We start from the raw sequence: 68,395 nt of genomic DNA, 5'->3' as shown, positions 1-68,395 counted from the left end.
CAGCGGTCCGAGCGATCCATGTTCCCAGCGTTCCCACACTCTGTGTTCCCAGCGGTCCCAGCGCTCCATGTTCCCAGTGCTCAGCGTTCCCAGTGCTCCATGTCACCAGCGTTCCATTGCTCCCTGTTCCCAGCGTTCCCAGCGCTGCATATTCCAATTGTTCCCAGCGCTCCATGTTCCCAGCGCTCCATGTTACCAGCGCTCCATGTTCCCAGTGCTCAGCATTCCCAGTGCTCCATGTTCCCGGCGCTCCGAGCGATCTGCATTCCCAGCGTTCCCAGAGCCTCATGTTCCCAGCGCTCTGCATTCCCAGCGCTCCCAGTGCTCCATGTTCCCAGCGGTCCCAGCGCTCTGTGTTCCCAGTGTTCCCAGAGATCTATTTTCCCAGCGCACCGTGTTCCCAGCAGTCTCAGCACTCAGCATTCCCAGCGTTCCCAGCAATCAGCGTCCCCAGTGCTCAGTGTTCCAAGCGTTCCCAGCACTCCGTGTTCCCAGCGGTCCCAGTGCTCCGTGTTCCCAGCGGTCCCTGCGTTCCATGTTCCCAGCGTTCCCAGCGCTCCATGTTCCTAGCACTCAGTGTTTCCAGCGTTCCCAGCGCTCCATGTTTCCAGCGTTCCCAGCGCTCAATGTTCCTAGCACTCAGTGTTTCCAGCGTTCCCAGCGCTCCATGTTCCCAGCATTCCCAGCGCTCCATGTTCCCAGCCATCCCAGCGCTCTGTGTTCCCAGCATTCCCAGCAAACCATGTTCCCAGTGCTCCATGTTCCCAGCACTCCATGTTTCCAGTGCTCCATGTTCCCAGCGTTCCCAACGCTCCGTGATCTCAGTGTTCCTAGTGCTCCATGATCTCAGCGCTCGATGTTTCCAGCGCTCCCAGTGCTGCGTGTTCCCAGCACTCAATGTTTCCAGCGTTCGCAGTGCTCCGTGACCAGTGCTCTGTATTCCCAGCGCTCAGTGATCTCAGCTTTCCCAGCGTTCTGTGCTCCCAGCATTCTCAGCGTTCCATTTTCCAAGTGTTCCTAGTGCTCGGTGATCCCAGCTTTCCCAGCACTCAATGTTCCCAGCGCACCGTGTTCCCAGCAGTCCCAGCACTCAGCATTCCCAGCGTTCCCAGCAATCAGCGTCTCCAGTGCTCAGTGTTCCCAGTGTTCCCAGCGCTCCGTGTTCCCAGCGGTCCCAGCGCTCCGTGTTCCCAGCGCTCATCATTCCCAGCGCTCCGTGTTCCCAGCGGTCCCAGTGCTCCGTGTTCCCAGCGGTCCCTGTGTTCCATGTTCCCAGCGTTCCCAGCGCTCCATGTTCCTAGCACTCAGTGTTTCCAGCGTTCCCAGCGCTCCGTGTTCCCAGCGGTCCCAGCGCTCCGTGTTCCCAGCGCTCATCATTCCCAGTGCTTCATGTTCCCAGCGTTCCAGCGCTGCATGTTCCCAGCGTTCCCAGCGCTCCAAGTTCCTAGCTTTCCAAGCACACCATGTTCCCAGTGCTCCATGTTCCCAGCACTCTATGTTTCCAGTGCTCCATGTTCCCAGAGTTCCCAACGTTCCGTCTTCTCAGTGTTCCTAGCGCTCCATGATCCCAACGCTCGATGTTTCCAGTGCTCCCAGTGCTCCGTGTTCCCAGCACTCAATGTTTCCAGCGTTCCCAGCGCTCCGTGATCCAGTGGTACCAGCGCTCTCTATTCCCAGCGCTCAGTGATCTCAGCATTCCCAGCGTTCTGTGTTCTTAGCGTTCCCCGCGTTCCATGTTCCAAGCGTTCCTAGTGCTCGGCGTTCCAAGCGCTCAATGTTCCCAGCGCACCGTGTTCCCAGCAGTCCCAGCACTCAGCGTTACCAGCATTCCCAGCAATCAGCGTCCCCAGTGCTCAGTGCTCCCAGTGTTCCCAGCGCTCCGTGTTCCCAGTGGTCCCAGTGCTCCATGTTCCCAGCGCTCCGTTTTTCCAGTGCTCCATGTTCCCAGTGTCCCCGTGCTCCATGTTCCCAGCGGTCCGAGCGATCCATGTTCCCAGCGTTCCCATGCTCTGTGTTCCCAGCGGTCCCAGCGCTCCATGTTCCCAGTGCTCAGCGTTCCCAGTGCTCCATGTCACCAGCGTTCCATTGCTCCATGTTCCCAGCGTTCCCAGTGCTCCATATTCCAATTGTTCCCAGCGCTCCATGTTCCCAGCGTTCCCAGCGCTCCATGTTCCCAGAGTTCCCAGAGCTCCATGTTCCCAGCGCTCCATGTTAACAGCGCTCCACGTTCCCAGTGCTCAGCATTCCCAGTGCTCCATGTTCCCGGCGCTCCGAGCGCTCTGCATTCCCAGCGTTCCTAGAGCCTCATATTCCCAGCGCTCTGCATTCCCAGCGCTCCCAGTGCTCCATGTTCCCAGCGGTCCCAGCGCTCTGTGTTCCCAGTGTTCCCAGAGCTCTATTTGCCCAGCGCACCGTGTTCCCAGCAGTCTCAGCACTCAGCATTCCCAGCGTTCCCAGCAATCAGCGTCCCCAGTGCGCAGTGTTCCAAGCGTTCCCCGCACTCCATGTTCCCAGCGGTTCCAGTGCTCTGTGTTCCCAGCGGTCCCTGCGCTCCATGTTCCCAGCGTTCCCAGCGCTCCATGTTCCTAGCACTCAGTGTTTCCAGCGTTCCCAGCGCTCCATGTTTCCAGCGTTCCCAGCGCTCAATGTTCCCGGCGCTCCATGTTCCCAGCATTCGCAGCGCTCCATGTTCCCAGCCATCCCAGTGCTCCGTGTTCCCAGCATTCCCAGCACACCATGTTCCCAGTGCTCCATGTTCCCAGCACTCCATGTTTCCAGTGCTCCATGTTCCCAGCGTTCCCAATGCTCCGTGATCTCAATGTTCCTATTGCTCCATGATCCCAGCGCTCGATGTTTCCAGCGCTCCCAGTGCTCCGTGTTCCCAGCACTCAATGTTTCCAGCGTTCCCAGCGCTCCTTGATCCAGTGGTACCAGCGCTCTCTATTCCCAGCGCTCAGTGATCTCAGCATTCCCAGTGTTCTGTGTTCCCAGCGTTCCCCGCTTTCCATGTTCCAAGCGTTCCTAGTGCTCGGCGTTCCCAGCGCTCAATGTTCCCAGCGCACCGTGTTCCCAGCAGTCCCAGCACTCAGCGTTACCAGCGTTCCCAGCAATCAGCGTCCCCAGTGCTCAGTGTTCCCAGTGTTCCCACGCTCTGTGTTCCCAGCGGTCCCAGCGCTCCATGTTCCCAGTGCTCAGCGTTCCCAGTGCTCCATGTCACCAGCGTTCCATTGCTCCATGTTCCCAGCGTTCCCAGCGCTCCATATTCCAATTGTTCCCAGCGCTCCATGTTCCCAGCGCTCCATGTTACCAGCGCTCCATGTTCCCAGTGCTCAGCATTCCCAGTGCTCCATGTTCCCGGCGCTCCGAGCGCTCTGCATTCCCAGCGTTCCCAGAGCCTCATGTTCCCAGCGCTCTGCATTCCCAGCGCTCCCAGTGCTACATGTTCCCAGCGGTCCCAGCGCTCTGTGTTCCCAGAGCTCTATTTTCCCAGCGCACCGTGTTCCCAGCAGTCTCAGAACTCAGCATTCCCAGCGTTCCCAGCAATCAGCGTCCCCAGTGCTCAGTGTTCCAAGCGTTCCCAGCAATCCGTGTTCCCAGCGGTCCCAGTGCGCCGTGTTCCCAGCGGTCCCTGCGCTCCATGTTCCCAGCGTTCCCAGCGCTCCATGTTCCTAGCACTCAGTGTTTCCAGCGTTCCCAGCGCTCCATGTTTCCAGCGTTCCCAGCACTCAAAGTTCCCGGCGCTCCATGTTCCCAGCATTCCCAGCGCTCCATGTTCCCAGCCATCCCAGCGCTCTGTGTTCCCCGCATTCCCAGCACACCATGTTCCCAGTGCTCCATGTTCCCAGCACTCCATGTTTCCAGTGCTCCATGTTCCCAGCGTTCCCAATGCTCCGTGATCTCAGTGTTCCTAGCGCTCCATGATCTCAGCGCTCGATGTTTCCAGCGCTCCCAGTGCTCCGTGTTCCCAGCACTCAATGTTTCCAGCGTTCGCAGTGCTCCGTGATCCAGTGGTACCAGCGCTCTGTATTCCCAGCGCTCAGTGATCTCAGCTTTCCCAGCGTTCTGTGCACCCAGCATTCCCAGCGTTCCATGTTCCAAGCGTTCCTAGTGCTCGGTGTTCCCAGCTTTCCCAGCACTCAATGTTCCCAGTGCACCGTGTTCCCAGCATCCCAGCACTCAGCATTCCCAGCGTTCCCAGCAATCTGCGTCTCCAGTGCTCAGTGTTCCCAGTGTTCCCAGCGCTCCGTGTTCCCAGCACTCAATGTTTCCAGCTTTCCCAGCGCTCCGTGATCCAGTGGTACCAGCGCTCCGTATTCCCAGCGCTCAGTGATCTCAGCATTCCCAGCGTTCTGTGTTCCCAGCATTCCCAGCGTTCCATGTTCCAAGCGTTCCTAGTGCTTGGCTTTCCCAGCTTTCCCAGCACTCAATGTTCCCAGCGCACCGTATTCCCAGCAGTCCCAGCACTCAGCATTCCCAGCGTTCCCAGCAATCAGCGTCCTCAGTGCTCAGTGTTCCCACTGTTCCCAGCGTTCCATGTTCCCAGTGGTCCCAGTGCTCCGTGTTCCCAGTGCTCCGTTTTCCCAGCGCTCCATGTTCCCAGTGTCCCCGTGCTCCGTGTTCCCAGCGGTCCTAGCGATCCATGTTCCCAGCGTTCCCAGCAGTCTGTGTTTCCACCGGTCCCAGCGCTCCATGTTCCCAGTGCTCAGCGTTCCCAGTGCTCCATGTTACCAGCGTTCCAGCGCTCCATGTTCCCAGCAATCCCAGTGCTCCATATTCCCAGTGTTCCCAGTGCTCCATGTTCCCAGCGTTCCCTGCGCTCCACGTTCCCAGAGTTCCCAGCGCTCCACATTCCCAGCGCTCCATGTTCCCAGCGCTCCATGTTCCCAATGCTCAGCTTTCCCAGTGCTCCATGTTCCCAGCGCTCTGAGCGCTCTGCATTCCCAGCGTTCCCAGAGCCTCATGTTCCCAGCACTCCGCATTCCCAGCGCTCCCAGTGCTCCATGTTCCCAGCGATCCCAGTGCTCTGTGTTCCCAGCGTTCCCAGAGCTCTATTTTCCCAGCGCACCATGTTCCCAGCAGTCCCAGCACTAAGCATTCCCAGCGTTCCCAGCAATCAGCGTCCCCAGTGCTCAGTGTTCCCAGCGTTCCCTGTGCTCCGTGTTCCCAGCGGTCCCAGTGCTCCGTGTTCCCAGCGCTCCGTTTTCCCAGCGCTCCATGTTCCTAGCGTCCCAGTGCACCGTGTTCCCAGTGGTCCCAGTGCTCCATGTTCCCACCGTTCCCAGCGCTCTGTGTTCCCAGCGGTCCCAGCGCTCCATGTTCCCAGCGCTCAACGTTCCCAGTGCTCCATGTTACCAGCATTATGCGCTGCATGTTCCCAGCGTTCCCAGCGCTCCATATTCCCAGTGTTCCCAGTGCTCCATGTTCTCAGCGTTCCCAGCGCCCCATGTTCCCAGCGCTCCATGTTCCCAGCGCTCAGCGTTCCCACCGCTCAATGTTCCCAGCACACTGTGTTCCCAGCAGTCCCAGCACTCAGCACTCCCAGCGTTCCCAGCAATCAGCGTCCCCAGTGCTCCATGTTCCCGGCGCTCTGAGCGCTCTGCATTCCCAGCGTTCCCAGAGCCTCATGTTCCCAGCGCTATGCATTCCCAGCGCTCCCAGTGCTCCATGTTCCCAGCGGTCCCAGCGCTCTGTGTTCCCAGTGTTCCCAGATCTCTATTTTCCCAGCGCACCGTGTTCCCAGCAGTCTCAGCACTCAGCATTCCCAGCGTTCCCAGCAATCAGCGTCCCCAGTGCTCAGTGTTCCCAGCATTCCCAGCGCTCCGTGTTCCCAGCGGTCCCAGTGCTCCGTGTTCCCAGCGGTCCCTGCGCTCCATGTTCCCAGCGTTCCCAGCGCTCCATGTTCCTAGCACTCAGTGTTTCCAGCGTTCCCAGCGCTCCATGTTTCCAGCGTTCCCAGCACTCCATTTTCCCGGCGCTCCATGTTCCCAGCCATCCCAGCGCTCCATGTTCCCAGCCATCCCAGCGCTCCGTGTTCCCAGCATTCCCAGCACACCATGTTCCCAGTGCTCCATGTTCCCAGCACTCCATGTTTCCAGTGCTCCATGTTCCCAGCGTTCCCAACGCTCCGTGATCTCAGTGTTCCTAGCGCTCCATGATCCCAGTGCTCGATGATTCCAGCGCTCCCAGTGCTCCGTGTTCCCAGCACTCAAAGTTTCCAGCGTTCCCAGTGCTCCGTGATCCAGTGGTACGAGCGCTCTGTATTCCCAGCGCTCAGTGATCTCAGCATTCCCAGCATTCTGTGTTCCCAGCATTCCCAGCGTTCCATGTTCCAAGCGTTCCTAGTGCTCGGCGTTCCCAGCTTTCCCAGCACTCAATGTTCCCAATGCACCGTGTTCCCAGCAGTCCCAGCACTCAGCATTCCCAGTGTTCCCAGCAATCAGCGTCTCCAGTGCTCAGTGTTCCCAGTGTTCCCAGCGCTCCGTGTTCCCAGCACTCAATGTTTTCACCGTTCCCAGCGCTCCGTGATCCAGTGGTACCAGCGCTCTGTATTCCCAGCGCGCAGTGATCTCAGCATTCCCAGCGTTCTGTGTTCCCAGCATTCCCAGCGTTCCATGTTCCAAGCGTTCCTAGTGCTAGGCGTTCCCAGCTTTCGCAGCGCTCAATGTTCCCAGCGCACCGTGTTCCCAGCATTCCCAGCACTCAGCATTCCCAGCGTTCCCAGCAGTCAGCGTCCCCAGTGCTCAGTGTTCCCAGCATTCCCAGCACTCCATGTTCCCAGCGTTCCCAGCGCTCAGTTTTTCCAGCGTTCCCAGTGCTCCATGTTTCCAGCGTTCCCAGCACTCCATGTTCCCAGCGCTCCATGTTTCCAGCATTCCCAGCGCTCCATGTTCCCAGCATTCCCAGCACACCATGTTCCCAGTGCTCCATGTTCCCAGCACTCCATGTTTCCAGTGCTCCAGGTTCCCAGCGTTCCCAACGCTCCATGTTCTCAATGTTCCTAGCGCACCATGATCCCAGCGCTCGATGTTTCCAGCGCTCCCAGTGCTCCGTGTTCCCAGCACTCAATGTTTCCAGCGTTCCCAGCGCTCCGTGATCCAGTGGTACCAGCGCTCCATGTTCCTGGCGCTCCATGTTCCCAGCATTCCCAGCACTCCATGTTCCCAGCCATCCCAGCGCTCCGTGTTCCCAGCATTCCCAGCACACCATGTTCCCAGTGCTCCATGTTCCCAGCACTCCATGTTTCCAGTGCTCCATGTTCCCAGCGTTCCCAACGCTCCATGTTCTCAATGTTCCTAGCGCACCATGATCCCAGCGCTCGATGTTTCCAGCGCTCCCAGTGCTCCGTGTTCCCAGCAGTCAATGTTTCCAGCGTTCCCAGCGCTCCGTGATCCAGTGGTACCAGCGCTCTGTATTCCCAGCACTCAGTGATCTCAGCATTCCCAGCGTTCTGTGTTCCCAGCATTCCCAGCGTTCCATGTTCCAAGCGTTCCTAGTGTTCGGTGTTCCCAGCTTTCCCAGCTCTCAATGTTCCCAGCGCATCGTGTTCCCAGCAGTCCCAGCACTCAGCATTCCCAGCGTTCCCAGCAATCAGCGTCCCCAGTACTCAGTTTTCCCAGTGTTCCCAGCGCTCCGTGTTCCCAGCGGTCCCAGCGCTCCATGTTCCCAGTGCTCATCATTCCCAGTGCTTCATGTTCCCAGCTTTCCAGCGCTGCATGTTCCCAGCGTTCCCAGCGCTCCATGTTCCCAGCATTCCCAGCACACCATGTTCCCAGTGCTCCATGTTCCCAGCACTCCATGTTTCCAGTGCTCCATGTTCCCAGCATTCCCAACGTTCCGTGTTCTCAGTGTTCCTAGCGCTCCATGATCCCAGCGCTCGATGTTTCCAGCGCTCCCAGTGCTCCGTGTTCCCAGCACTCAATGTTTCCAGCGTTCCCAGCGCTACGTGATCCAGTGGTACCAGCGCTCTCTATTCCCAGCGCTCAGTGATCTCAGCATTCCCTGCGTTCTGTGTTCCCAGCGTTCCCCGCGTTCCATGTTCCAAGCGTTCCTAGTGCTCGGCGTTCCCAGCGCTCAATGTTCCCAGCGCACCGTGTTCCTAGCAGTCCCAGCACTCAGCGTTACCAGCGTTCCCAGCAATCAGCGTCCCCAGTGCTCAGTGCTCCCAGTGTTCCCAGCGCTCCGTGTTCCCAGCGGTCCCAGTGCTCTGTGTTCCCAGCGGTCCCTGCGCTCCATGTTCCCAGCGTTCCCAGCGCTCCATGTTCCTAGCACTCAGTGTTTCCAGCGTTCCCAGCGCTCCATGTTTCCAGCGTTCCCAGCGCTCCATTTTCCCGGCGCTCCATGTTCCCAGAATTCCCAGCGCTCCATGTTCCCAGCCATCCCAGCTCTCCGTGTTCCCAGCATTCCCAGCACACCATGCTCCCAGTGCTCCATGTTCCCAGCACTCCATGTTTCCAGTGCTCCATGTTCCCAGCGTTCCCAACGCTCCGTGATCTCAGTGTTCCGAGCGCCCCATGATCCCAGTGCTCGATGATTCCAGCGCTCCCAGTGCTCCGTGTTCCCAGCACTCAAAGTTTCCAGCGTTCCCAGCGCTCCGTGATCCAGTGGTACCAGCGCTCCATGTTCCCGGCGCTCCATGTTCCCAGCATTCCCAGCACACCATGTTCCCAGTGCTCCATGTTCCCAGCACTCCATGTTTCCAGTGCTCCAGGTTCCCAGCGTTCCCAACGCTCCATGTTCTCAATGTTCCTAGCGCACCATGATCCCAGCGCTCGATGTTTCCAGCGCTCCCAGTGCTCCGTGTTCCCAGCACTCAATGTTTCCAGCATTCCCAGCGCTCCGTGATCCAGTGGTACCAGCGCTCCATGTTCCTGGCGCTCCATGTTCCCAGCATTCCCAGCACTCCATGTTCCCAGCCATCCCAGCGCTCCGTGTTCCCAGCATTCCCAGCACACCATGTTCCCAGTGCTCCATGTTCCCAGCACTCCATGTTTCCAGTGCTCCATGTTCCCAGCGTTCCCAACGCTCCGTGTTCTCAGTGTTCCGAGCGCTCCATGATCCCAGTGCTCGATGTTTCCAGTGCTCCCAGTGCTCCGTGTTCCCAGCACTCAATGTTTCCAGCGTTCCCAGCGTTCCGTGATCCAGTGGTACCAGCGCTCTGTATTCCCAGCACTCAGTGATCTCAGCATTCCCAGTGTTCTGTGTTCCCAGCATTCCCAGCGTTCCATGTTCCAAGCGTTCCTAGTGTTCGGCGTTCCCAGCTTTCCCAGCTCTCAATGTTCCCAGCGCATCGTGTTCCCAGCAGTCCCAGCACTCAGCATTCCCAGCGTTCCCAGCAATCAGCGTCCCCAGTGCTCAGTTTTCCCAGTGTTCCCAGCGCTCCGTGTTCCCAGCGGTCCCAGCGCTCCATGTTCCCAGCGCTCATCATTCCCAGTGCTTCATGTTCCCAGCTTTCCAGCGCTGCATGTTCCCAGCGTTCCCAGCGCTCCATGTTCCCAGCATTCCCAGCACACCATGTTCCCAGTGCTCCATGTTCCCAGCACTCCATGTTTCCAGTGCTCCATGTTCCCAGCGTTCCCAACGCTCCATGTTCTCAATGTTCCTAGCGCACCATGATCCCAGCGCTCGATGTTTCCAGCGCTCCCAGTGCTCCGTGTTCCCAGCACTCAATGTTTCCAGCGTTCCCAGCGCTCCGTGATCCAGTGGTACCAGCGCTCCATGTTCCCAGCGCTGCATGTTCCCAGCATTCCCAGCACTCCATGTTCCCAGCCATCCCAGCGCTCCGTGTTCCCAGCATTCCCAGCACACCATGTTCCCAGTGCTCCATGTTCCCAGCACTCCATGTTTCCAGTGCTCCATGTTCCCAGCGTTCCCAACGCTCCATGTTCTCAATGTTCCTAGCGCTCCATGATCCCAGCGCTCGATGTTTCCAGTGCTCCCAGTGCTCCGTGTTCCCAGCACTCAATGTTTCCAGCGTTCCCAGCACTCCATGATCCAGTGGTACCAGCGCTCTCTATTCCCAGCGCTCAGTGATCTCAGCATTCCCAGTGTTCTGTGTTCCCAGCGTTCCCCGCGTTCCATGTTCCAAGCATTCCTAGTGCTCGGCATTCCCAGCGCTCAATGTTCCCAGCGCACCGTGTTCCCAGCAGTCCCAGCACTCAGCGTTACCAGCGTTCCCAGCAATCAGCGTCCCCAGTGCTCAGTGCTCCCAGTGTTCCCAGCGCTCCGTGTTCCCAGCACTCAATGTTTCCACCGTTCCCAGCGCTCCGTGATCCAGTGGTACCAGCGCTCTGTATTCCCAGCGCGCAGTGATCTCAGCATTCCCAGCGTTCTGTGTTCCCAGCATTCCCAGCGTTCCATGTTCCAAGCGTTCCTAGTGCTAGGCGTTCCCAGCTTTCGCAGCGCTCAATGTTCCCAGTGCACCGTGTTCCCAGCAGTCCCAGCACTCAGCATTCCCAGCGTTCCCAGCAGTCAGCGTCCCCAGTGCTCAGTGTTCCCAGCATTCCCAGCACTCCATGTTCCCAGAATTCCCAGCGCTCAGTTTTTCCAGCGTTCCCAGCGCTCCATGTTTCCAGCGTTCCCAGCACTCCATGTTCCCAGCGCTCCATGTTTCCAGCATTCCCAGCGCTCCATGTTCCCAGCATTCCCAGCACACCATGTTCCCAGTGCTCCATGTTCCCAGCACTCCATGTTTCAAGTGCTCCAGGTTCCCAGCGTTCCCAACGCTCCATGTTCTCAATGTTCCTAGCGCACCATGATCCCAGCGCTCGATGTTTCCAGCGCTCCCAGTGCTCCGTGTTCCCAGCACTCAATGTTTCCAGCGTTCCCAGCGCTCCGTGATCCAGTGGTACCAGCGCTCCATGTTCCTGGCGCTCCATGTTCCCAGCATTCCCAGCACTCCATATTCCCAGCCATCCCAGCGCTCCGTGTTCCCAGCATTCCCAGCACACCATGTTCCCAGTGCTCCATGTTCCCAGCACTCCATGTTTCCAGTGCTCCATGTTCCCAGCGTTCCCAACGCTCCATGTTCTCAATGTTCCTAGCGCACCATGATCCCAGCGCTCGATGTTTCCAGCGCTCCCAGTGCTCCGTGTTCCCAGCAGTCAATGTTTCCAGCGTTCCCAGCGCTCCGTGATCCAGTGGTACCAGCGCTCTGTATTCCCAGCACTCAGTGATCTCAGCATTCCCAGCGTTCTGTGTTCCCAGCATTCCCAGCGTTCCATGTTCCAAGCGTTCCTAGTGTTCGGCGTTCCCAGCTTTCCCAGCTCTCAATGTTCCCAGCGCATCGTGTTCCCAGCAGTCCCAGCACTCAGCATTCCCAGCGTTCCCAGCAATCAGCGTCCCCAGTGCTCAGTTTTCCCAGTGTTCCCAGCGCTCCGTGTTCCCAGCGGTCCCAGCGCTCCATGTTCCCAGTGCTCATCATTCCCAGTGCTTCATGTTCCCAGCTTTCCAGCGCTGCATGTTCCCAGCGTTCCCAGCGCTCCATGTTCCCAGCATTCCCAGCACACCATGTTCCCAGTGCTCCATGTTCCCAGCACTCCATGTTTCCAGTGCTCCATGTTCCCAGCATTCCCAACGTTCCGTGTTCTCAGTGTTCCTAGCGCTCCATGATCCCAGCGCTCGATGTTTCCAGTGCTCCCAGTGCTCCGTGTTCCCAGCACTCAATGTTTCCAGCGTTCCCAGCGCTACGTGATCCAGTGGTACCAGCGCTCTCTATTCCCAGCGCTCAGTGATCTCAGCATTCCCAGCGTTCTGTGTTCCCAGCGTTCCCCGCGTTCCATGTTCCAAGCGTTCCTAGTGCTCGGCGTTCCCAGCGCTCAATGTTCCCAGCGCACCGTGTTCCTAGCAGTCCCAGCACTCAGCGTTACCAGCGTTCCCAGCAATCAGCGTCCCCAGTGCTCAGTGCTCCCAGTGTTCCCAGCGCTCCGTGTTCCCAGTGGTCCCAGTGCTCTGTGTTCCCAGCGGTCCCTGCGCTCCATGTTCCCAGCGTTCCCAGCGCTCCATGTTCCTAGCACTCAGTGTTTCCAGCGTTCCCAGCGCTCCATGTTTCCAGCGTTCCCAGCGCTCCATTTTCCCAGCGCTCCATGTTCCCAGAATTCCCAGCGCTCCATGTTCCCAGCCATCCCAGCGCTCCGTGTTCCCAGCATTCCCAGCACACCATGCTCCCAGTGCTCCATGTTCCCAGCACTCCATGTTTCCAGTGCTCCATGTTCCCAGCGTTCCCAACGCTCCGTGATCTCAGTGTTCCTAGCGCCCCATGATCCCAGTGCTCGATGATTCCAGCGTTCCAGTGCTCCGTGTTCCCAGCACTCAAAGTTTCCAGCGTTCCCAGCGCTCCGTGATCCAGTGGTACCAGCGCTCCATGTTCCCGGCGCTCCATGTTCCCAGATTTCCCAGCACACCATGTTCCCAGTGCTCCATGTTCCCAGCACTCCATGTTTCCAGTGCTCCAGGTTCCCAGCGTTCCCAACGCTCCATGTTCTCAATGTTCCTAGCGCACCATGATCCCAGCGCTCGGTGTTTCCAGCGCTCCCAGTGCTCCGTGTTCCCAGCACTCAATGTTTCCAGCGTTCCCAGCGCTCCGTGATCCAGTGGTACCAGCGCTCCATGTTCCTGGCGCTCCATGTTCCCAGCATTCCCAGCACTCCATGTTCCCAGCCATCCCAGCGCTCCGTGTTCCCAGCATTCCCAGCACACCATGTTCCCAGTGCTCCATGTTCCCAGCACTCCATGTTTCCAGTGCTCCATGTTCCCAGCGTTCCCAACGCTCCATGTTCTCAATGTTCCTAGCGCACCATGATCCCAGCGCTCGATGTTTCCAGCGCTCCCAGTGCTCCGTGTTCCCAGCACTCAATGTTTCCAGCGTTCCCAGCGCTCCGTGATCCAGTGGTACCAGCGCTCCATGTTCCCGGCGCTCCATGTTCCCAGCATTCCCAGCACTCCATGTTCCCAGCCATCCCAGCGCTCCGTGTTCCCAGCATTCCCAGCACACCATGTTCCCAGTGCTCCATGTTCCCAGCACTCCATGTTTCCAGTGCTCCATGTTCCCAGCGTCCCCAACGCTCCGTGTTCTCAGTGTTCCGAGCGCTCCATGATCCCAGTGCTCGATGTTTCCAGTGCTCCCAGTGCTCCATGTTCCCAGCACTCAATGTTTCCAGCGTTCCCAGCGCTCCGTGATCCAGTGGTACCAGCGCTCTGTATTCCCAGCACTCAGTGATCTCAGCATTCCCAGCCTTCTGTGTTCCCAGCATTCCCAGCGTTCCATGTTCCAAGCGTTCCTAGTGTTCGGCGTTCCCAGCTTTCCCAGCTCTCAATGTTCCCAGCGCATCGTGTTCCCAGCAGTCCCAGCACTCAGCATTCCCAGCGTTCCCAGCAATCAGCGTCCCCAGTGCTCAGTTTTCCCAGTGTTCCCAGCGCTCCGTGTTCCCAGTGGTCCCAGCGCTCCATGTTCCCAGCGCTCATCATTCCCAGTGCTTCATGTTCCCAGCTTTCCAGCGCTGCATGTTCCCAGCGTTCCCAGCGCTCCATGTTCCCAGCATTCCCAGCACACCATGTTCCCAGTGCTCCATGTTCCCAGCACTCCATGTTTCCAGTGCTCCATGTTCCCAGCGTTCCCAACGTTCCGTGTTCTCAGTGTTCCTAGCGCTCCATGATCACAGCACTCGATGTTTCCAGAGCTCCCAGTGCTCCGTGTTCCCAGCACTCAATGTTTCCAGCGTTCCCAGCACTCCGTGATCCAGTGGTACCAGCGCTCTCTATTCCCAGCGCTCAGTGATCTCAGCATTCCCAGTGTTCTGTGTTCCCAGCGTTCCCTGCGTTCCATTTTCCAAGCGTTCCTAGTGCTCGGCGTTCCCAGCGCTCAATGTTCCCAGCGCACCGTGTTCCCAGCAGTCCCAGCACTCAGCGTTAAGCGTTCCCAGCAATCAGCGTCCCCAGTGCTCAGTGCTCCCAGTGTTCCCAGCGCTCCGTGTTCCCAGTGGCCCCAGTGCTCCGTGTTCCCAGCGCTCCGTTTTCCCAGTGCTCCATGTTCCCAGTGTCCCCGTGCTCCGTGTTCCCAGTGGTCCGAGCGATCCATGTTCCCAGCGTTCCCACGCTCTGTGTTCCCAGCAGTCCCAGCGCTCCATGTTCCCAGTGCTCAGCGTTCCCAGTGCTCCATGTCACCAGCGTTCCATTGCTCCATGTTCCCAGCGTTCCCAGCGCACCATATTCCAATTGTTCCCAGCGCTGCATGTTCCCAGCGTTCCCAGCGCTCCATGTTCCCAGAGTTCCCAGAACTCCATGTTCCCAGTGCTCCATGTTACCAGCGCTCCACGTTCCCAGTGCTCAGCATTCCCAGTGCTCCATGTTCCCGGCGCTCCGAGCGCTCTGCTTTCACAGCGTTCCCAGAGCCTCATGTTCCCAGCGCTCTGCATTCCCAGCGCTCCCAGTGCTCCATGTTCCCAGCGGTCGCAGCGCTCTGTTTTCCCAGTGTTCCCAGAGCTCTATTTTCCCAGCGCACCGTGTTTCCAGCAGTCTCAGCACTCAGCATTCCCAGCGTTCCCAGCAATCAGCGTCCCCAGTGCTCAGTGTTCCAAGCGTTCCCAGCACTCCATGTTCCCAGGGGTCCCAGTGCTCCGTGTTCCCAGCGGTCCCTGCGCTCCATGTTCCCAGCGTTCCCAGCGCTCCATGTTCCTAGCACTCAGTGTTTCCAGCGTTCCCAGCGCTCCATGTTTCCAGCGTTCCCAGCGCTCAATGTTCCCGGCGCTCCATGTTGCCCAGCATTCCCAGCACTCCATGTTCCCAGCCATCCCAGCGCTCCGTGTTCCAAGCATTCCCAGCACACCATGTTCCCAGTGCTCCATGTTCCCAGCACTCCATGTTTCCAGTGCTCCATGTTCCCAGCGTTCCCAACGCTCCGTGATCTCAGTGTTCCTAGTGCTCCATGATCCCAGCACTCGATGTTTCCAGCGCTCCCAGTGCTCCGTGTTCCCAGCACTCAATATTTCCAGCGTTCCCAGCGCTCCGTGATCCAGTGGTACCAGCGCTCTCTATTCCCAGCGCTCAGTGATCTCAGCATTCCCAGCGTTCTGTGTTCCCAGCATTCCCCGCTTTCCATGTTCCAAGCGTTCCTAGTGCTCGGCGTTCCCAGCGCTCAATGTTCCCAGCGCACCGTGTTCCCAGCAGTCCCAGCACTCAGCGTTCCCAGCGTTCCCAGCAATCAGCATCCCCAGTGCTCAGTGTTCCCAGTGTTCCCAGCGCTCCGTGTTCACAGTGGTCCCAGTGCTCCGTGTTCCCAGCGCTCCATTTTCCCAGTGCTCCATGTTCCCAGTGTCCCCGTGCTCCGTGTTCCCAGCGGTCCGAGCGATCCATCTTCCCAGCGTTCCCACGCTCTGTGTTCCCAGCGGTCCCAGCGCTCCATGTTCCCAGTGCTCAGCGTTCCCAGTGCTCCATGTCACCAGCGTTCCATTGCTCCATGTTCCCAGCGTTCCCAGCGCTCCATATTCCAATTGTTCCCAGCGCTCCATGTTCCCAGCGTTCCCAGCGCTCCATGTTCCCAGTGCTCAGCGTTCCCAGTGCTCCATGTTCCCAGCGTTCCATTGCTCCATGTTCCCAGCGTTCCCAGCGCTCCATATTCCAATTGTTCCCAGAGCTCCATGTTCCCAGCGCTCCATGTTACCAGCGCTCCATGTTCCCAGTGCTCAGCATTCGCAGTGCTCCATGTTCCCGGCGCTCCGAGCGCTCTGCATTCCCAGCGTTCCCAGAGCCTCATGTTCCCAGCGCTCTGCATTCCCAGCGCTCCCAGTGCTCCATGTTCCCAGCGGTCCCAGCGCTCTGTGTTCCCAGTGTTTCCAGAGCTCTATTTTCCCAGCGCACCGTGTTCCCAGCAGTCTCAGCACTCAGCATTCCCAGCGTTCCCAGGAATCAGCGTCCCCAGTGCTCAGTGCTCCCAGTGTTCCCAGCGCTCCGTGTTCCCAGTGGTCCCAGTGCTCCGTCTTCCCAGCACTCCGTTTTCCCAGTGCTCCATGTTCCCAGTGTCCCCGTGCTCCGTGTTCCCAGCGGTCCGAGCGATCCATGTTCCCAGCATTCCCACGCTCTGTGTTCCCAGCGGTCCCAGCGCTCCATGTTCCCAGTGCTAAGCGTTCCCAGTGCTCCATGTCACCAGCGTTCCATTGCTCCATGTTCCCAGCGTTCCCAGCGCACCATATTCCAATTGTTCCCAGCGCTGCATGTTCCCAGCGTTCCCAGCGCTCCATGTTCCCAGAGTTCCCAGAACTCCATGTTCCCAGCGCTCCATGTTACCAGCGCTCCACGTTCCCAGTGCTCAGCATTCCCAGTGCTCCATGTTCCCGGCGCTCCGAGCGCTCTGCTTTCACAGCGTTCCCAGAGCCTCATGTTCCCAGCGCTCTGCATTCCCAGCGCTCCCAGTGCTCCATGTTCCCAGCCGTCCCAGCGCTCTGTGTTCCCAGTGTTCCCAGAGCTCTATTTTCCCAGCGCACCGTGTTCCCAGCAGTCTCAGCACTCAGCATTCCCAGCGTTCCCAGCAATCAGCGTCCCCAGTGCTCAGTGTTCAAAGCGTTCCCAGCACTCCATGTTCCCAGGGGTCCCAGTGCTCCGTGTTCCCAGCGGTCCCTGCGCTCCATGTTCCCAGCGTTCCCAGCGCTCCATGTTCCTAGCACTCAGTGTTTCCAGCGTTCCCAGCGCTCCATGTTTCCAGCGTTCCCAGTGCTCAATGGTCCCGGCGCTCCATGTTCCCAGCATTCCCAGCGCTCCATGTTCCCAGCCATCCCAGCGCTCCGTGTTCCCAGCATTCCCAGCACACCATGTTCCCAGTGCTCCATGTTCCCAGCACTCCATGTTTCCAGTGCTCCATGTTCCCAGCGTTCCCAACGCTCCGTGATCTCAGTGTTCCTAGTGCTCCATGATCCCAGCGCTCGATGTTTCCAGCGCTCCCAGTGCTCCGTGTTCCCAGCACTCAATGTTTCCAGCGTTCCCAGCGCTCCGTGATCCAGTGGTACCAGCGCTCTCTATTCCCAGCGCTCAGTGATCTCAGCATTCCCAGCGTTCTGTGTTCCCAGCATTCCCCGCTTTCCATGTTCCAAGCGTTCCTAGTGCTCGGCGTTCCCAGCGCTCAATGTTCCCAGCGCACCGTGTTCCCAGCAGTCCCAGCACTCAGCGTTCCCAGCGTTCCCAGCAATCAGCGTCCCCAGTGCTCAGTGTTCCCAGTGTTCCCAGCGCTCTGTGTTCCCAGTGGTCCCAGTGCTCCGTGTTCCCAGCGCTCCATTTTCCCAGTGCTCCATGTTCCCAGTGTCCCCGTGCTCCGTGTTCCCAGCGGTCCGAGCGATCCATCTTCCCAGCGTTCCCACGCTCTGTGTTCCCAGCGGTCCTAGCGCTCCATGTTCCCAGTGCTCAGCGTTCCCAGTGCTCCATGTCACCAGCGTTCCATTGCTCCATGTTCCCAGCGTTCCCAGCGCTCCATATTCCAATTGTTCCCAGCGCTCCATGTTTCCAGCGTTCCCAGCGCTCCGTGATACAGTGGTACCAGCGCTCTCTATTCCCAGCGCTCAGTGATCTCAGCATTCCCAGCGTTCTGTGTTCCCAGCATTCCCCGCTTTCCATGTTCCAAGCGTTCCTAGTGCTCGGCGTTCCCAGCGCTCAATGTTCCCAGCGCACCGTGTTCCCAGCAGTCCCAGCACTCAGCGTTCCCAGCGTTCCCAGCAATCAGCGTCCCCAGTGCTCAGTGTTCCCAGTGTTCCCAGCGCTCTGTGTTCCCAGTGGTCCCAGTGCTCCGTGTTCCCAGCGCTCTATTTTCCCAGTGCTCCATGTTCCCAGTGTCCCCGTGCTCCGTGTTCCCAGCGGTCCAAGCGATCCATCTTCCCAGCGTTCCCACGCTCTGTGTTCCCAGCGGTCCTAGCGCTCCATGTTCCCAGTGCTCAGCGTTCCCAGTGCTCCATGTCACCAGCGTTCCAGTGCTCCAGGTTCCCAGCGTTCCCAACGCTCCATGTTCTCAATGTTCCTAGCGCACCATGATCCCAGCGCTCGATGTTTCCAGCGCTCCCAGTGCTCCGTGTTCCCAGCACTCAATGTTTCCAGCGTTCCCAGCGCTCCGTGATCCAGTGGTACCAGCGCTCCATGTTCCTGGCGCTCCATGTTCCCAGCATTCCCAGCACTCCATGTTCCCAGCCATCCCAGCGCTCCGTGTTCCCAGCATTCCCAGCACACCATGTTCCCAGTGCTCCATGTTCCCAGCACTCCATGTTTCCAGTGCTCCATGTTCCCAGCGTTCCCAACGCTCCATGTTCTCAATGTTCCTAGCGCACCATGATCCCAGCGCTCGATGTTTCCAGCGCTCCCAGTGCTCCGTGTTCCCAGCACTCAATGTTTCCAGCGTTCCCAGCGCTCCGTGATCCAGTGGTACCAGCGCTCCATGTTCCCGGCGCTCCATGTTCCCAGCATTCCCAGCACTCCATGTTCCCAGCCATCCCAGCGCTCCGTGTTCCCAGCATTCCCAGCACACCATGTTCCCAGTGCTCCATGTTCCCAGCACTCCATGTTTCCAGTGCTCCATGTTCCCAGCGTTCCCAACGCTCCGTGTTCTCACTGTTCCGAGCGCTCCATGATCCCAGTGCTCGATGTTTCCAGTGCTCCCAGTGCTCCGTGTTCCCAGCACTCAATGTTTCCAGCGTTCTCAGCGCTCCGTGATCCAGTGGTACCAGCGCTCTGTATTCCCAGCACTCAGTGATCTCAGCATTCCCAGCCTTCTGTGTTCCCAGCATTCCCAGCGTTCCATGTTCCAAGCGTTCCTAGTGTTCGGCGTTCCCAGCTTTCCCAGCTCTCAATGTTCCCAGCGCATCGTGTTCCCAGCAGTCCCAGCACTCAGCATTCCCAGCGTTCCCAGCAATCAGCGTCCCCAGTGCTCAGTTTTCCCAGTGTTCCCAGCGCTCCGTGTTCCCAGCGGTCCCAGCGCTCCATGTTCCCAGCGCTCATCATTCCCAGTGCTTCATGTTCCCAGCTTTCCAGCGCTGCATGTTCCCAGCTTTCCAGCGCTGCATGTTCCCAGCGTTCCCAGCGCTCCATGTTCCCAGCATTCCCAGCACACCATGTTCCCAGTGCTCCATGTTCCCAGCACTCCATGTTTCCAGTGCTCCATGTTCCCAGCGTTCCCAACGTTCCGTGTTCTCAGTGTTCCTAGCGCTCCATGATCCCAGCGCTCGATGTTTCCAGTGCTCCCAGTGCTCCGTGTTCCCAGCACTCAATGTTTCCAGCGTTCCCAGCACTCCATGATCCAGTGGTACCAGCGCTCTCTATTCCCAGCGCTCAGTGATCTCAGCATTCCCAGTGTTCTGTGTTCCCAGCGTTCCCCGCGTTCCATTTTCCAAGCGTTCCCAGTGCTCGGCGTTCCCAGCGCTCAATGTTCCCAGCGCACCGTGTTCCCAGCAGTCCCAGCACTCAGCGTTACCAGCGTTCCCAGCAATCAGCGTCCCCAGTGCTCAGTGCTCCCAGTGTTCCCAGCGCTCCGTGTTCCCAGTGGCCCCAGTGCTCCGTGTTCCCAGCGCTCCGTTTTCCCAGTGCTCCATGTTCCCAGTGTCCCCGTGCTCCGTGTTCCCAGCGGTCCGAGCGATCCATGTTCCCAGCGTTCCCACGCTCTGTGTTCCCAGCGGTCCCAGCGCTCCATGTTCCCAGTGCTCAGCGTTCCCAGTGCTCCATGTCACCAGCGTTCCATTGCTCCATGTTCCCAGCGTTCCCAGCGCACCATATTCCAATTGTTCCCAGCGCTGCATGTTCCCAGCGTTCCCAGCGCTCCATGTTCCCAGAGTTCCCAGAACTCCATGTTCCCAGCGCTCCATGTTACCAGCGCTCCACGTTCCCAGTGCTCAGCATTCCCAGTGCTCCATGTTCCCGGCGCTCCGAGCGCTCTGCTTTCACAGCGTTCCCAGAGCCTCATGTTCCCAGCGCTCTGCATTCCCAGCGCTCCCAGTGCTCCATGTTCCCAGCGGTCGCAGCGCTCTGTTTTCCCAGTGTTCCCAGAGCTCTATTTTCCCAGCGCACCGTGTTCCCAGCAGTCTCAGCACTCAGCATTCCCAGCGTTCCCAGCAATCAGCGTCCCCAGTGCTCAGTGTTCCAAGCGTTCCCAGCACTCCATGTTCCCAGGGGTCCCAGTGCTCCGTGTTCCCAGCGGTCCCTGCGCTCCATGTTCCCAGCGTTCCCAGCGCTCCATGTTCCTAGCACTCAGTGTTTCCAGCGTTCCCAGCGCTCCATGTTTCCAGCGTTCCCAGCGCTCAATGTTCCCGGCGCTCCATGTTGCCAGCATTCCCAGCACTCCATGTTCCCAGCCATCCCAGCGCTCCGTGTTCCCAGCATTCCCAGCACACCATGTTCCCAGTGCTCCATGTTCCCAGCACTCCATGTTTCCAGTGCTCCATGTTCCCAGCGTTCCCAACGCTCCGTGATCTCAGTGTTCCTAGTGCTCCATGATCCCAGCACACGATGTTTCCAGCGCTCCCAGTGCTCCGTGTTCCCAGCACTCAATATTTCCAGCGTTCCCAGCGCTCCGTGATCCAGTGGTACCAGCGCTCTCTATTCCCAGCGCTAAGTGATCTCAGCATTCCCAGCGTTCTGTGTTCCCAGCATTCCCCGCTTTCCATGTTCCAAGTGTTCCTAGTGCTCGGCGTTCCCAGCGCTCAATGTTCCCAGCGCACCGTGTTCCCAGCAGTCCCAGCACTCAGCGTTCCCAGCGTTCCCAGCAATCAGCGTCCCCAGTGCTCAGTGTTCCCAGTGTTCCCAGCGCTCCGTGTTCACAGTGGTCCCAGTGCTCCGTGTTCCCAGCGCTCCATTTTCCCAGTGCTCCATGTTCCCAGTGTCCCCGTGCTCCGTGTTCCCAGCGGTCCGAGCGATCCATCTTCCCAGCGTTCCCACGCTCAGTGTTCCCAGCGGTCCCAGCGCTCCATCTTCCCAGTGCTCAGCGTTCCCAGTGCTCCATGTCACCAGCGTTCCATTGCTCCATGTTCCCAGCGTTCCCAGCGCTCCATATTCCAATTGTTCCCAGCGCTCCATGTTCCCAGCGTTCCCAGCGCTCCATGTTCCCAGTGCTCAGCGTTCCCAGTGCTCCATGTCACCAGCGTTCCATTGCTCCATGTTCCCAGCGTTCCCAGCGCTCCATATTCCAATTGTTCCCAGAGCTCCATGTTCCCAGCGCTCCATGTTCCCAGCGCTCATCATTCCCAGTGCTTCATGTTCCCAGCTTTCCAGCGCTGCATGTTCCCAGCGTTCCCAGCGCTCCATGTTCCCAGCATTCCCAGCACACCATGTTCCCAGTGCTCCATGTTCCCAGCACTCCATGTTTCCAGTGCTCCATGTTCCCAGCGTTCCCAACGTTCCGTGTTCTCAGTGTTCCTAGCGCTCCATGATCCCAGCGCTCGATGTTTCCAGTGCTCCCAGTGCTCCGTGTTCCCAGCACTCAATGTTTCCAGCGTTCCCAGCACTCCGTGATCCAGTGGTACCAGCGCTCTCTATTCCCAGCGCTCAGTGATCTCAGCATTCCCAGTGTTCTGTGTTCCCAGCGTTCCCCGCGTTCCATTTTCCAAGCGTTCCTAGTGCTCGGCGTTCCCAGCGCTCAATGTTCCCAGCGCACCGTGTTCCCAGCAGTCCCAGCACTCAGCGTTACCAGTGCTCAGTGCTCCCAGTGTTCCCAGCGCTCCGTGTTCCCAGTGGCCCCAGTGCTCCGTGTTCCCAGCGCTCCGTTTTCCCAGTGCTCCATGTTCCCAGTGTCCCCGTGCTCCGTGTTCCCAGCGGTCCGAGCGATCCATGTTCCCAGCGTTCCCACGCTCTGTGTTCCCAGCGGTCCCAGCGCTCCATGTTCCCAGTGCTCAGCGTTCCCAGTGCTCCATGTCACCAGCGTTCCATTGCTCCATGTTCCCAGCGTTCCCAGCGCTCCATATTCCAATTGTTCCCAGCGCTGCATGTTCCCAGCGTTCCCAGCGCTCCATGTTCCCAGAGTTCCCAGAACTCCATGTTCCCAGCGCTCCATGTTACCAGCGCTCCACGTTCCCAGTGCTCAGCATTCCCAGTGCTCCATGTTCCCGGCGCTCCGAGCGCTCTGCTTTCACAGCGTTCCCAGAGCCTCATGTTCCCAGCGCTCTGCATTCCCAGCGCTCCCAGTGCTCCATGTTCCCAGCGGTCGCAGCGCTCTGTTTTCCCAGTGTTCCCAGAGCTCTATTTTCCCAGCGCACAGTGTTCCCAGCAGTCTCAGCACTCAGCATTCCCAGCGTTCCCAGCAATCAGCGTCCCCAGTGCTCAGTGTTCCAAGCGTTCCCAGCACTCCATGTTCCCAGGGGTCCCAGTGCTCCGTGTTCCCAGCGGTCCCTGCGCTCCATGTTCCCAGCGTTCCCAGCGCTCCATGTTCCTAGCACTCAGTGTTTCCAGCGTTCCCAGCGCTCAATGTTCCCGGCGCTCCATGTTGCCAGCATTCCCAGCACTCCATGTTCCCAGCCATCCCAGCGCTCCGTGTTCCCAGCATTCCCAGCACACCATGTTCCCAGTGCTCCATGTTCCCAGCACTCCATGTTTCCAGTGCTCCATGTTCCCAGCGTTCCCAACGCTCCATGATCTCAGTGTTCCTAGTGCTCCATGATCCCAGCACTCGATGTTTCCAGCGCTCCCAGTGTTCCGTGTTCCCAGCACTCAATATTTCCAGCGTTCCCAGCGCTCCATGATCCAGTGGTACCAGCGCTCTCTATTCCCAGCGCTCAGTGATCTCAGCATTCCCAGCGTTCTGTGTTCCCAGCATTCCCCGCTTTCCATGTTCCAAGCGTTCCTAGTGCTCGGCGTTCCCAGCGCTCAATGTTCCCAGCGCACCGTGTTCCCAGCAGTCCCAGCACTCAGCGTTCCCAGCGTTCCCAGCAATCAGCGTCCCCAGTGCTCAGTGTTCCCAGTGTTCCCAGCGCTCCGTGTTCACAGTGGTCTCAGTGCTCCGTGTTCCCAGCGCTCCATTTTCCCAGTGCTCCATGTTCCCAGTGTCCCCGTGCTCCGTGTTCCCAGCGGTCCGAGCGATCCATCTTCCCAGCGTTCCCACGCTCTGTGTTCCCAGCGGTCCCAGCGCTCCATGTTCCCAGTGCTCAGCATTCCCAGTGCTCCATGTCACCAGCGTTCCATTGCTCCATGTTCCCAGCGTTCCCAGCGCTCCATATTCCAATTGTTCCCAGCGCTCCATGTTCCCAGCGTTCCCAGCGCTCCATGTTCCCAGTGCTCAGCGTTCCCAGTGCTCCATGTCACCAGCGTTCCATTGCTCCATGTTCCCAGCGTTCCCAGCGCTCCATATTCCAATTGTTCCCAGAGCTCCATGTTCCCAGCGCTCCATGTTACCAGCGCTCCATGTTCCCAGTGCTCAGCATTCGCAGTGCTCCATGTTCCCGGCGCTCCGAGCGCTCTGCATTCCCAGCGTTCCCAGAGCCTCATGTTCCCAGCGCTCTGCATTCCCAGCGCTCCCAGTGCTCCATGTTCCCAGCGGTCCCAGCGCTCTGTGTTCCCAGTGTTCCCAGAGCTCTATTTTCCCAGCGCACCGTGTTCCCAGCAGTCTCAGCACTCAGCATTCCCAGCGTTCCCAGGAATCAGCGTCCCCAGTGCTCAGTGCTCCCAGTGTTCCCAGCGCTCCGTGTTCCCAGTGGTCCCAGTGCTCCGTGTTCCCAGCGCTCCGTTTTCCCAGTGCTCCATGTTCCCAGTGTCCCCGTGCTCCGTGTTCCCAGCGGTCCGAGCGATCCATGTTCCCAGCATTCCCACGCTCTGTGTTCCCAGCGGTCCCAGCGCTCCATGTTCCCAGTGCTCAGCGTTCCCAGTGCTCCATGTCACCAGCGTTCCATTGCTCCATGTTCCCAGCGTTCCCAGCGCACCATATTCCAATTGTTCCCAGCGCTGCATGTTCCCAGCGTTCCAAGCGCTCCATGTTCCCAGAGTTCCCAGAACTCCATGTTCCCAGCGCTCCATGTTACCAGCGCTCCATGTTCCCAGTGCTCAGCATTCCCAGTGCTCCATGTTCCCGGCGCTCCGAGCGCTCTGCTTTCACAGCGTTCCCAGAGCCTCATGTTCCCAGCGCTCTGCATTCCCAGCGCTCCCAGTGCTCCATGTTCCCAGCGGTCCCAGCGCTCTGTGTTCCCAGTGTTCCCAGAGCTCTATTTTCCCAGCGCACCGTGTTCCCAGCAGTCTCAGCACTCAGCATTCCCAGCGTTCCCAGCAATCAGCTTCCCCAGTGCTCAGTGTTCAAAGCGTTCCCAGCACTCCATGTTCCCAGGGGTCCCAGTGCTCCGTGTTCCCAGCGGTCCCTGCGCTCCATGTTCCCAGCGTTCCCAGCGCTCCATGTTCCTAGCACTCAGTGTTTCCAGCGTTCCCAGCGCTCCATGTTTCCAGCGTTCCCAGCGCTCAATGTTCCCGGCGCTCCATGTTCCCAGCATTCCCAGCGCTCCATGTTCCCAGCCATCCCAGCGCTCCGTGTTCCCAGCATTCCCAGCACACCATGTTCCCAGTGCTCCATGTTCCCAGCACTCCATGTTTCCAGTGCTCCATGTTCCCAGCGTTCCCAACGCTCCGTGATCTCAGTGTTCCTAGTGCTCCATGATCCCAGCGCTCGATGTTTCCAGCGCTCCCAGTGCTCCGTGTTCCCAGCACTCAATGTTTCCAGCGTTCCCAGCGCTCCGTGATCCAGTGGTACCAGCGCTCTCTATTCCCAGCGCTCAGTGATCTCAGCATTCCCAGCGTTCTGTGTTCCCAGCATTCCCCGCTTTCCATGTTCCAAGCGTTCCTAGTGCTCGGCGTTCCCAGCGCTCAATGTTCCCAGCGCACCGTATTCCCAGCAGTCCCAGCACTCAGCGTTCCCAGCGTTCCCAGCAATCAGCGTCCCCAGTGCTCAGTGTTCCCAGTGTTCCCAGCGCTCTGTGTTCCCAGTGGTCCCAGTGCTCCGTGTTCCCAGCGCTCCATTTTCCCAGTGCTCCATGTTCCCAGTGTCCCCGTGCTCCGTGTTCCCAGTGGTCCGAGCGATCCATCTTCCCAGCGTTCCCACGCTCTGTGTTCCCAGTGGTCCTAGCACTCCATGTTCCCAGTGCTCAGCGTTCCCAGTGCTCCATGTCACCAGCGTTCCATTGCTCCATGTTCCCAGCGTTCCCAGCGCTCCATATTCCAATTGTTCCCAGCGCTCCATGTTCCCAGCGTTCCCAGCGCTCCATGTTCCCAGTGCTCAGCGTTCCCAGTGCTCCATGTCACCAGCGTTCCATTGCTCCATGTTCCCAGCGTTCCCAGCACTCCATATTCCAATTGTTCCCAGAGCTCCATGTTCCCAGCGCTCCATGTTACCAGCGCTCCATGTTCCCAGTGCTCAGCATTCCCAGTGCTCCATGTTCCCGGCACTCCGAGCGCTCTGCATTCCCAGCGTTCCCAGAGCCTCATGTTCCCAGCGCTCTGCATTCCCAGTGCTCCCAGTGCTCCATGTTCCCAGCGGTCCCAGCGCTCTGTGTTCCCAGTGTTCCCAGAGCTCTATTTTCCCAGCGCACCGTGTTCCCAGCAGTCTCAGCACTCAGCATTCCCAGCGTTCCCAGCAATCAGCGTCCCCAGTGCTCAGTGTTCCAAGCGTTCCCAGCACTCCGTGTTCCCAGCGGTCCCAGTGCTCCGTGTTCCCAGCGGTCCCTGTGCTCCATGTTCCCAGCGTTCCCAGCGCTCCATGTTCCTAGCACTCAGTGTTTCCAGCGTTCCCAGCGCTCCATGTTTCCAGCGTTCCCAGCGCTCCATGTTCCCAGCACTCCATGTTTCCAGTGCTCCATGTTCCCAGCGTTCCCAACGCTCCGTGATCTCAGTGTTCCTAGCGCTCCATGATCTCAGCGCTCGATGTTTCCAGCGCTCCCAGTGCTCCGTGTTCCCAGCACGCAATGTTTCCAGCGTTCGCAGCGCTCCGTGATCCAGTGGTACCAGCGCTCTGTATTCCCAGCGCTCAGTGATCTCAGCTTTCCCAGCGTTCTGTGCTCCCAGCATTCCCAGCATTCCATGTTCCAAGCGTTCCTAGTGCTCGGTGTTCCCAGCTTTCCCAGCACTCAATGTTCCCAGCGCACCGTGTTCCCAGCAGTCCCAGCACTCAGCATTCCCAGCGTTCCCAGCAATCAGCGTCTCCAGTGCTCAGTGTTCCCAGTGTTCCCAGTGCTCCGTGTTCCCAGCACTCAATGTTTCCAGCTTTCCCAGCGCTCCGTGATCCAGTGGTACCAGCGCTCCGTATTCCCAGCATTCAGTGATCTCAGCATTCCCAGCGTTCTGTGTTCCCAGCATTCCCAGCGTTCCATGTTCCAAGCGTTCCTAGTGCTCGGCGTTCCCAGCTTTCCCAGCAATCAGCGTCCTCAGTGCTCAGTGTTCCCACTGTTTCCAGCACTCCATGTTCCCAGCGGTCCCAGTGCTCCGTGTTCCCAGCACTCCGTTTTCCCAGCGCTCCATGTTCCCAGTGCTCAGCGTTCCCAGTGCTCCATGTTACCAGCGTTCCAGCGCTCCATGTTCCCAGCAATCCCAGCGCTCCATATTCCCAGTGTTCCCAGCTCTCCATGTTCCCAGTGTTCCCAGCGCTCCATGTTCCCAGAGTTCCCAGCGCTCCATATTCCCAGCGCTCCATGTTCCCAGCGCTCCATGTTCCCAGTGCTCAACTTTCCCAGTGCTCCATATTCCCAGCGCTCCGAGCGCTCTGCATTCCCAGCGTTCCCAGAGCCTCATGTTCCCAGCGCTCCGCATTCCCACCGCTTCCAGTGCTCCATGTTCTCAGCGGTCCCAGTGCTCTGTGTTCCCAGCGTTCCCAGAGCTCTAATTTCCCAGCGCACCATGTTCCCAGCAGTCCCAGCACTCAGCATTCCCAGCGTTCCCAGCAATCAGCGTCCCCAGTGCTCAGTGTTCCCAGCGTTCCCAGCGCTCCGTGTTCCCAGCGGTCCCAGTGCTCTGTGTTCCCAGCGCTCCATTTTCCCAGCGCTCCATGTTCCCAGCGTCCCAGCGCTCCGTGTTCCCAGCGGTCCCAGTGCTCCATGTTCCCACTGTTCCCAGCGCTCTGTGTTCCCAGCGGTCCCAGCGCTCCATGTTCCCAGCGCTCAACGTTCCCAGTGCTCCATGTTACCAGCATTATGCGCTGCATGTTCCCAGCGTTCCCAGCGCTCCATATTCCCAGTGTTCCCAGTGCTCCATGTTCTCAGCGTTCCCAGCACCCCATGTTCCCAGCGCTCCATGTTCCCAGCGCTCAGCGTTCCCACCGCTCAATGTTCCCAGCACACTGTGTTCCCAGCAGTCCCAGCACTCAGCACTCCCAGCGTTCCCAGCAATCAGCGTCCCCAGTGCTCAGTGTTCCCAGTGTTCCCAGCGCTCTGTATTCCCAGCGCTCTGTTTTCCCAGCGCTCCATTTTCCCAGTGTCCCCGTGCTCCGTGTTCCCAGAGGTCCCAGCGATCCATGTTCCCAGCGTCCTCAGCGCTCTGTGTTCCCAGCGGTCCCAGCGCTCCATGTTCCCAGTGCTCAGCGTTCCCAGTGCTCCATGTTACCAGCGTTCCAGCGCTCCATGTTCCCAGCGATCCCAGCGCTCCATATTCCCAGTGTTCCCAGCGCTCCATGTTCCCAGAGTTCCATGTTCCCAGCGTTCCCAGCGCTCCGTGTTCCCAGCGGTCCCAGTGCTCCATGTTCCAAGCGCTCTCTGTTCCCAGCGGTCCCAACGCTCCATGTTCCCAGCGCTCAACGTTCCCAGTGCTCCATGTTACCAGCATTCCAGCGCTGCATGTTCCCAGCGTTCCCAGCGCTCCATATTCCCAGTGTTCCCAGTGCTCCATGTTCTCAGCTTTCCCAGTGCTCCATGTTCCCAGCGCTCCATGTTCCCAGCGCTCAGCGTTCCCACCGCTCAATGTTCCCAGCGCACCGTGTTCCCAGCAGTCCCAGCACTCAGCGTTCCCAGCGTTCCCAGCAATCAGCGTCCCCAGTGCTCAGTGTTCCCAGTGTTCCCAGTGCTCCGTGTTCCCAGCGGTCCCAATGCTCCGTGTTCCCAGCGCTCCATTTTCCCAGCGCTCCATGTTCCCAGTGTCCCCGTGCTCCGTGTTCCCAGAGGTCCCAGCGATCCATGTTCCCAGCGTTCCCAGCGCTCTGTATTCCCTGCTGTCCCAGCGCTCTATGTTCCCAGTGCTCAGTGTTCCCAGTGCTCCATGTTACCAGCGTTCCAGCGCTCCATGTTCCCAGCGATCCCAGCGCTCCATATTCCCAGTATTCCCAGCGCTCCATGTTCCCAGAGTTCCCAGCGCTCCATGTTCCCATCGCTCCATGTTCCCAGTGCTCAGCATTCCCACTGCTCCATGTTCTCAGCGCACAGCGTTCCCAGTATTCCCAGCAATCAGCGTCACCAGTGCTTAGTGATCCCAGCATTCCCAGCACTCCATGTTCCCAGCGTTTCCAGCGCTCAGTGTTTCCAGCGTTCCCAGCACTCCACGTTCACGGCGCTCCATGTTTCCAGCATTCCCAGCGCTCCATGTTCCCAGCATTACCAGCACACCATGTTCCCAGTGCTCCATGTTCCCAGCACTCCATGTTTCCAGTGCTCCATGTTCCCAGCGTTCCCAACGCTCCATGTTCTCAATGTTCCTAGCGCTCCATGATCCCAGCGCTCGATGTTTCCAGCGCTCCCAGTGCTCCGTGTTCCCAGCACTCAATGTTTCCAGCGTTCCCAGCGCTCCGTGATCCAGTGGTACCAGCGCTCTCTATTCCCAGCGCTCAGTGATCTCAGCATTCCCAGTGTTCTGTTTTCCCAGCGTTCCCCGCGTTCCATGTTCCAACCATTCCTAGTGCTCGGCGTTCCCAGCGCTCAATGTTCCCAGCGCACCGTGTTCCCAGCAGTCCCAGCACTCAGCGTTCCCAGCGTTCCCAGCAATCAGCGTCCCCAGTGCTCAGTGTTCCCAGTGTTCCCAGCGCTCCGTGTTCCCAGCGGTCCCAGTGCTCCGTTTTCCCAGCGCTCCGTTTTCCCAGTGCTCCATGTTCCCAGTGTCCCCGTGCTCCGTGTTCCCTGCGGTCCCAGCGATCCATGTTCCCAGCGTTCCCACGCTCTGTGTTCCCAGCGGTCCCAACGCTCCATATTCCCAGTGTTCAGCGTTCCGAGTGCTCCATGTTACCAGCGTTCCAGTGCTCCATGTTCCCAGCATTCCCAGCACTCCATGTTCCCAGTGTTCCCAGTGCTCCATGTTCCTAGCGCTCAGTGTTTCCAGCGTTCCCAGCGCTCAATGTTTCCAGCATTCCCAGCGCTCCATGTTCCCGGCGCTCCGTGTTCTCAGCATTCCTAGCACTCCATCTTCACAGCCATCCCAGCACTCCGTGTTCCCAGCATTCCCAGCACACCATGTTCCCAGTGCTCCATGTTCCCAGCACTCCATATTTCCAGCGCTCCATGTTTCCAGCGCTCCCAGTGCTCCATGTTCCCAGCACTCAAAGTTTCCAGCGTTCCCAGCGCTCCATGATCCAGTGGTACCAGCGCTCTGTATTCCCAGCACTCAGTGATCTCAGCATTCCCAATTTTCTGTGTTCCCAGCATTCCCAGCGTTCCATGTTCCAAGCGTTCCTAGTGCTCGGCGTTCCCAGCACTCAATGTTCCCAGCGCACCATGTTCCCAGCAGTCCCAGCACTCAGCGTTACCAGCGTTCCCAGCAATCAGCATCCCCAGTGCTCAGTTTTCCCAGTGTTCCCAGCGCTCCACGTTCCCAGCAGTCCCAGCGCTCCATGTACCCAGTGCTCAGCGTTCCCAGTGCTCCATGTTACCAGCGTTCCAGCGCTGCATGTTCCCAGCGTTACCAGCGCTCCATATTCCCAGTGTTCCCAGTGCTCCATGTTCTCAGCGTTCCCAGCGCTCCACGTTCCCAGCATTCCCATCACACCATGTTCCCAGTGCTCCATGTTCCCAGCACTCCATGTTTCCAGTGCTCCATGTTCCCAGCGTTCCCAACGTTCCGTGTTCTCAGTGTTCCTAGTGCTCCATGATCCCAACGCTCGATGTTTCCAGCGCTCCAGTGCTCCATGTTCCCAGCACTCAATGTTTCCAGCGTTCCCAGCGCTACGTGATCCAGTGGTACCAGCACTCTCTATTCCCAGCGCTCAGTGATCTCAGCATTCCCAGCGTTCTGTGTTCCCAGCGTTCCCCGCATTCCAATTTCCAAGTGTTCCTAGTGCTCGGCGTTCCCAGCGCTCAATGTTCCCAGCGCACCGTGTTCCCAGCAGTCCCAGCACTCAGCTTTACCAGCATTCCCAGCAATCAGCGTCCCCAGTGCTCAGTGTTCCCAGTGTTCCCAGCGCTCCGTGTTCCCAGCAGTCCCAGTGCTCCGTGTTCCCAGCGCTCCGTTTTCCCAGCGCTCCATGTTCCCAGCGCTCCATGTTCCCTTCGCTCAGCGTTCCCACCGCTCAATGTTCCCAGCGCACCGTGTTCCCAGCAGTTCCAGCACTCAGCATTCCCAGCGTTCCCAGCAATCAGCGTCCCCAGTGCTCAGTGTTACCAGTGTTCCCAGCGCTCTGTGTTCCCTGCGGTCCCAGCGCTCTATGTTCCCAGTGCTCAGTGTTCCCAGTGCTCCATGTTACCAGCGTTCCAGCGCTCCATGTTCCCAGTGATCCCAGCGCTCCATATTCCCAGTGTACCCAGCGCTCCATGTTCCCAGAGTTCCCAGCGCTCCATGTTCCCATCGCTCCATGTTCCCAGAGCTCAGCGTTCCCACCGCTCCATTTTCTCAGCGCACAGCATTCCCAGTATTCCCAGCAATCAGCATCACCAGTGCTCAGTGTTCCCAGCATTCCCAGCACTCCATGTTCCCAGCGTTTCCAGCGCTCAGTGTTTCCAGCATTCCCAGCGCTCCACGTTCCCAGCGCTCCATGTTTCCAGCATTCCCAGCGCTCCATGTTCCCAGCATTACCAGCACACCATGTTCCCAGTGCTCCATGTTCCCAGCACTCCATGTTTCCAGTGCTCCATGTTCCCAGCGTTCCCAACGCTCCATGTTTTCAATGTTCCTAGCGCTCCATGATCCCAGCGCTCGATGTTTCCAGTGCTCCCAGTGCTCCGTGTTCCCAGCACTCAATGTTTCCAGCGTTCCCAGCGCTCCATGATCCAGTGGTACCAGCGCTCTCTATTGCCAGCGCTCAGTGATCTCAGCGTTCCCCGCGTTGCATGTTCCAACCATTCCTAGTACTCGGCGTTCCCAGCGCTCAATGTTCCCAGCGCACCGTGTTCCCAGCAGTCCCAGCACGCAGCGTTCCCAGCGTTCCCAGCAATCAGCGTCCCCAGTGCTCAGTGTTCCCAGTGTTCCCAGCGCTCCGTGTTCCCAGCGGTCCCAGTGCTCCGTTTTCCCAGCGCTCCGTTTTCCCAGTGCTCCATGTTCCCAGTGTCCCCGTGCTCCGTGTTCCCTGTGGTCCCAGCGATCCATGTTCCCAGCATTCCCAGCACACCATGTTCCCTGTGCTCCATGGTCCCAGCACTCCATGTTTCCAGTGCTCCATGTTCCCAGCGTTCCCAACGTTCCGTGTTCCCAGCGGTCCGAGTGATCCATGTTCCCAGCGTTCCCACGCTCTGTGTTCCCAGCGGTCCCAGCGCTCCATGTTCCCAGTGCTCAGCGTTCCCAGTGCTCCATGTCACCAGCGTTCCATTGCTCCATGTTCCCAGCGTTCCCAGCGCTCCATATTCCAATTGTTCCCAGCGCTCCATGTTCCCAGCGTTCCCAGCGCTCCATGTTCACAGTGCTCAGCGTTCCCAGTGCTCCATGTCACCAGCGTTCCATTGCTCCATGTTCCCAGCGTTCCCAGCGCTCCATATTCCAATTGTTCCCAGAGCTCCATGTTACCAGCGCTCCATGTTCCCAGTGCTCAGCATTCGCAGTGCTCCATGTTCCCGGCGCTCCGAGCGCTCTGCATTCCCAGCGTTCCCAGAGCCTCATGTTCCCAGCGCTCTGCATTCCCAGCGCTCCCAGTGCTCCATGTTCCCAGCGGTCCCAGCGCTCTGTGTTCCCAGTGTTCCCAGAGCTATATTTTCCCAGCGCACCGTGTTCCCAGCAGTCTAAGCACTCAGCATTCCCAGCGTTCCCAGCAATCAGCGTCCCCAGTGCTCAGTGTTCCAAGCGTTCCCAGCACTCCGTGTACCCAGCGGTCCCAGTGATCCGTGTTCCCAGCGGTCCCTGCGCTCCATGTTCCCAGCGTTCCCAGCGCTCCATGTTCCTAGCACTCAGTATTTCCAGCGTTCCCAGCGCTCCATGTTTCCAGCGTTCCCAGCGCTCAATGTTCCCGGTGCTCCATGTTCCCAGCATTCCCAGCGCTCCATATTCCCAGCCATCCCAGCGCTCCGTGTTACCAGCATTCCCAGCACACCATGTTCCCAGTGCTCCATGTTCCCAGCACTCCATGTTTCCAGTGCTCCATGTTCCCAGCGTTCCCAACGCTCCGTGATCTCAGTGTTCCTAGTGCTCCATGATCCCAGCACTCGATGTTTCCAGCGCTCCCAGTGCTCCGTGTTCCCAGCACTCAATATTTCCAGCGTTCCCAGCGCTCCGTGATCCAGTGGTACCAGCGCTCCGTATTCCCAGCACTCAGTGATCTCAGCATTCCCAGCGTTCTGTCTTCCCAGCATTCCCAGCGTTCCATGTTCCAAGCGTTCCTAGTGCTCGGCGTTCCCAGCTTTCCCAGCACTCAATGTTCCAAGTGCACCGTGTTCCCAGCAGTCCCAGCACTCAGCATTCCCAGCGTTCCCAGCAATCAGCGTCCTCAGTGCTCAGTGTTCCCACTGTTCCCAGCACTCCATGTTCCCAGCGGTCCCAGTGCTCCGTGTTCCCAGCGCTCCATTTTCCCTGCGCTCCATGTTCCCAGTGTCCCCGTGCTCCGTGTTCCCAGCGGTCCTAGCGATCCATGTTCCCAGCGTTCCCAGCACTCTGTGTTTCCACCGGTCCCAGCGCTCCATGTTCCCAGTGCTCAGCGTTCCCAGTGCTCCATGTTACCAGCGTTCCAGCGCTCCATGTTCCCAGCAATCCCAGCGCTCCATATTCCCAGTGTTCCCAGCGCTCCATGTTCCCAGCATTCCCAGCGCTCCATGTTCCCAGAGTTCCCAGCGCTCCATATTCCCAGCGCTCCATGTTCCCAGCGCTCCATGTTCCCAGCGCTCCGAGCGCTCTGCATTCCCAGCGTTCCCAGAGCCTCATGTTCCCAGCGCTCCGCATTCCCAGCGCTCCCAGTGCTCCATGTTCCCAGCGGTCCCAGTGCTCTGTGTTCCCAGCGTTCCCAGAGCTCTAATTTCCCAGCGCACCATGTTCCCAGCAGTCCCAGCACTCAGCATTCCCAGCGTTCCCAGCAATCAGCGTCCCCAGTGCCCAGTGTTCCCAGTGTTCCCAGCGCTCCGTGTTTAAAGCGGTCCCAGTGCTCCGTGATCTCAGCGCTCCGTTTTCCCAGTGCTCCATGTTCCCAGCGTCCCAGCGCTCCGTGTTCCCAGCGGTCCCAGTGCTCCATGTTCCCACCGTTCCCAGCGCTCTGTGTTCCCAGCGGTCCCAGCGCTCCATGTTCCCAGCGCTCAACATTCCCAGTGCTCCATGTTACCAGCATTATGCGCTGCATGTTCCCAGCGTTCCCAGCGCTCCATAGTCCCAGTGTTCCCAGTGTTCCATGTTCTCAGCGTTCCCAGCGGCCCATGTTCCCAGCGCTCCATGTTCCCAGCGCTCAGCGTTCCCACCGCTCAATGTTCCCAGCACACTGTGTTCCCAGCAGTCCCAGCACTCAGCACTCCCAGCGTTCCCAGCAATCAGCGTCCCCAGTGCTCAGTGTTCCCAGTGTTCCCAGCGCTCTGTATTCCCAGCGCTCTGATTTCCCAGCGCTCCATTTTCCCAGTGTCCCCGTGCTCCGTGTTCCCAGAGGTCCCAGCGATCCATGTTCCCAGCGTCCCCAGCGCTCTGTGTTCCCAGCGGTCCCAGCGCTCCATGTTCCCCGTGCTCAGCGTTCCCAGTGCTCCATGTTACCAGCGTTCCAGCGCTCCATGTTCCCAGCGATCCCAGCGCTCCATATTCCCAGTGTTCCCAGCGCTCCATGTTCCCAGAGTTCCATGTTCCCAGCGTTCCCAGCGCTCCGTGTTCCCAGCGGTCCCAGTGCTCCATGTTCCCAGTGCTCTGTGTTCCCAGCGGTCCCAACGCTACATGTTCCCAGCGCTCAACGTTCCCAGTGCTCCATGTTACCAGCGTTCCAGCGCTGCATGTTCCCAGCATTCCCAGCGCTCCATATTCCCAGTGATCCCAGTGTTCCATGTTCTCAGCGTTCCCAGCGGCCCATGTTCCCAGCGCTCCATGTTCGCAGCGCTCAGCGTTCCCACCGCTCAATGTTCCCAGCACACTGTGTTCCTAGCAGTCCCAGCACTCAATGTTCCAAGTGCACCGTGTTCCCAGCAGTCCCAGCACTCAGCATTCCCAGCGTTCCCAGCAATCAGCATCCTCAGTGCTCAGTGTTCCCACTGTTCCCAGCACTCCATGTTCCCAGCGGTCCCAGTGCTCCGTGTTCCCAGCGCTCCATTTTCCCTGCGCTCCATGTTCCCAGTGTCCCCGTGCTCCGTGTTCCCAGCGGTCCTAGCGATCCATGTTCCCAGCGTTCCCAGCACTCTGTGTTTCCACCGGTCCCAGCGCTCCATGTTCCCAGTGCTCAGCGTTCCCAGTGCTCCATGTTACCAGCGTTCCAGCGCTCCATGTTCCCAGCAATCCCAGCGCTCCATATTCCCAGTGTTCCCAGCGCTCCATGTTCCCAGCGTTCCCAGCGCTCCATGTTCCCAGAGTTCCCAGCGCTCCATATTCCCAGTGCTCCATGTTCCCAGCGCTCCATGTTCCCAGCACTCCGAGTGCTCTGCATTCCCAGCGTTCCCAGAGCCTCATGTTCCCAGCGCTCCGCATTCCCAGCGCTCCCAGTGCTCCATGTTCCCAGCGGTCCCAGTGCTCTGTGTTCCCAGCGTTCCCAGAGCTCTAATTTCCCAGCGCACCATGTTCCCAGCAGTCCCAGCACTCAGCATTCCCAGCGTTCCCAGCAATCAGCGTCCCCAGTGCTCAGTGTTCCCAGCGTTCCCAGCGCTCCGTGTTTCCAGCGGTCCCAGTGCTCCGTGATCTCAGCGCTCCGTTTTCCCAGCGCTCCATGTTCCCAGCGTCCCAGCGCTCCGTGTTCCCAGTGGTCCCAGTGCTCCATGTTCCCACCGTTCCCAGCGCTCTGTGTTCCCAGCGGTCCCAGCGCTCCATGTTCCCAGCGCTCAACGTTCCCAGTGCTCCATGTTACCAGCATTATGCGCTGCATGTTCCCAGCGTTCCCAGCGCTCCATATTCCCAGTGTTCCCAGTGTTCCATGTTCTCAGCGTTCCCAGCGGCCCATGTTCCCAGCGCTCAGCGTTCCCACCGCTCAATGTTCCCAGCACACTGTGTTCCCAGCAGTCCCAGCACTCAGCATTCCCAGCGTTCCCAGCAATCAGCGTCCCCAGTGCTCAGTGTTCCCAGCGTTCCCAGCGCTCCATGTTCCCAGCGGTCCCAGTGCTCCGTGTTCCCAGCGCTCCGTTTTCCCAGCGCTCCATGTTCCCAGCGTCCCAGCGCTCCGTGTTCCCAGCGGTCCCAGTGCTCCATGTTCCCACCGTTCCCAGCGCTCTGTGTTCCCAGCGGTCCCAGCGCTCCATGTTCCCAGCGCTCAACGTTCCCAGTGCTCCATGTTACCAGCATTATGCGCTGCATGTTCCCAGCGTTCCCAGCGCTCCATATTCCCAGTGTTCCCAATGTTCCATGTTCTCAGCGTTCCCAGCGGCCCATGTTCCCAGCGCTCCATGTTCCCAGCGCTCAGCGTTCCCACCGCTCAATGTTCCCAGCACACTGTGTTCCCAGCAGTCCCAGCACTCAGCACTCCCAGCGTTCCCAGCAATCAGCGTCCCCAGTGCTCAGTGTTCCCAGTGTTCCCAGCGCTCTGTATTCCCAGCGCTCTGATTTCCCAGCGCTCCATTTTCCCAGTGTCCCCGTGCTCCGTGTTCCCAGAGGTCCCAGCGATCCATGTTCCCAGCGTCCCCAGCGCTCTGTGTTCCCAGCGGTCCCAGCGCTCCATGTTCCCCGTGCTCAGCGTTCCCAGTGCTCCATGTTACCAGCGTTCCAGCGCTCCATGTTCCCAGCGATCCCAGCGCTCCATATTCCCAGTGTTCCCAGCGCTCCATGTTCCCAGAGTTCCATGTTCCCAGCGTTCCCAGCGCTCCGTGTTCCCAGCGGTCCCAGTGCTCCATGTTCCCAGTGCTCTGTGTTCCCAGCGGTCCCAACGCTACATGTTCCCAGCGCTCAACGTTCCCAGTGCTCCATGTTACCAGCGTTCCAGCGCTGCATGTTCCCAGCATTCCCAGCGCTCCATATTCCCAGTGTTCCCAGTGCTCCATGTTCTCAGCGTTCCCAGTGCTCCATGTTCCCAGCGCTCCATGTTCGCAGCGCTCAGCGTTCCCACCGCTCAATGTTCCCAGCGCACCATGTTCCCAGCAGTCCCAGCACTCAGCATTCCCAGCAATCAGCGTCCCCAGTGCTCAGTGTTCCCAGTGTTCCCAGTGCTCCGTGTTCCCAGCGGTCCCAGTGCTCCGTGTTCCCAGCACTCCGTTTTCCCAGCGCTCCATGTTCCCAGTGTCCACGTGCTCCGTGTTCCCAGAGGTCCCAGCGATCCATGTTTGCAGCGTTCCCAGCGCTCTGTGTTCCCTGCTGTCCCAGCGCTCTATGTTCCCAGTGCTCAGTGTTCCCAGTGCTCCATGTTACCAGCGTTCCAGTGCTCCATGTTCCCAGCGATCCCAGCGCTCCATATTCCCAGTGTTCCCAGCGCTCCATGTTCCCAGAGTTCCCAGCGCTCCATGTTCCCATCGCTCCATGTTCCCAGTGCTCAGCGTTCCCACCGCTCCATGTTCTCAGCGCACAGCGTTCCCAGTATTCCCAGCAATCAGCGTCACCAGTGCTCAGTGTTCCCAGCATTCCCAGTACTCCATGTTCCCAGTGTTTCCAGTGCTCAGTGTTTCCAGCGTTCCCAGCACTCCACGTTCCCGGCGCTCCATGTTTCCAGCATTCCCAGCGCTCCATGTTCCCAGCATTACCAGCACACCATGTTCCCAGAGCTCCATGTTCCCAGCACTCCATGTTTCCAGTGCTCCATGTTCCCAGCGTTCCCAACGCTCCATGTTCTCAATGTTCCTAGCGCTCCATGATCCCAGCGCTCGATGTTTCCAGCAGTCCCAGTGCTCCGTGTTCCCAGCACTCAATGTTTCCAGCGTTCCCAGCGCTCCGTGATCCAGTGGTACCAGCGCTCTCTATTCCCAGCGCTCAGTGATCTCAGCATTCCCAGTGTTCTGTTTTCCCAGCGTTCCCCGCGTTCCATGTTCCAAGCATTCCTAGTGCTCGGCGTTCCCAGCGCTCAATGTTCCCAGCGCACCGTGTTCCCAGCAGTCCCAGCACTCAGCATTCCCAGCGTTCCCAGCAATCAGCGTCCTCAGTGCTCAGTGTTCCCACTGTTCCCAGCGCTCCATGTTCCCAGCGGTCCCAGTGCTCCGTGTTCCCAGCGCTCCATTTTCCCTGCGCTCCATGTTCCCAGTGTCCCCGTGCTCCGTGTTCCCAGCGGTCCGAGCGATCCATGTTCCCAGCGTTCCCAGCACTCTGTGTTTCCACCCGTCCCAGCGCTCCATGTTCCCAGTGCTCAGCGTTCCGAGTGCTCCATGTTACCAGCGTTCCAGCGCTCCATGTTCCCAGCAATCCCAGCGCTCCATATTCCCAGTGTTCCCAGCGCTCCATGTTCCCAGCGTTCCCAGCGCTCCATGTTCCCAGAGTTCCCAGCGCTCCATATTCCCAGCGCTCCATGTTCCCAGCGCTCCATCTTCCCAGTGCTCCGAGCGCTTTGCATTCCCAGCATTCCCAGAGCCTCATGCTCCCAGCGCTCCGCATTCCCAGCGCTCCCAGTGCTCCATGTTCCCAGCGGTCCCAGTGCTCTGTGTTCCCAGCATTCCCAGAGCTCTAATTTCCCAGCGCACCATGTTCCCAGCAGTCCCAGCACTCAGCATTCCCAGCGTTCCCAGCAATCAGCGTCCCCAGTGCTCAGTGTTCCCAGCGTTCCCAGCGCTCCGTGTTTCCAGCGGTCCCAGTGCTCCGTGATCTCAGCGCTCCGTTTTCCCAGCGCTCCTTGTTCCCAGCGTCCCAGCGCTCCGTGTTCCCAGCGGTCCCAGTGCTCCATGTTCCCACCGTTCCCAGCGCTCTGTGTTCCCACCGGTCCCAGCGCTCCATGTTCCCAGTGCTCAGCGTTCCCAGTGCTCCATGTTACCAGCGTTCCAGCGCTCCATGTTCCCAGCAATCCCAGCGCTCCATATTCCCAGTGTTCCCAGCGCTCCATGTTCCCAGCGTTCCCAGCGCTCCATGTTCCCAGAGTCCCCAGCGCTCCATATTCCCAGCGCTCCATGTTCCCAGCGCTCCATGTTCCCAGCGCTCCGAGCGCTCTGCATTCCCAGCGTTCCCAGAGCCTCATGTTCCCAGCGCTCCGCATTCCCAGCGCTCCCAGTGCTCCATGTTCCCAGCGGTCCCAGTGCTCTGTGTTCCCAGCGTTCCCAGAGCTCTAATTTCCCAGCGCACCATGTTCCCAGCAGTCCCAGCACTCAGCATTCCCAGTGTTCCCAGCAATCAGCGTCCCCAGTGCTCAGTGTTCCCAGCGTTCCCAGTGCTCCGTGTTCCCAGCGGTCCTAGCGATCCATGTTCCCAGCGTTCCCAGCACTCTGTGTTTCCACCGGTCCCAGCGCTCCATGTTCCCAGTGCTCAGCGTTCTCAGTGCTCCATGTTACCAGCGTTCCAGCGCTCCATGTTCCCAGCAATCCCAGCGCTCCATATTCCCAGTGTTCCCAGCGCTCCATGTTCCCAGCGTTCCCAGCGCTCCATGTTCCCAGAGTTCCCAGCGCTCCATATTCCCAGCGCTCCATGTTCCCAGCGCTCCATGTTCCCAGCGCTCCGAGCGCTCTGCATTCCCAGCGTTCCCAGAGCCTCATGTTCCCAGCGCTCCGCATTCCCAGCGCTCCCAGTGCTCCATGTTCCCAGCGGTCCCAGTGCTCTGTGTTCCCAGCGTTCCCAGAGCTCTAATTTCCCAGCGCACCATGTTCCCAGCAGTCCCAGCACTCAGCATTCCCAGTGTTCCCAGCAATCAGCGTCCCCAGTGCTCAGTGTTCCCAGCGTTCCCAGCGCTCCGTGTTCCCAGCGGTCCCAGTGCTCCGTGTTCCCAGCGCTCCGTTTTCCCAGCGCTCCATGTTCCCAGCGTCCCAGCGCTCCGTGTTCCCAGCGGTCCCAGTGCTCCATGTTCCCACCGTTCCCAGCGCTCTGTGTTCCCAGCGGTCCCAGCGCTCCATGTTCCCAGCGCTCAACGTTCCCAGTGCTCCATGTTACCAGCATTATGCGCTGCATGTTCCCAGCGTTCCCAGCGCTCCATATTCCCAGTGTTCCCAGTGTTCCATGTTCTCAGCGTTCCCAGCGGCCCATGTTCCCAGCGCTCCATGTTCCCAGCGCTCAGCGTTCCCACCGCTCAATGTTCCCAGCACACTGTGTTCCCAGCAGTCCCAGCACTCAGCACTCCCAGCGTTCCCAGCAATCAGCGTCCCCAGTGCTCAGTGTTCCCAGTGTTCCCAGCGCTCTGTATTCCCAGCGCTCTGATTTCCCAGCGCTCCATTTTCCCAGTGTCCCCGTGCTCCGTGTTCCCAGAGGTCCCAGCGATCCATGTTCCCAGCGTCCCCAGCGCTCTGTGTTCCCAGCGGTCCCAGCGCTCCATGTTCCCCGTGCTCAGCGTTCCCAGTGCTCCATGTTACCAGCGTTCCAGCGCTCCATGTTCCCAGCGATCCCAGCGCTCCATATTCCCAGTGTTCCCAGCGCTCCATGTTCCCAGAGTTCCATGTTCCCAGCGTTCTCAGTGCTCCATGTTCCCAGTGCTCTGTGTTCCCAGCGGTCCCAACGCTCCATGTTCCCAGCGCTCAACGTTCCCAGTGCTCCATGTTACCAGCGTTCCAGCGCTGCATGTTCCCAGCATTCCCAGCGCTCCATATTCCCAGTGTTCCCAGTGCTCCATGTTCTCAGCGTTCCCAGTGCTCCATGTTCCCAGTGCTCCATGTTCGCAGCGCTCAGCGTTCCCACCGCTCAATGTTCCCAGCGCACCATGTTCCCAGCAGTCCCAGCACTCAGCATTCCCAGCAATCAGCGTCCCCAGTGCTCAGTGTTCCCAGTGTTCCCAGTGCTCCGTGTTCCCAGCGGTCCCAGTGCTCCGTGTTCCCAGCGCTCCGTTTTCCCAGCGCTCCATGTTCCCAGTGTCCGCGTGCTCCGTGTTCCCAGAGGTCCCAGCGATCCATGTTTGCAGCGTTCCCAGCGCTCTGTGTTCCCTGCTGTCCCAGCGCTCTATGTTCCCAGTGCTCAGTGTTCCCAGTGCTCCATGTTACCAGCATTCCAGCGCTCCATGTTCCCAGCGATCCCAGCGCTCCATATTCCCAGTGTTCCCAGCGCTCCATGTTCCCAGAGTTCCCAGCGCTCCATGTTCCCATCGCTCCATGTTCCCAGTGCTCAGCGTTCCCACCGCTCCATGTTCTCAGCGCACAGCGTTCCCAGTATTCCCAGCAATCAGCGTCACCAGTGCTCAGTGTTCCCAGCATTCCCAGCACTCCATGTTCCCAGTGTTTCCAGTGCTCAGTGTTTCCAGCGTTCCCAGCACTCCATGTTCCCGGCGCTCCATGTTTCCAGCATTCCCAGCGCTCCATGTTCCCAGCATTACCAGCACACCATGTTCCCAGAGCTCCATGTTCCCAGCACTCCATGTTTCCAGTGCTCCATGTTCCCAGCGTTCCCAACGCTCCATGTTCTCAATGTTCCTAGCGCTCCATGATCCCAGCGCTCGATGTTTCCAGCAGTCCCAGTGCTCCGTGTTCCCAGCACTCAATGTTTCCAGCGTTCCCAGCGCTCCGTGATCCAGTGGTACCAGCGCTCTCTATTCCCAGCGCTCAGTGATCTCAGCATTCCCAGTGTTCTGTTTTCCCAGCGTTCCCCGCGTTCCATGTTCCAAGCATTCCTAGTGCTCGGCGTTCCCAGCGCTCAATGTTCCCAGCGCACCGTGTTCCCAGCAGTCCCAGCACTCAGCATTCCCAGCGTTCCCAGCAATCAGCGTCCCCAGTGCTCAGTGTTCCCAGTGTTCCCAGCGCTCCGTGTTCCCAGCGGTCCCAGTGCTCCGTTTTCCCAGCGCTCCGTTTTCCCAGTGCTCCATGTTCCCAGTATCCCCATGCTCCGTGTTCCCTGCGGTCCCAGCAATCCATGTTCCCAGCGTTCCCACGCTCTGTGTTCCCAGTGGTCCCAGCGCTCCATGTTCCCAGTGCTCAGCGTTCCGAGTGCTCCATGTTACCAGCGTTCCAGTGCTCCATGTTCCCAGCATTCCCAGCACTCCATGTTCCCAGTGTTCCCAGCGCTCCATGTTCCTAGCGCTCAGTGTTTCCTGCGTTCCCAGCGCTCCATGTTTCCAGCGTTCCCAGCGCTCCATGTTCCCGGCACTCCATGTTCCCAGCATTCCTAGCACTCCATCTTCACAGCCATCCCAGCGCTCCGTGTTCCCAGCATTCCCAGCACACCATGTTCCCAGTGCTCCATGTTCCCAGCACTCCATGTTTCCAGTGCTCCATTTTCCCAGCGTTCCCAATGCTCCGTGTTCTCAGTGTTCCTAGCACTCCATGATCCCAGCGCTCGATGTTTCCAGCGCTCCCAGTGCTCCATGTTCCCAGCGCTCAAAGTTTCCAGCGTTCCCAGCGCTCCATGATCCAGTGGTACCAGCGCTCTGTATTCCCAGCACTCAGTGATCTCAGCATTCCCAATTTTCTGTGTTCCCAGCATTCCCAGCGTTCCATGTTCCAAGCGTTCCTAGTGCTCGGCGTTCCCAGTGCTCAATGTTCCCAGTGCACCGTGTTCCCAGCAGTCCCAGCACTCAGCGTTACCAGCGTTCCCAGCAATCAGCATCCGCAGTGCTCAGTTTTCCCAGTGTTCCCAGCGCTCCGTGTTCCCAGCAGTCCCAGCGCTCCATGTTCCCAGTGCTCAGCGTTCCCAGTGCTCCATGTTACCAGCGTTCCAGCGCTGCATGTTCCCAGCGTTACCAGCGCTCCATATTCCCAGTGTTCCAAGTGCTCCATGTTCTCAGCGTTCCCAGCGCTCCATGTTCCCAGCATTCCCATCACACCATGTTCCCAGTGCTCCATGTTCCCAGCACTCCATGTTTCCAGTGCTCCATGTTCCCAGCGTTCCCAACATTCCGTGTTCTCAGTGTTCCAAGTGCTCCATGATCCCAGTGCTCGATGTTTCCAGTGCTCCCAGTGCTCCGTGTTCCCAGCACTCAATGTTTCCAGCGTTCCCAGCGCTACGTGATCCAGTGGTACCAGCGCTCTCTATTCCCAGTGCTCAGTGATCTCAGCATTCCCAGCGTTCTGTGTTCCCAGCGTTCCCCGCGTTCCATGTTCCAAGCGTTCCTAGTGCTCGGCGTTCCCAGCGCTCAATGTTCCCAGCGCACCGTGTTCCCAGCAGTCCCAGCACTCAGCTTTACCAGCATTCCCAACAATCAGCGTCCCCAGTGCTCAGTGTTCCCAGTGTTCCCAGCGCTCCGTGTTCCCAGCAGTCCCAGTGCTCCGTGTTCCCAGCGCTCCGTTTTCCCAGTGCTCCATGTTCCCAGTGTCCGCGTGCTCCATGTTCCCAGCGGTCCCAGCGATCCATGTTCCCAGCATTCTCACGCTCTGTGTTCCCAGCGGTCCCAGCGCTCCATGTTCCCAGTGCTCAGCGTTCCCAGTGCTCCATGTCACCAGCGTTCCAGTGCTCCATGTTCCCAGCGTTCCCAGCGGTCCATATTCCAAGTGTTCCCAGCGCTCCATGTTCCCAGCGTTCCCAGCGCTCCATGTTCCCAGAGTTCCCAGAGCTCCATGTTCCCAGCGCTCCATGTTCCCAGCGCTCCATGTTCCCAGTGCTCAGCGTTCCCAGTGCTCCATGTTCCCGGCGCTCCGAGCGCTCTGCATTCCCAGCATTCCCAGAGCCTCATGTTCCCAGCGCTCTGCATTCCCAGCGCTCCCAGTGCTCCATGTTCCCAGAGGTCCCAGCGCTCTGTGTTTCCAGTGTTCCCAGAGCTCTATTTTCCCAGCGCACCATTTTCCCAGCAGTCTCAGCACTCAGCATTCCCAGCATTCCCAGCAATCAGCGTCCCCAGTGCTCAGTGTTCCCAGCGTTCCCAGCGCACCGTGTTCCCAGCGGTCCCAGTGCTCCGTGTTCCCAGCGGTCCCTGCGCTCCATGTTCCCAGCGTTCCCAACGCTACATGTTCCTAGCACTCAGTGTTTCCAGCGTTCCCAGCGCTCCATGTTTCCAGCGTTCCCAACGCTCCATGATCCCGGCGCTCCATTTTCCCAGCATTCCCAACGCTCCATGTTCCCAGCCATTCCAGCGCTCCGTGTTCCCAGCATTCCCAGCACACCATGTTCCCAGTGCTCCATGTTCCCAGCACTCCATGTTTCCAGTGCTCCATGTTCCCAGCGTTCCCAACGCTCCGTGATCTCAGTGTTCCTAGCGCTCCATGATCCCAGCGCTCGATGTTTCCAGTGCTCCCAGTGCTCCGTGTTCCCAGCACTCAATGTTTCCAGCGTTCGCAGCGCTCCGTGTTCCAGTGGTACCAGCGCTCTGTATTCCCAGCGCTCAGTGATCTCAGCTTTCCTAGCGTTCTGTGCTCCCAGCATTCCCAGCGTTCCATGTTCCAAGCATTCCTAGTGCTCGGTGTTCCCAGCATTCCCAGCACTCAATGTTCCCAGCGCACCGTGTTCCCAGCAGTCCCAGCACTCAGCATTCCCAGCGTTCCCAGCAATCAGCGTCTCCAGTGCTCAGTGTTCCCAGTGTTGCCAGCGCTCCGTGTTCCCAGCACTCAATGTTTCCAGCTTTCCCAGCGCTCCGTGATCCAGTGGTACCAGCGCTCCGTATTCCCAGCACTCAGTGATCTCAGCATTCCCAGCGTTCTGTCTTCCCAGCATTCCCAGCGTTCCATGTTCCAAGCGTTCCTAGTGCTCGGCGTTCCCAGCTTTCCCAGCACTCAATGTTCCCAGCGCACCGTGTTCCCAGCAGTCCCAGCACTCAGCATTCCCAGCGTTCCCAGCAATCAGCGTCCTCAGTGCTCAGTGTTCCCACTGTTCCCAGCGCTCCATGTTCCCAGCGGTCCCAGTGCTCCGTGTTCCCAGCGATCCGTTTTCCCAGCGCTCCATGTTCCCAGTGTCCCCATGCTCCGTGTTCCCAGCGGTCCTAGCGATCCATGTTCCCAGCGTTCCCAGCACTCTGTGTTTCCACCGGTCCCAGAGCTCCATGTTCCCAGTGCTCAGCTTTCCCAGTGCTCCATGTTACCAGCGTTCCAGCGCTCCATGTTCCCAGCAATCCCAGCGCTCCATATTCCCAGTGTTCCCAGCGCTCCATGTTCCCAGCTTTCCCAGCGCTCCATGTTCCCAGAGTTCCCAGCGCTCCATATTCCCAGCGCTCCATGTTCCCAGCGCTCCATGTTGCCAGTGCTCAGCTTTCCCTGTGCTCCATGTTCCCAGCGCTCTGAGCGCTCTGCATTCCCAGCGTTCACAGAGCCTCATGTTCCCAGCGCTCCGCATTCCCAGCGCTCCCAGTGCTCCATGTTCCCAGCGGTCCCAGTGCTCTGTGTTCCCAGCGTTCCCAGAGCTCTAATTTCCCAGCGCACCATGTTCCCAGCAGTCCCAGCACTCAGCATTCCCAGCGTTCCCAGCAATCAGCGTCCCCAGTGCTCAGTGTTCCCAGCGTTCCCAGCGCTCCGTGTTCCCAGCGGTCCCAGTGCTCCGTGTTCCCAGCGCTCCGTTTTCCCAGCGCTCCATGTTCCCAGGCGTCCCAGCGCTCCGTGTTCCCAGCGGTCCTAGTGCTCCCTGTTCCCACCGTTCCCAGCGCTCTGTGTTCCCAGCGGTCCCAGCGCTCCATGTTCCCAGCGCTCAGCGTTCCCAGCGCTCTGTGTTCCCAGCACACTGTGTTCCCAGCAGTCGCAGCACTCAGCACTCCCAGCGTTCCCAGCAATCAGCGTCCCCAGTGCTCAGTGTTCCCAGTATTCCCAGCGCTCTGTATTCCCAGCGATCTGTTTTTCCAGCGCTCCATTTTCCCAGTGTCCCCGTGCTCCGTGTTCCCAGAGGTCCCAGCGATCCATGTTCCCAGCGTCCCCAGCGCTCTGTGTTCCCAGCGGTCCCAGTGCTCCGTGTTCCCAGCGCTCCGTTTTCCCAGCGCTCCATGTTCCCAGGCGTCCCAGCGCTCCGTGTTCCCAGCGGTCCCAGTGCTCCCTGTTCCCACCGTTCCCAGCGCTCTGTGTTCCCAGCGGTCCTAGCACTCCATGTCCCCAGCGCTCAATGTTCCCAGTGCTCCATGTTACCAGCATTATGCGCTGCATGTTCCCAGCGTTCCCAGCGCTCCATATTCCCAGTGTTCCCAGTGCTTCATGTTCTCAGCGTTCCCAGCGCCCCATGTTCCCAGCGCTCCATGTTCCCAGCGCTCAGCGTTCCCACCGCTCAATGTTCCCAGCACACTGTGTTCCCAGCAGTCGCAGCACTCAGCACTCCCAGCGTTCCCAGCAATCAGCGTCCCCAGTGCTCAGTGTTCCCAGTATTCCCAGCGCTCTGTATTCCTAGCGCTCTGTTTTTCCAGCGCTCCATTTTCCCAGTGTCCCCGTGCTCCGTGTTCCCAGAGGTCCCAGCGCTCTGTGTTCCCAGCGGTCCCAGCGCTCCATGTTCCCAGTGCTCAGCATTCCCAGTGCTCAATGTTACCAGCTTTCCAGCACTCCATGTTCCCCCGATCCCAGCGCTCCATATTTCCAGTGTTCCCAGCGCTCCATGTTCCCAGAGTTCCATGTTCCCAGCGTTCCCAGCGCTCCGTGTTCCCAGTGGTCCCAGTGCGACATGTTCCCAGCGCTCTGTGTTCGCAGCGCTCAGCGTTCCCACCGCTCAATGTTCCCAGCGCACCGTGTTCCCAGCAGTCCCAGCACTCAGCATTCCCAGCGTTCCCAGCAATCAGCGTCCCCAGTGCTCAGTGTTCCAAGTGTTCCCAGTGCTCCGTGTTCCCAGCGGTCCCAGTGGTCCGTGTTCCCAGCGCTCCGTTTTCCCAGCGCTCCATGTTCCCAGTGTCCACGTGCTCCGTGTTCCCAGAGGTCCCAGCGATCCATGTTCCCAGCGTTCCCAGCGCTCTGTGTTCCCTGCTGTCCCAGCGCTCTATGTTCCCAGTGCTCAGTGTTCCCAGTGCTCCATGTTACCAGCGTTCCAGCGCTCCATGTTCCCAGCGATCCCAGCGCTCCATATTCCCAGTGTTCCCAGCGCTCCATGTTCCCAGAGTTCCCAGCGCTCCATGTTCCCATCGCTCCATGTTCCCAGTGCTCAGCGTTCCCACCGCTCCATGTTCTCAGCGCACAGCGTTCCCAGTATTCCCAGCAATCAGCGTCACCAGTGCTCAGTGTTCCCAGCATTCCCAGCACTCCATGTTCTCAGCGTTTCCAGCGCTCAGTGTTTTCAGCGTTCCCAGCACTCCATGTTCCCGGCGCTCCATGTTTCCAGGTTTCCCAGCGCTCCATGTTCCCAGCATTACCAGCACACCATGTTCCCAGTGCTCCATGTTCCCAGCACTCCATGTTTCCAGTGCTCCAAGTTCCCAGCGTTCCCAACGCTCCATGTTCGCAATGTTCCTAGCGCTCCATGATCCCAGCGCTCGATGTTTCCAGCGCTCCCAGTGCTCCGTGATCCCAGCAATCAATGTTTCCAGCGTTCCCAGCGCTCCGTGATCCAGTGGTACCAGCGCTCTCTATTCCCAGTGCTCAGTGATCTCAGCATTCCCACTGTTCTGTTTTCCCAGCGTTCCCCGCATTCCATGTTCCAACCATTCCTAGTGCTCGGCGTTCCCAGCGCTCAATGTTCCCAGCGCTCCGTGTTCCCAGCAGTCCCAGCACTCAGCATTCCCAGTGTTCCCAGCAATCAGCGTCCCCAGTGCTCAGTGTTCCCAGTGTTCCCAGTGCTCCGTGTTCCCAGCGGTCCCAGTGCTCCGTGTTCCCAGCGCTCCGTTTTCCCAGTGCTCCATGTTCCAGTGTCCCCGTGCTCCGTGTTCTCTGCGGTCCCAGCGATCCATGTTACCAGCGTTCCAGTGCTCCGTGTTCCCAGCATTCCCAGCACTCCATGTTCCCAGTGTTCCCAGCGCTCCATGTTCCTAGCGCTCAGTGTTTCCAGCGTTCCCAGCGCTCCATGTTTCAAGCGTTCCCAGCGCTCCATGTTCCCGGCGCTCCATGTTCCCAGCATTCCTAGCACACCATCTTCACAGCCATCCCAGCGCTCCGTGTTCCCAGCATTCCCAGCACACCATGTTCCCAGTGCTCCATGTTCCCAGCACTCCATGTTTCCAGTGCTCCATGTTCCCAGCATTCCCAACGCTCCGTGTTCTCAGTGTTCCTAGCGCTCCATGATCCCAGCGCTCGATGTTTCCAGCGCTCCCAGTGCTCCATGTTCCCAGCACTCAAAGTTTCCAGCGTTCCCAGCGCTCCATGATCCAGTGGTACCAGCGCTCTGTATTCCCAGCACTCAGTGTTCCCAGCATTCCCAGCGTTCCATGTTCCAAGCGTTCCTAGTGCTCGGCGTTCCCAGCGCCCAGTGTTCCCAGTGCACCGTGTTCCCAGCAGTCTCAGCACTCAGCGTTACCAGCGTTCCCAGCAATCAGCATCCCCAGTGCTCAGTTTTCCCAGTGCTCCCAGTGTTCCCAGCGCTCCGCGTTCCCAGCAGTCCCAGCGCTCCATGTTCCCAGTGCTCAGCGTTCCCAGTGCTCCATGTTACCAGCGTTCCAGCGCTGCATGTTCCCAGCATTACCAGCGCTCCATATTCCCAGTATTCCCAGTGCTCCATGTTCTCAGCATTCCCAGCGCTCCATGTTCCCAGCATTCCCATCACACCATGTTCCCAGTGCTCCATGTTCCCAGCACTCCATGTTTCCAGTGCTCCATGTTCCCAGCGTTCCCAACGTTCCGTGTTCTCAGTGTTCCTAGTGCTCCATGATCCCAGCGCTCGATGTGTCCAGCGCTCCCAGTGCTCCGTGTTCCCAGCACTCAATGTTTCCAGCGTTCCCAGCGCTACGTGATCCAGTGGTACCAGCGCTCTCTATTCCCAGCGCTCAGTGATCTCAGCATTCCCAGCGTTCTGTGTTCCCAGCATTCCCCGCATTCCATGTTCCAAGCGTTCCTAGTGCTCGGCGTTCCCAGCGCTCAATGTTCCCAGCGCACCGTGTTCCCAGCAGTCCCAGCACTCAGCTTTACCAGCGTTCCCAGCAATCAGCTTCCCCAGTGCTCAGTGTTCCCAGTGTTCCCAGCGCTCCGTGTTCCCAGCAGTCCCAGTGCTCCGTGTTCCCAGCGCTCCGTTTTCCCAGCGCTCCATGTTCCCAGTGCTCCATGTTCCCACCGCTCAATGTTCCCAGCGCACCGTGTTCCCAGCAGTCCCAGCACTCAGCATTCCCAGCATTCCCAGCAATCAGCGTCCCCAGTGCTCAGTGTTCCCAGTGTTCCCAGCGCTCCGTGTTCCCAGCAGTCCCAGTGCTCCGTGTTCCCAGCGCTCCGTTTTCCCAGCGCTCCATGTTCCCAGCGCTCAGCGTTCCCACCGCTCAATGTTCCCAGCACACTGTGTTCCCAGCAGTCCCAGCACTCAGCACTCCCAGCGTTCCCAGCAATCAGCGTCCCCAGTGCTCAGTGTTCCCAGTGTTCCCAGCGCTCTGTATTCCCAGCGCTCTGATTTCCCAGCGCTCCATTTTCCCAGTGTCCCCGTGCTCCGTGTTCCCAAAGGTCCCAGCGATCCATGTTCCCAGCGTCCCCAGCGCTCTGTGTTCCCAGCGGTCCCAGCGCTCCATGTTCCCCGTGCTCAGCGTTCCCAGTGCTCCATGTTACCAGCGTTCCAGCGCTCCATGTTCCCAGCGATCCCAGCGCTCCATATTCCCAGTGTTCCCAGCGCTCCATGTTCCCAGAGTTCCATGTTCCCAGCGTTCCCAGCGCTCCGTGTTCCCAGCGGTCCCAGTGCTCCATGTTCCCAGTGCTCTGTGTTCCCAGCGGTCCCAACGCTCCATGTTCCCAGCGCTCAACGTTCCCAGTGCTCCATGTTACCAGCGTTCCAGCGCTGCATGTTCCCAGCATTCCCAGCGCTCCATATTCCCAGTGTTCCCAGTGCTCCATGTTCTCAGTGTTCCCAGTGCTCCATGTTCCCAGCGCTCCATGTTCGCAGCGCTCAGCGTTCCCACCGCTCAATGTTCCCAGCGCACCATGTTCCCAGCAGTCCCAGCACTCAGCATTCCCAGCAATCAGCGTCCCCAGTGCTCAGTGTTCCCAGTGTTCCCAGTGCTCCGTGTTCCCAGCGGTCCCAGTGCTCCGTGTTCCCAGCGCTCCGTTTTCCCAGCGCTCCATGTTCCCAGTGTCCACGTGCTCCGTGTTCCCAGAGGTCCCAGCGATCCATGTTTGCAGCGTTCCCAGCGCTCTGTGTTCCCTGCTGTCCCAGCGCTCTATGTTCCCAGTGCTCAGTGTTCCCAGTGCTCCATGTTACCAGCGTTCCAGCGCTCCATGTTCCCAGTGATCCCAGCGCTCCATGTTCCCAGAGTTCCCAGCGCTCCATGTTCCCATCGCTCCATGTTCCCAGTGCTCAGCGTTCCCACCGCTCCATGTTCTCAGCGCACAGCGTTCCCAGTATTCCCAGCAATCAGCGTCACCAGTGCTCAGTGTTCCCAGCATTCCCAGCACTCCATGTTCCCAGTGTTTCCAGTGCTCAGTGTTTCCAGCGTTCCCAGCACTCCATGTTCCCGGCGCTCCATGTTTCCAGCATTCCCAGCGCTCCATGTTCCCAGCATTACCAGCACACCATGTTCCCAGAGCTCCATGTTCCCAGCACTCCATGTTTCCAGTGCTCCATGTTCCCAGCGTTCCCAACGCTCCATGTTCTCAATGTTCCTAGCGCTCCATGATCCCAGCGCTCGATGTTTCCAGCAGTCCCAGTGCTCCGTGTTCCCAGCACTCAATGTTTCCAGCGTTCCCAGCGCTCCGTGATCCAGTGGTACCAGCGCTCTCTATTCCCAGCGCTCAGTGATCTCAGCATTCCCAGTGTTCTGTTTTCCCAGCGTTCCCCGCGTTCCATGTTCCAAGCATTCCTAGTGCTCGGCGTTCCCAGCGCTCAATGTTCCCAGCGCACCGTGTTCCCAGCAGTCCCAGCACTCAGCATTCCCAGCGTTCCCAGCAATCAGCGTCCCCAGTGCTCAGTGTTCCCAGTGTTCCCAGCGCTCCGTGTTCCCAGCGGTCCCAGTGCTCCGTTTTCCCAGCGCTCCGTTTTCCCAGTGCTCCATGTTCCCAGTATCCCCATGCTCCGTGTTCCCTGCGGTCCCAGCGATCCATGTTCCCAGCGTTCCCACGCTCTGTGTTCCCAGTGGTCCCAGCGCTCCATGTTCCCAGTGCTCAGCGTTCCGAGTGCTCCATGTTACCAGCGTTCCAGTGCTCCATGTTCCCAGCATTCCCAGCACTCCATGTTCCCAGTGTTCCCAGCGCTCCATGTTCCTAGCGCTCAGTGTTTCCAGCGTTCCCAGCGCTCCATGTTTCCAGCGTTCCCAGCGCTCCATGTTCCCGGCGCTCCATGTTCCCAGCATTCCTAGCACTCCATCTTCACAGCCATCCCAGCGCTCCGTGTTCCCAGCATTCCCAGCACACCATGTTCCCAGTGCTCCATGTTCCCAGCACTCCATGTTTCCAGTGCTCCATTTTCCCAGCGTTCCCAATGCTCCGTGTTCTCAGTGTTCCTAGCACTCCATGATCCCAGCGCTCGATGTTTCCAGCGCTCCCAGTGCTCCATGTTCCCAGCGCTCAAAGTTTCCAGCGTTCCCAGCGCTCCATGATCCAGTGGTACCAGCGCTCTGTATTCCCAGCACTCAGTGATCTCAGCATTCCCAATTTTCTGTGTTCTCAGCATTCCCAGCGTTCCATGTTCCAAGCGTTCCTAGTGCTCGGCGTTCCCAGTGCTCAATGTTCCCAGTGCACCGTGTTCCCAGCAGTCCCAGCACTCAGCGTTACCAGCGTTCCCAGCAATCAGCATCCGCAGTGCTCAGTTTTCCCAGTGTTCCCAGCGCTCTGTGTTCCCAGCAGTCCCAGCGCTCCATGTTCCCAGTGCTCAGCGTTCCCAGTGCTCCATGTTACCAGCGTTCCAGCGCTGCATGTTCCCAGCGTTACCAGCGCTCCATATTCCCAGTGTTCCAAGTGCTCCATGTTCTCAGCGTTCCCAGCGCTCCATGTTCCCAGCATTCCCATCACACCATGTTCCCAGTGCTCCATGTTCCCAGCACTCCATGTTTCCAGTGCTCCATGTTCCCAGCGTTCCCAACATTCCGTGTTCTCAGTGTTCCAAGTGCTCCATGATCCCAGTGCTCGATGTTTCCAGTGCTCCCAGTGCTCCGTGTTCCCAGCACTCAATGTTTCCAGCGTTCCCAGCGCTACGTGATCCAGTGGTACCAGCGCTCTCTATTCCCAGTGCTCAGTGATCTCAGCATTCCCAGCGTTCTGTGTTCCCAGCGTTCCCCGCGTTCCATGTTCCAAGCGTTCCTAGTGCTCGGCGTTCCCAGCGCTCAATGTTCCCAGCGCACCGTGTTCCCAGCAGTCCCAGCACTCAGCTTTACCAGCATTCCCAACAATCAGCGTCCCCAGTGCTCAGTGTTCCCAGTGTTCCCAGCGCTCCGTGTTCCCAGCAGTCCCAGTGCTCCGTGTTCCCAGCGCTCCGTTTTCCCAGTGCTCCATGTTCCCAGTGTCCCCGTGCTCCATGTTCCCAGCGGTCCCAGCGATCCATGTTCCCAGCATTCTCACGCTCTGTGTTCCCAGCGGTCCCAGCGCTCCATGTTCCCAGTGCTCAGCGTTCCCAGTGCTCCATGTCACCAGCGTTCCAGTGCTCCATGTTCCCAGCGTTCCCAGCGGTCCATATTCCAAGTGTTCCCAGCGCTCCATGTTCCCAGCGTTCCCAGCGCTCCATGTTCCCAGAGTTCCCAGAGCTCCATGTTCCCAGCGCTCCATGTTCCCAGCGCTCCATGTTCCCAGTGCTCAGCGTTCCCAGTGCTCCATGTTCCCGGCGCTCCGAGCGCTCTGCATTCCCAGCATTCCCAGAGCCTCATGTTCCCAGCGCTCTGCATTCCCAGCGCTCCCAGTGCTCCATGTTCCCAGAGGTCCCAGCGCTCTGTGTTTCCAGTGTTCCCAGAGCTCTATTTTCCCAGCGCACCATTTTCCCAGCAGTCTCAGCACTCAGCATTCCCAGCATTCCCAGCAATCAGCGTCCCCAGTGCTCAGTGTTCCCAGCGTTCCCAGCGCACCGTGTTCCCAGCGGTCCCAGTGCTCCGTGTTCCCAGCGGTCCCTGCGCTCCATGTTCCCAGCGTTCCCAACGCTACATGTTCCTAGCACTCAGTGTTTCCAGCGTTCCCAGCGCTCCATGTTTCCAGCGTTCCCAACGCTCCATGATCCCGGCGCTCCATGTTCCCAGCATTCCCAACGCTCCATGTTCCCAGCCATTCCAGCGCTCCGTGTTCCCAGCATTCCCAGCACACCATGTTCCCAGTGCTCCATGTTCCCAGCACTCCATGTTTCCAGTGCTCCATGTTCCCAGCGTTCCCAACGCTCCGTGATCTCAGTGTTCCTAGCGCTCCATGATCCCAGCGCTCGATGTTTCCAGTGCTCCCAGTGCTCCGTGTTCCCAGCACTCAATGTTTCCAGCGTTCACAGCGCTCCGTGTTCCAGTGGTACCAGCGCTCTGTATTCCCAGCGCTCAGTGATCTCAGCTTTCCTAGCGCTCTGTGCTCCCAGCATTCCCAGCGTTCCATGTTCCAAGCGTTCCTAGTGCTCGGTGTTCCCAGCATTCCCAGCACTCAATGTTCCCAGCGCACTGTGTTCCCAGCAGTCCCAGCACTCAGCATTCCCAGCGTTCCCAGCAATCAGCGTCTCCAGTGCTCAGTGTTCCCAGTGTTGCCAGCGCTCCGTGTTCCCAGCACTCAATGTTTCCAGCTTTCCCAGCGCTCCGTGATCCAGTGGTACCAGCGCTCCGTATTCCCAGCACTCAGTGATCTCAGCATTCCCAGCGTTCTGTCTTCCCAGCATTCCCAGCGTTCCATGTTCCAAGCGTTCCTAGTGCTCGGCGTTCCCAGCTTTCCCAGCACTCAATGTTCCCAGCGCACCGTGTTCCCAGCAGTCCCAGCACTCAGCATTCCCAGCGTTCCCAGCAATCAGCGTCCTCAGTGCTCAGTGTTCCCACTGTTCCCAGCGCTCCATGTTCCCAGCGGTCCCAGTGCTCCGTGTTCCCAGCGATCCGTTTTCCCAGCGCTCCATGTTCCCAGTGTCCCCATGCTCCGTGTTCCCAGCGGTCCTAGCGATCCATGTTCCCAGCGTTCCCAGCACTCTGTGTTTCCACCGGTCCCAGAGCTCCATGTTCCCAGTGCTCAGCTTTCCCAGTGCTCCATGTTACCAGCGTTCCAGCGCTCCATGTTCCCAGCAATCCCAGCGCTCCATATTCCCAGTGTTCCCAGCGCTCCATGTTCCCAGCTTTCCCAGCGCTCCATGTTCCCAGAGTTCCCAGCGTTCCATATTCCCAGCGCTCCATGTTCCCAGCGCTCCATGTTGCCAGTGCTCAGCTTTCCCAGTGCTCCATGTTCCCAGCGCTCTGAGCGCTCTGCATTCCCAGCGTTCACAGAGCCTCATGTTCCCAGCGCTCCGCATTCCCAGCGCTCCCAGTGCTCCATGTTCCCAGCGGTCCCAGTGCTCTGTGTTCCCAGCGTTCCCAGAGCTCTAATTTCCCAGCGCACCATGTTCCCAGCAGTCCCAGCACTCAGCATTCCCAGCGTTCCCAGCAATCAGCGTCCCCAGTGCTCAGTGTTCCCAGCGTTCCCAGCGCTCCGTGTTCCCAGCGGTCCCAGTGCTCTGTGTTCCCAGAGCTCCGTTTTCCCAGCGCTCCATGTTCCCAGGCGTCCCAGCGCTCCGTGTTCCCAGCGGTCCTAGTGCTCCCTGTTCCCACCGTTCCCAGCGCTCTGTGTTCCCAGCGGTCCCAGCGCTCCATGTTCCCAGCGCTCAGCGTTCCCAGCGCTCTGTGTTCCCAGCACACTGTGTTCCCAGCAGTCACAGCACTCAGCACTCCCAGCGTTCCCAGCAATCAGCGTCCCCAGTGCTCAGTGTTCCCAGTATTCCCAGCGCTCTGTATTCCCAGCGATCTGTTTTTCCAGCGCTCCATTTTCCCAGTGTCCCCGTGCTCCGTGTTCCCAGAGGTCCCAGCGATCCATGTTCCCAGCGTCCCCAGCGCTCTGTGTTCCCAGCGGTCCCAGTGCTCCGTGTTCCCAGCGCTCCGTTTTCCCAGCGCTCCATGTTCCCAGGCGTCCCAGCGCTCCGTGTTCCCAGCGGTCCCAGTGCTCCCTGTTCCCACCGTTCCCAGCGCTCTGTGTTCCCAGCGGTCCTAGCACTCCATGTCCCCAGCGCTCAATGTTCCCAGTGCTCCATGTTACCAGCATTATGCGCTGCATGTTCCCAGCGTTCCCAGCGCTCCATATTCCCAGTGTTCCCAGTGCTTCATGTTCTCAGCGTTCCCAGCGCCCCATGTTCCCAGCGCTCCATGTTCCCAGCGCTCAGCGTTCCCACCGCTCAATGTTCCCAGCACACTGTGTTCCCAGCAGTCGCAGCACTCAGCACTCCCAGCGTTCCCAGCAATCAGCGTCCCCAGTGCTCAGTGTTCCCAGTATTCCCAGCGCTCTGTATTCCCAGCGCTCTGTTTTTCCAGCGCTCCATTTTCCCAGTGTCCCCGTGCTCCGTGTTCCCAGAGGTCCCAGCGCTCTGTGTTCCCAGCGGTCCCAGCGCTCCATGTTCCCAGTGCTCAGCGTTCCCAGTGCTCAATGTTACCAGCTTTCCAGCACTCCATGTTCCCCCGATCCCAGCGCTCCATATTTCCAGTGTTCCCAGCGCTCCATGTTCCCAGAGTTCCATGTTCCCAGCGTTCCCAGCGCTCCGTGTTCCCAGTGGTCCCAGTGCGACATGTTCCCAGCGCTCTGTGTTCCCAGCGGTCCCAACTCTCCATGTTTCCAGCGCTCAACGTTCCCAGTGCTCCATGTTACCAGCGTTCCAGCGCTGCATGTTCCCAGCGTTCCCAGCGCTCCATATTCCCAGTGTTCCCAGTGCTCCATGTTCTCAGCATTCCCAGTGCTCCATGTTCCCAGCGCTCCATGTTCGCAGCGCTCAGCGTTCCCACCGCTCAATGTTCCCAGCGCACCGTGTTCCCAGCAGTCCCAGCACTCAGCATTCCCAGCATTCCCAGCAATCAGCGTCCCCAGTGCTCAGTGTTCCAAGTGTTCCCAGTGCTCCGTGTTCCCAGCGGTCCCAGTGCTCCGTGTTCCCAGCGCTCCGTTTTCCCAGCGCTCCATGTTCCCAGTGTCCACGTGCTCCGTGTTCCCAGAGGTCCCAGCGATCCATGTTCCCAGCGTTCCCAGCGCTCTGTGTTCCCTGCTGTCCCAGCGCTCTATGTTCCCAGTGCTCAGTGTTCCCAGTGCTCCATGTTACCAGCGTTCCAGCGCTCCATGTTCCCAGCGATCCCAGCGCTCCATATTCCCAGTGTTCCCAGCGCTCCATGTTCCCAGAGTTCCCAGCGCTCCATGTTCCCATCGCTCCATGTTCCCAGTGCTCAGCGTTCCCACCGCTCCATGTTCTCAGCGCACAGCGTTCCCAGTATTCCCAGCAATCAGCGTCACCAGTGCTCAGTGTTCCCAGCATTCCCAGCACTCCATGTTCTCAGCGTTTCCAGCGCTCAGTGTTTTCAGCGTTCCCAGCACTCCATGTTCCCGGCGCTCCATGTTTCCAGGTTTCCCAGCGCTCCATGTTCCCAGCATTACCAGCATACCATGTTCCCAGTGCTCCATGTTCCCAGCACTCCATGTTTCCAGTGCTCCAAGTTCCCAGCGTTCCCAACGCTCCATGTTCGCAATGTTCCTAGCGCTCCATGATCCCAGCGCTCGATGTTTCCAGCGCTCCCAGTGCTCCGTGATCCCAGCAATCAATGTTTCCAGCGTTCCCAGTGCTCCGTGATCCAGTGGTACCAGCGCTCTCTATTCCCAGTGCTCAGTGATCTCAGCATTCCCACTGTTCTGTTTTCCCAGCGTTCCCCGCATTCCATGTTCCAACCATTCCTAGTGCTCGGCGTTCCCAGCGCTCAATGTTCCCAGCGCTCCGTGTTCCCAGCAGTCCCAGCACTCAGCATTCCCAGTGTTCCCAGCAATCAGCGTCCCCAGTGCTCAGTGTTCCCAGTGTTCCCAGTGCTCCGTGTTCCCAGCGGTCCCAGTGCTCCGTGTTCCCAGCGCTCCGTTTTCCCAGTGCTCCATGTTCCAGTGTCCCCGTGCTCCGTGTTCTCTGCGGTCCCAGCGATCCATGTTCCCAGCGTTCCAGTGCTCCGTGTTCCCAGCATTCCCAGCACTCCATGTTCCCAGTGTTCCCAGCGCTCCATGTTCCTAGCGCTCAGTGTTTCCAGCGTTCCCAGCGCTCCATGTTTCCAGAGTTCCCAGCGCTCCATGTTCCCGGCGCTCCATGTTCCCAGCATTGCTAGCACACCATCTTCACAGCCATCCCAGCGCTCCGTGTTCCCAGCATTCCCAGCACACCATGTTCCCAGTGCTCAGTGTTCCCAGTGCTCCATGTTACCAGCGTTCCAGCGCTGCATGTTCCCAGCATTACCAGCGCTCCATATTCCCAGTATTCCCAGTGCTCCATGTTCTCAGCATTCCCAGCGCTCCATGTTCCCAGCATTCCCATCACACCATGTTCCCAGTGCTCCATGTTCCCAGCACTCCATGTTTCCAGTGCTCCATGTTCCCAGCGTTCCCAACGTTCCGTGTTCTCAGTGTTCCTAGTGCTCCATGATCCCAGCGCTCGATGTGTCCAGCGCTCCCAGTGCTCCGTGTTCCCAGCACTCAATGTTTCCAGCGTTCCCAGCGCTACGTGATCCAGTGGTACCAGCGCTCTCTATTCCCAGCGCTCAGTGATCTCAGCATTCCCAGCGTTCTGTGTTCCCAGCATTCCCCGCATTCCATGTTCCAAGCGTTCCTAGTGCTCGGCGTTCCCAGCGCTCAATGTTCCCAGCGCACCGTGTTCCCAGCAGTCCCAGCACTCAGCTTTACCAGCGTTCCCAGCAATCAGCTTCCCCAGTGCTCAGTGTTCCCAGTGTTCCCAGCGCTCCGTGTTCCCAGCAGTCCCAGTGCTCCGTGTTCCCAGCGCTCCGTTTTCCCAGCGCTCCATGTTCCCAGTGCTCCATGTTCCCACCGCTCAATGTTCCCAGCGCACCGTGTTCCCAGCAGTCCCAGCACTCAGCATTCCCAGCATTCCCAGCAATCAGCGTCCCCAGTGCTCAGTGTTCCCAGTGTTCCCAGCGCTCCGTGTTCCCAGCGGTCCCAGTGCTCCGTGTTCCCAGCGCTCTGTTTTCACAGCGCTCCATGTTCCCAGTGTCCCCGTGCTCCGTGTTCCCAGAGGTCCCAGCGCTCAGTGTATCCAGCGTTCCCAGCGCTCCACGTTCCCGGCGCTCCATGTTTCCAGCATTCCCAGCGCTCCATGTTCCCAGCATTACCAGCACACCATGTTCCCAGTGCTCCATATTCCCAGCACTCCATGTTTCCAGTGCTCCATGTTCCCAGCGTTCCCAACGCTCCATGTTCTCAATGTTCCTAGCGCTCCATGATCCCAGCGCTCGATGTTTCCAGCGCTCCCAGTGCTCCGTGTTCCCAGCACTCAATGTTTCCAGCGTTCCCAGCGCTCCGTGATCCAGTGGTACCAGCGCTCTCTATTCCCAGCGCTCAGTGATCTCAGCGTTCCCCGTGTTCCATGTTCCAACCATTCCTAGTGCTCGGCGTTCCCAGCGCTCAATGTTCCCAGTGCACCGTGTTCCCAGCGTTCCCAGCAATCAGCGTCCCCAGTGCTCAGTGTTCCCAGTGTTCCCAGCGCTCCGTGTTCCCAGCGGTCCCAGTGCTCCGTTTTCCCAGCGCTCCGTTTTCCCAGTGCTCCATGTTCCCAGTGTCCCCGTGCTCCATGTTCCCTGCGGTCCCAGCGATCCATGTTCCCAGCGTTCCCACGTTCTGTGTTTCCAGCGGTCCCAGCGCTCCATGTTCCCTGTGCTCAGTGTTCCGAGTGCTCCATGTTACCAGCGTTCCAGTGCTCCATGTTCCCAGCATTCCCAGCACTCCATGTTCCCAGTTTTCCCAGCGCTCCATGTTCCTAGCGCACAGTGTTTCCAGCGTTCCCAGCGTTCCCAGCGCTCCAAGTTTCCAGCGTTCCCAGCGCTCCATGTTCCCGGCGCTCCATGTTCCCAGCATTCCCAGCACTTCATCTTCACAGCCATCCCAGCTCTCCGTGTTCCCAGCATTCCCAGCACACCATGTTCCCAGTGCTCCATGTTTCCAGTGCTCCATGATCCCAGCGCTCGATGTTTCCAGCGCTCCCAGTGCTCCGTGTTCCCAGCATTCAATGTTTCCAGCGTTCCCAGCGCTACTTGATCCAGTGGTACCAGCGCTCTCTATTCCCAGCGCTCAGTGATCTCAGCATTCCCAGCGTTCTGTGTTCCCAGCGTTCCCCGCATTCCATGTTCCAAGCGTTCCTAGTGCTCGGCGTTCCCAGCGCTCAATGTTCCCAGCGCACCGTGTTCCCAGCATTCCCAGCAATCAGCGTCCCCAGTGCTCAGTGTTACCAGTGTTCCCAGCGCTCCATGTTCCCAGCAGTCCCAGTGCTCCGTGTTCCCAGCGCTCCGTTTTCCCAGTGCTCCATGTTCCCAGTGTCCCCGTGCTCCGTGTTCCCAGCGGTCGGAGCGATCCATGTTCCCAGCGTTCCCACGCTCTGTGTTCCCAGCGGTCCCAGCGCTCCATGTTCCCAGTGCTCAGCGTTCCCAGTGCTCCATGTCACCAGCGTTCCAGTGCTCCATGTTCCCAGCGTTCCCAGCGGTCCATATTCCAAGTGTTCCCAGCGCTCCATGTTCCCAGCGTTCCCAGCGCTCCATGTTCCCAGAGTTCCCAGAGCTCCATGTTCCCAGCGCTCCATGTTCCCAGCGCTCCATGTTCCCAGTGCTCAGCGTTCCCAGTGCTCCATGTTCCTGGCGCTCCGAGCGCTCTGCATTCCCAGCGTTCCCAGAGCCTCATGTTCCCAGCGCTCTGCATTCCCAGCGCTCCCAGTGCTCCATGTTTCCAGAGGTCACAGCGCTCTGTGTTCCCAGTGTTCCCAGAGCTCTATTTTCCCAGCGCACCATGTTCCCAGCAGTCTCAGCACTCAGCATTCCCAGCATTCCCAGAAATCAGTTGTCTCCAGTGCTCAGTGTTCCCAGCGTTCCCAGCGCTCCGTGTTCCCAGCGGTCCCAGTGCTCCGTGTTCCCAGCGGTCCCTGCGCTCCATGTTCCCAGCGTTCCCAGCACTCCATGTTCCTAGCACTCAGTGTTTCCAGCGTTCCCAGCGCTCCATGTTCCCAGCGTTCCCAGCGCTCCATGTTCCCAGAGTTCCCAGCGCTCCATATTCCCAGCGCTCCATGTTCCCAGCGCTCCATGTTCCCAGCGCTCCGAGCGCTCTGCATTCCCAGCGTTCCCAGAGCCTCATGTTCCCAGCGCTCCGCATTCCCAGCGCTCCCAGCGCTCCATGTTCCCCGTGCTCAGCGTTCCCAGTGCTCCATGTTACCAGCGTTCCAGCGCTCCATGTTCCCAGCGATCCCAGCGCTCCATATTCCCAGTGTTCCCAGCGCTCCATGTTCCCAGAGTTCCATGTTCCCAGCGTTCCCAGCGCTCCGTGTTCCCAGCGGTCCCAGTGCTCCATGTTCCCAGTGCTCTGTGTTCCCAGCGGTCCCAACGCTACATGTTCCCAGCGCTCAACGTTCCCAGTGCTCCATGTTACCAGCGTTCCAGCGCTGCATGTTCCCAGCATTCCCAGAGCTCCATATTCCCAGTGTTCCCAGTGCTCCATGTTCTCAGCGTTCCCAGTGCTCCATGTTCCCAGCGCTCCATGTTCGCAGCGCTCAGCGTTCCCACCGCTCAATGTTCCCAGCGCACCATGTTCACAGCAGTCCCATCACTCAGCATTCCCAGCAATCAGCGTCCCCAGTGCTCAGTGTTCCCAGTGTTCCCAGCGCTCCATGTTCCCAGTGTCCACGTGCTCCGTGTTCCCAGAGGTCCCAGCGATCCATGTTCGCAGCGTTCCCAGCGCTCTGTGTTCCCTGCTGTCCCAGCGCTCTATGTTCCCAGTGCTCCATGTTACCAGCGTTCCAGCGCTCCATGTTCCCACGATCCCAGCGCTCCATATTCCCAGTGTTCCCAGCGCTCCATGTTCCCAGAGTTCCCAGCGCTCCATGTTCCCATCGCTCCATGTTCCCAGTGCTCAGCGTTCCCACCGCTCCATGTTCTCAGCGCACAGCGTTCCCAGTATTCCCAGCAATCAGCGTCACCAGTGCTCAGTGTTCCCAGCATTCCCAGCACTCCATGTTCCCAGTGTTTCCAGTGCTCAGTGTTTCCAGCGTTCCCAGCACTCCACGTTCCCGGCGCTCCATGTTTCCAGCATTCCCAGCGCTCCATGTTCCCAGCATTACCAGCACACCATGTTCCCAGAGCTCCATGTTCCCAGCACTCCATGTTTCCAGTGCTCCATGTTCCCAGCGTTCCCAACGCTCCATGTTCTCAATGTTCCTAGCGCTCCATGATCCCAGCGCTCGATGTTTCCAGCAGTCCCAGTGCTCCGTGTTCCCAGCACTCAATGTTTCCAGCGTTCCCAGCGCTCCGTGATCCAGTGGTACCAGCGCTCTCTATTCCCAGCGCTCAGTGATCTCAGCATTCCCAGTGTTCTGTTTTCCCAGCGTTCCCCGCGTTCCATGTTCCAAGCATTCCTAGTGCTCGGCGTTCCCAGCGCTCAATGTTCCCAGCGCACCGTGTTCCCAGCAGTCCCAGCACTCAGCATTCCCAGCGTTCCCAGCAATCAGCGTCCTCAGTGCTCAGTGTTCCCACTGTTCCCAGCGCTCCATGTTCCCAGCGGTCCCAGTGCTCCGTGTTCCCAGCGCTCCATTTTCCCTGCGCTCCATGTTCCCAGTGTCCCCGTGCTCCGTGTTCCCAGCGGTCCTAGCGATCCATGTTCCCAGCGTTCCCAGCACTCTGTGTTTCCACCCGTCCCAGCGCTCCATGTTCCCAGTGCTCAGCGTTCCGAGTGCTCCATGTTACCAGCGTTCCAGCGCTCCATGTTCCCAGCAATCCCAGCGCTCCTTATTCCCAGTAATCCCAGCGCTCCATGTTGCCAGCGTTCCCAGCGCTCCATGTTCCCAGAGTTCCCAGCGCTCCATATTCCCAGCGCTCCATGTTCCCAGCGCTCCATGTTCCCAGTGCTCCGAGCGCTCTGCATTCCCAGCGTTCCCAGAGCCTCATGTTCCCAGCGCTCCGCATTCCCAGCGCTCCCAGTGCTCCATGTTCCCAGCGGTCCCAGTGCTCTGTGTTCCCAGCGTTCCCAGAGCTCTAATTTCCCAGCGCACCATGTTCCCAGCAGTCCCAGCACTCAGCATTCCCAGCGTTCCCAGCAATCAGCGTCCCCAGTGCTCAGTGTTCCCAGCGTTCCCAGCGCTCCGTGTTTCCAGCGGTCCCAGTGCTCCGTGATCTCAGCGCTCCGTTTTCCCAGCGCTCCATGTTCCCAGCGTCCCAGCGCTCCGTGTTCCCAGCGGTCCCAGTGCTCCATGTTCCCACCGTTCCCAGCGCTCTGTGTTCCCAGCGGTCCCAGCGCTCCATGTTCCCAGCGCTCAACGTTCCCAGTGCTCCATGTTACCAGCATTATGCGCTGCATGTTCCCAGTGTTCCCAGCGCTCCATATTCCCAGTGTTCCCAATGTTCCATGTTCTCAGCGTTCCCAGCGGCCCATGTTCCCAGCGCTCAGCGATCCCACCGCTCAATGTTCCCAGCACACTGTGTTCCCAGCAGTCCCAGCACTCAGCACTCCCAGCGTTCCCAGCAATCAGCGTCCCCAGTGCTCAGTGTTCCCAGTGTTCCCAGCGCTCTGTATTCCCAGCGCTCTGATTTCCCAGCGCTCCATTTTCCCAGTGTCCCCGTGCTCCGTGTTCCCAGAGGTCCCAGCGATCCATGTTCCCAGCGTCCCCAGCGCTCTGTGTTCCCAGCGGTCCCAGCGCTCCATGTTCCCCGTGCTCAGTGTTCCCAGTGCTCCATGTTACCAGCGTTCCAGCGCTCCATGTTCCCAGCGATCCCAGCGCTCCATATTCCCAGTGTTCCCAGCGCTCCATGTTCCCAGAGTTCCATGTTCCCAGCGTTCCCAGCGCTCCGTGTTCCCAGCGGTCCCAGTGCTCCATGTTCCCAGTGCTCTGTGTTCCCAGCGGTCCCAACGCTACATGTTCCCAGCGCTCAACGTTCCCAGTGCTCCATGTTACCAGCGTTCCAGCGCTGCATGTTCCCAGCATTCCCAGAGCTCCATATTCCCAGTGTTCCCAGTGCTCCATGTTCTCAGCGTTCCCAGTGCTCCATGTTCCCAGCGCTCCATGTTCGCAGCGCTCAGCGTTCCCACCGCTCAATGTTCCCAGCGCACCATGTTCACAGCAGTCCCATCACTCAGCATTCCCAGCAATCAGCGTCCCCAGTGCTCAGTGTTCCCAGTGTTCCCAGCGCTCCATGTTCCCAGTGTCCACGTGCTCCGTGTTCCCAGAGGTCCCAGCGATCCATGTTCGCAGCGTTCCCAGCGCTCTGTGTTCCCTGCTGTCCCAGCGCTCTATGTTCCCAGTGCTCCATGTTACCAGCGTTCCAGCGCTCCATGTTCCCACGATCCCAGCGCTCCATATTCCCAGTGTTCCCAGCGCTCCATGTTCCCAGAGTTCCCAGCGCTCCATGTTCCCATCGCTCCATGTTCCCAGTGCTCAGCGTTCCCACCGCTCCATGTTCTCAGCGCACAGCGTTCCCAGTATTCCCAGCAATCAGCGTCACCAGTGCTCAGTGTTCCCAGCATTCCCAGCACTCCATGTTCCCAGTGTTTCCAGTGCTCAGTGTTTCCAGCGTTCCCAGCACTCCACGTTCCCGGCGCTCCATGTTTCCAGCATTCCCAGCGCTCCATGTTCCCAGCATTACCAGCACACCATGTTCCCAGAGCTCCATGTTCCCAGCACTCCATGTTTCCAGTGCTCCATGTTCCCAGCGTTCCCAACGCTCCATGTTCTCAATGTTCCTAGCGCTCCATGATCCCAGCGCTCGATGTTTCCAGCAGTCCCAGTGCTCCGTGTTCCCAGCACTCAATGTTTCCAGCGTTCCCAGCGCTCCGTGATCCAGTGGTACCAGCGCTCTCTATTCCCAGCGCTCAGTGATCTCAGCATTCCCAGTGTTCTGTTTTCCCAGCGTTCCCCGCGTTCCATGTTCCAAGCATTCCTAGTGCTCGGCGTTCCCAGCGCTCAATGTTCCCAGCGCACCGTGTTCCCAGCAGTCCCAGCACTCAGCATTCCCAGCGTTCCCAGCAATCAGCGTCCTCAGTGCTCAGTGTTCCCACTGTTCCCAGCGCTCCATGTTCCCAGCGGTCCCAGTGCTCCGTGTTCCCAGCGCTCCATTTTCCCTGCGCTCCATGTTCCCAGTGTCCCCATGCTCCGTGTTCCCAGCGGTCCTAGCGATCCATGTTCCCAGCGTTCCCAGCACTCTGTGTTTCCACCCGTCCCAGCGCTCCATGTTCCCAGTGCTCAGCGTTCCGAGTGCTCCATGTTACCAGCGTTCCAGCGCTCCATGTTCCCAGCAATCCCAGCGCTCCTTATTCCCAGTAATCCCAGCGCTCCATGTTGCCAGCGTTCCCAGCGCTCCATGTTCCCAGAGTTCCCAGCGCTCCATATTCCCAGCGCTCCATGTTCCCAGCGCTCCATGTTCCCAGTGCTCCGAGCGCTCTGCATTCCCAGCGTTCCCAGAGCCTCATGTTCCCAGCGCTCCGCATTCCCAGCGCTCCCAGTGCTCCATGTTCCCAGCGGTCCCAGTGCTCTGTGTTCCCAGCGTTCCCAGAGCTCTAATTTCCCAGCGCACCATGTTCCCAGCAGTCCCAGCATTCAGCATTCCCAGCGTTCCCAGCAATCAGCGTCCCCAGTGCTCAGTGTTCCCAGCGTTCCCAGCGCTCCGTGTTTCCAGCGGTCCCAGTGCTCCGTGATCTCAGCGCTCCGTTTTCCCAGCGCTCCATGTTCCCAGCGTCCCAGCGCTCTGTGTTCCCAGCTGTCCCAGCGCTCCATGTTCCCAGCGCTCAACGTTCCCAGTGCTCCATGTTACCAGCATTATGCGCTGCATGTTCCCAGCGTTCCCAGCGCTCCATATTCCCAGTGTTCCCAGTGTTCCATGTTCTCAGCGTTCCCAGCGGCCCATGTTCCCAGCGCTCCATGTTCCCAGCGCTCAGCGTTCCCACCGCTCAATGTTCCCAGCACACTGTGTTCCCAGCAGTCCCAGCACTCAATGTTCCAAGTGCACCGTGTTCCCAGCAGTCCCAGCACTCAGCATTCCCAGCGTTCCCAGCAATCAGCGTCCTCAGTGCTCAGTGTTCCCACTGTTCCCAGCACTCCATGTTCCCAGCGGTCCCAGTGCTCCGTGTTCCCAGCGCTCCATTTTCCCTGCGCTCCATGTTCCCAGTGTCCCCATGCTCCGTGTTCCCAGCGGTCCTAGCGATCCATGTTCCCAGCGTTCCCAGCACTCTGTGTTTCCACCGGTCCCAGCGCTCCATGTTCCCAGTGCTCAGCGTTCCCAGTGCTCCATGTTACCAGCGTTCCAGCGCTCCATGTTCCCAGCAATCCCAGCGCTCCATATTCCCAGTGTTCCCAGCGCTCCATGTTCCCAGCGTTCCCAGCGCTCCATGTTCCCAGAGTTCCCAGCGCTCCATATTCCCAGCGCTCCATGTTCCCAGCGGTCCATGTTCCCAGCGCTCCGAGCGCTCTGCATTCCCAGCGTTCCCAGAGCCTCATGTTCCCAGCGCTCCGCATTCCCAGCGCTCCCAGTGCTCCATGTTCCCAGCGGTCCCAGTGCTCTGTGTTCCCAGCGTTCCCAGCGCACCATGTTCCCAGCAGTCCCAGCACTCAGCATTCCCAGCGTTCCCAGCAATCAGCGTCCCCAGTGCTCAGTGTTCCCAGCGTTCCCAGCGCTCCGTGTTCCCAGCGGTCCCAGTGCTCCGTGTTCCCAGCGCTCCGTTTTCCCAGCGCTCCATGATCCCAGCGTCCCAGCGCTCCGTGTTCCCAGCGGTCCCAGTGCTCCATGTTCCCACCGTTCCCAGCGCTCTGTGTTCCCAGCGGTCCAACGCTCCATGTTCCCAGCGCTCAACGTTCCCAGTGCTCCATGTTACCAGCATTATGCGCTGCATGTTCCCAGCGTTCCCAGCGCTCCATATTCCCAGTGTTCCCAGTGTTCCATGTTCTCAGCGTTCCCAGCGGCCCATGTTCCCAGCGCTCCATGTTCCCAGTGCTCAGCGTTCCCACCGCTCAATGTTCCCAGCACACTGTGTTCCCAGCAGTCCCAGCACTCAATGTTCCAAGTGCACCGTGTTCCCAGCAGTCCCAGCACTCAGCATTCCCAGCGTTCCCAGCAATCAGCGTCCTCAGTGCTCAGTGTTCCCACTGTTCCCAGCACTCCATGTTCCCAGCGGTCCCAGTGCTCCGTGTTCCCAGCGCTCCATTTTCCCTGCGCTCCATGTTCCCAGTGTCCCCGTGCTCCGTGTTCCCAGCGGTCCTAGCGATCCATGTTCCCAGCGTTCCCAGCACTCTGTGTTTCCACCGGTCCCAGCGCTCCATGTTCCCAGTGCTCAGCGTTCCCAGTGCTCCATGTTACCAGCGTTCCAGCGCTCCATGTTCCCAGCAATCCCAGCGCTCCATATTCCCAGTGTTCCCAGCGCTCCATGTTCCCAGCGTTCCCAGCGCTCCATGTTCCCAGAGTTCCCAGCGCTCCATATTCCCAGTGCTCCATGTTCCCAGCGCTCCATGTTCCCAGCACTCCGAGTGCTCTGCATTCCCAGCGTTCCCAGAGCCTCATGTTCCCAGCGCTCCGCATTCCCAGCGCTCCCAGTGCTCCATGTTCCCAGCGGTCCCAGTGCTCTGTGTTCCCAGCGTTCCCAGAGCTCTAATTTCCCAGCGCACCATGTTCCCAGCAGTCCCAGCACTCAGCATTCCCAGCGTTCCCAGCAATCAGCGTCCCCAGTGCTCAGTGTTCCCAGCGTTCCCAGCGCTCCGTGTTCCCAGCGGTCCCAGTGCTCCGTGTTCCCAGCGCTCCGTTTTCCCAGCGCTCCATGTTCCCAGCGTCCCAGCGCTCCGTGTTCCCAGCGGTCCCAGTGCTCCATGTTCCCACCGTTCCCAGCGCTCTGTGTTCCCAGCGGTCCCAGCGCTCCATGTTCCCAGCGCTCAACGTTCCCAGTGCTCCATGTTACCAGCATTATGCGCTGCATGTTCCCAGCGTTCCCAGCGCTCCATATTCCCAGTGTTCCCAGTGTTCCATGTTCTCAGCGTTCCCAGCGGCCCATGTTCCCAGCGCTCCATGTTCCCAGCGCTCAGCGTTCCCACCGCTCAATGTTCCCAGCACACTGTGTTCCCAGCAGTCCCAGCACTCAGCACTCCCAGCGTTCCCAGCAATCAGCGTCCCCAGTGCTCAGTGTTCCCAGTGTTCCCAGCGCTCTGTATTCCCAGCGCTCTGATTTCCCAGCGCTCCATTTTCCCAGTGTCCCCGTGCTCCGTGTTCCCAGAGGTCCCAGCGATCCATGTTCCCAGCGTCCCCAGCGCTCTGTGTTCCCAGCGGTCCCAGCGCTCCATGTTCCCCGTGCTCAGCGTTCCCAGTGCTCCATGTTACCAGCGTTCCAGCGCTCCATGTTCCCAGCGATCCCAGCGCTCCATATTCCCAGTGTTCCCAGCGCTCCATGTTCCCAGAGTTCCATGTTCCCAGCGTTCCCAGCGCTCCGTGTTCCCAGCGGTCCCAGTGCTCCATGTTCCCAGTGCTCTGTGTTCCCAGCGGTCCCAACGCTACATGTTCCCAGCGCTCAACGTTCCCAGTGCTCCATGTTACCAGCGTTCCAGCACTGCATGTTCCCAGCATTCCCAGCGCTCCATATTCCCAGTGTTCCCAGTGCTCCATGTTCTCAGCGTTCCCAGTGCTCCATGTTCCCAGCGCTCCATGTTCGCAGCGCTCAGCGTTCCCACCGCTCAATGTTCCCAGCGCACCATGTTCCCAGCAGTCCCAGCACTCAGCATTCCCAGCAATCAGCGTCCCCAGTGCTCAGTGTTCCCAGTGTTCCCAGTGCTCCGTGTTCCCAGCGGTCCCAGTGCTCCGTGTTCCCAGCACTCCGTTTTCCCAGCGCTCCATGTTCCCAGTGTCCACGTGCTCCGTGTTCCCAGAGGTCCCAGCGATCCATGTTTGCAGCGTTCCCACGCTCTGTGTTCCCTGCTGTCCCAGCGCTCTATGTTCCCAGTGCTCAGTGTTCCGAGTGCTCCATGTTACCAGCGTTCCAGCACTCCATGTTCCCAGTGTTCCCAGCGCTCCATGTTCCTAGCGCTCAGTGTTTCCAGCGTTCCCAGCGCTCCATGTTTCCAGCGTTCCCAGCGCTCCATGTTCCCGGCGCTCCATGTTCCCAGCATTCCTAGCACTCCATCTTCACAGCCATCCCAGCGCTCCGTGTTCCCAGCATTCCCAGCACACCATGTTCCCAGTGCTCCATGTTCCCAGCACTCCATGTTTCCAGTGCTCCATTTTCCCAGCGTTCCCAATGCTCCGTGTTCTCAGTGTTCCTAGCACTCCATGATCCCAGCGCTCGATGTTTCCAGCGCTCCCAGTGCTCCATGTTCCCAGCGCTCAAAGTTTCCAGCGTTCCCAGCGCTCCATGATCCAGTGGTACCAGCGCACTGTATTCCCAGCACTCAGTGATCTCAGCATTCCCAATTTTCTGTGTTCCCAGCATTCCCAGCGTTCCATGTTCCAAGCGTTCCTAGTGCTCGGCGTTCCCAGTGCTCAATGTTCCCAGTGCACCGTGTTCCCAGCAGTCCCAGCACTCAGCGTTACCAGCGTTCCCAGCAATCAGCATCCCCAGTGCTCAGTTTTCCCAGTGTTCCCAGCGCTCCGTGTTCCCAGCAGTCCCAGCGCTCCATGTTCCCAGTGCTCAGCGTTCCCAGTGCTCCATGTTACCAGCGTTCCAGCGCTGCATGTTCCCAGCGTTACCAGCGCTCCATATTCCCAGTGTTCCAAGTGCTCCATGTTCTCAGCGTTCCCAGCGCTCCATGTTCCCAGCATTCCCATCACACCATGTTCCCAGTGCTCCATGTTCCCAGCACTCCATGTTTCCAGTGCTCCATGTTCCCAGCGTTCCCAACATTCCGTGTTCTCAGTGTTCCTAGTGCTCCATGATCC

The sequence above is a fragment of the Pristiophorus japonicus genome, chromosome 4 (assembly GCF_044704955.1).
Source record: "Pristiophorus japonicus isolate sPriJap1 chromosome 4, sPriJap1.hap1, whole genome shotgun sequence".
NCBI classification, from domain to species: Eukaryota; Metazoa; Chordata; class Chondrichthyes; family Pristiophoridae; genus Pristiophorus; species Pristiophorus japonicus.
Note: the sequence above shows the minus strand (reverse complement) of the source record.